This window comes from Geotrypetes seraphini, chromosome 5 (genome assembly GCF_902459505.1).
Source record: "Geotrypetes seraphini chromosome 5, aGeoSer1.1, whole genome shotgun sequence".
Lineage (NCBI taxonomy): Eukaryota > Metazoa > Chordata > Amphibia > Gymnophiona > Dermophiidae > Geotrypetes > Geotrypetes seraphini.
This window is the reverse complement of record NC_047088.1, coordinates 122,572,780-122,644,868: the sequence shown is the minus strand read 5'-3', so window position 1 is coordinate 122,644,868 and position 72,089 is coordinate 122,572,780.

The following is a 72,089-nucleotide window of genomic DNA, read 5'->3' as shown; positions in this document are numbered from 1 at the left end:
ATTGGGTTTCAATAGCATTTATCCAAGCAATAGCGTTTATCCAAGCAAACTAAATTAGAATCCACATTTTCTAGTTTAGACGAAACCAGACTGAGAAAAATCCCCCATTTGTTTCATTGTTACCCTGAGATACCCTTCAACTCTAGTTATTCCCTGCCATAAATCCTTTAAGGTAATATCCTGCGTTTCCTCTGTTTGTGGATTTTCTTCCACTCCTCCAGAAAAAATCAGTGGTTTAGGAATTTCAGCATAAACTAATTTACTTGTCTGAGTAGATGAAACCACTTGTACATTGGATATAGTAGGGTTAATATTCCTACTATTGCTGGATACTGGGTGAAGAGGAGGAGTCCGTTCGCGGGGACTTATTGATGCTCCTGACAAAGAAGATTCAACATTTAATGGAACCCACTGATGGATTATCAGACAATAATGTTAATGTCTGTCCATGGGGCCTGATACCACTGGTGTTGAGCTTTGTAGGTTTTATTTTCCTCTTCCCCATATTCAAGCAAAGCATATAAAGAGAAACAATAATAATAGGGAAAATAATTTATACTACCAGTAGACTCCAGCTCCTAGACTCCTCGTGGCTCCCAAGGAGCCTTGCGTTGCCCCTTAGGGCACGCCCCTTTCGGCCACGCCCTGCACGGCCGCAACCAGCGGCGGCGGCTTGCTCTATATAGTAAAGTAAAATTGTAGGAGACGGACCCGATGACATCAGGGGGTCACGTTCTCTGTCACTGCCTGTCGGCGTTGGTGGATATCCGAGCAGAAAACCGCTGCTGCTGGAGACTGGAAACCAAGACACAGCCCCTCCGCCAATATCCACCGGTAAGCGTTAGTGTCCCAGTACTTCTGCGGTGGCGGCTTGCTTCATATAGTAAAGTAAATTGTAGGAGACGGACCCGATGCCGTCAGGGGGTCCGTCTCTGTCACTGCCTGTCGGCGTTGGTGGTATCCGAGCAGAAACCGCTGCTGCTGGAGACTGGAAACCAAGGATACAGCCCCTCCGCCAAATATCCACCGGTAAGCGTTAGTGTCCCCGAAATGTATCTTGCTGAATGGCTTGAGGGTGAAACGCCAGATTACTCTATCTGGAGGTGCCGGATTGTTACCCTACTGATGTGGGAACGAAGAGATGTGACGGACTCTTCCTCTTTTCCAGAGCGCGTTTTCTTCAATGCACCCGGGAACCCCTTTTTGGACTACCCCTGACTCCCCTTGGCTCGCAGGCCGATTGCTTAACTGTTGATTTCATGTTTATCTGTATCACAATGTTCAGTTGGTATGCCTGTATCGTTTTGTATTTTATCATTGCCTATGTTGGTGTTGTACTTGGAAGGAGGACCTGTGGGGAGGTATGGGGGAACGGGGGGGGGGGGGATGTTGTGTGGGGGGGTTGTAAAACACAATTTGAGCTTGTTTGCGGTTCCTTTTGTGTATTTGCTTGCTTTCCTTGTTGAGCTCAATAAATATATTTTAATATAAGTGTGGCTAACAGCATGACATACCATAGTACAAGCAGTCCTGTTCAACCTTTTGGTGTCCCCATTGTGCCTCTCCCTCCCAAATCCCAAGGCGTACCTCTCTCTCTCCCTCCATTCTGTGCCTCAAGTACATGCCTCCCTTCGGCAGGTGTTTACCTTTTGGTCGGCTCCCTCCTCCTTCCTGCCACAGTTGTTACTCTGCACAAAGCCGTGAATTTATTTTAAAGGTTTGATGTCAGGAGTATCAACCATTAAGATCATTGCGGGGATCACGTGATGATGCAGAGCTAAGCATCGGCTCCCTTGCTCCTGCTCCGATCCTCTCACGCCTAATTTCCTGCTTTTTGCCTTCCATTTTTCCTGCTCCTTAATATAACCGGACCATACCTCTTACCTCCTAGTCGCAGCGGGCTGCTCCATGATTTGTTTCTACAGTGTTTTGACTGAGTTATGCCCATAAAGACTCTGCGACCAGCCAGGGCTCAGAAATCGCACAGGGCATCCAAGATGGCGTCTGCATCCTCTTCCCCACCAAAAGTGCTGCTGCAGGAGGACGCGGTACAAGAACTCACAAAGAACATCTCGGCAACGATTGATGACCAGCTCATTAAACTTCAGAGCACGGTCAATGACCTCCATGTCAGCCTGGAGCGCCATGGTCAGCGTCTTCAGACAGCGGAGACCTGAATCGCTGCACAGGAAGATTGGGCCTCCACCGTGGAGGTGCAGCTGCGGGCAATTGAAGCACGCTGCTCTACCCTGTATGAGTGCCTTGAGGACCAAGAAAATCGAGGTTGCTGCAACAATATCAGGTATGTGGGGCTGGCAGAAACCCTCAAGGAGGATGAGCTATGGGACCTTGTGGAGAAGTGGCTCCCCAGCAGGTCCTAAGAACATAAGAACATAAGCAATGCCTCCACTGGGTCAGACCTGAGGTCCATTGCGCCCCAGCAGTCCGCTCACGCGGCGGGCTACTCAACAGGTCCAGGAACTGTGCAGTTAGTCCTCTATCTATACCCCTCTATCCCTTTTCTCCAGCAGGAAATTGTCCAATCCTTTCTTGAACTCCCAGTACGTACTCTGTCCTAATTACGTCCTCTGGAAGCGCATTCCAGGTGTCCACCACACGCTGGGGTAAAGAAAAACTTCCTAGCATTCGTTTTTGAATCTGTCTCCTTCCAACTTTTTCGAATGCCCCTACTTGTTCTTTTATGTTTGAAAGTTTTGAAAAATCTGTCCCTCTCTACTCTCTCTATGCCCTTCATGATCTTGTAGGTCTCTATCATGTCTCCTCTGAGTCTCCGCTTTTCAGGGAGAAGAGCCCCAATCTCTCCAATCTTTCAGTGTATGAAAGGTTTTTCCATGCCTTAATCATTCGTGTCGCTCCTCTCCTCTGGACCCTCTCAAGTATTGCCATATCCTTCTTAAGGTACGGTGACCAATACTGAACACAGTACTCCAGGTGTGCGGGTGCACCATTGCCCGATACAACAACTGAATGACTTCTCTTTTCTGTTCGTAATACCCTTCTTAATTAATACCCAACATTCTGTTTGCCTTCTTCGCAGCTGCTGCACATTGTTGCTGTTGCTTCATTGTTGTGTCCACCAGTACACCCAAATCTCTTTTCAAGGTTACTTCCCTCTAATACTAATCCCCCCATTTGGTAACTGAACATCGGGTTCTTTCTCCCTATATGCATGTGACCTTGCATTTCCCTACATTGAAGTCCATCTGCCATTTTATTCGCCCACTCCTCCAGTTTGTTTAGGTCCCTTTGTAGGTCCTCACACTCTTCCGCATTTCTAACCCTTCTACAGAGTTCAGTGTCATCCGCAAATTTGATAACTTCACACTTTGTCCCCGTTTCCAGGTCATTTATAAATACATTGAACAGCAGCAGTCCGAGTACAGACTCCTGCGGAACCCCGGGTCGTGACTTTCCTCCAGCCTGAGTAGTGATCCTTCACTCCAACCCCCTGTCTTCTGCCTGACCAACCAGTGTTTGACCCATTCTTGTGCACGTCCCCTTCCACCCCGTGGTTCCACAGCTTTCCTAAGTAGCCGCTCATGGGGGTACCTTGTCAAAGGCCTTTTGAAGTCGAGGTAAATGATGTCTACGGGTTCCCCTTTGTCCAACTGACTGTTTACCCCCTCAAAGAAGTGCAGTAAGTTTGTTTGGCACGATCTTCCCTTGCAGAAGCCATGTTGGCTCGCTTTTCATCAGCCCATTTTTTTTCGATGTGCTCACAGATGCTGTCATTTATCAGTGCTTCTACCATCTTGCCCGGAAACCGATGTCAAACTTACCGGCCTATAGTTTCCCGGGTCTCCTCTTGATCCCTTTTTAAAGATAGGTGTAATATTTGCTATCTTCCAGTCCTCTGGGATCTCTCCAGATTTTCAAGGATAGGTTGCAAACTCGTTGGAGTATTTCCGCTATTCTCATTTCTTAGTTCTTTTAGTACCCTAGGGTGGATACCATCCGGGCCTGGCGATTTTTCGCCTTTTCAATCTATCTATCTGTTGGAGGACATCCTCATGGCTCACCTCTATTGTTGACAGTTTTTCTTCTTGGTCTCCATGGAAGATCACTTCGGGGTTCTGGCACACCAGATGTGTCCTCGCTTGTGAAGACTGACGAGAAAAATTTGTTAAACCTGTCGGCTACCTCTTTTTCCTCTTTTATCACTCCCATTTCTGTCTCCATCATCCAAAGGTCCTACTTCCTCCCTTGCCGGGTGCTTCCCTTTAACATAGACTGAAGAACGATTTGAAGGTTTTTGCCTCCCTGGCCAGCCCCTTTCGTATTCTCTTTTCGCTCTCCTACCACTTGATGACACTCTTTTTGGCTTTTCCTGTGTTCTTTCCAGTTTTCCTCAGTTTGGTCCTTTTTCCATTTCCGGAATGATTTTTTTCTGTCTCCTATCGCTTTCTTCACCTCATTGTTTATCCATGCAGGATCTTTTGCTCGGTTTTTTTTTGCACCCTTTTCTAAATCTGGGGATGTACATATGTTGTGCTTCTTGCACTGTGCACTTGAATAGAGACCAGGCTTGCTCTACGGTTTTCTGCTTTTCTTGAGCTTTTTCTGAGTTTTTTTCTTACCATTTCTCTCATAGCATCATAGTTCCCTTTTTTGAAGTTGAACGTTGTCGCTGTGGTTCTTTTCCCTTTTGCTGTACCTACTTCTAATTTGTACTGGATCATGTTGTGATCGCTGTTTCCTAGTGGTCCTACTATTTCCACTTCCTTTGCTGGTCTCCCTAGTCCGTTGAGGATTAGGTCAAGATTGGCATTCCCTCTTGTTGGTTCCTTGAGAAGCTGATTCATAAAGCAGTCCCTCACAGCCTCTAAGAATTCTGTTTCCCTTGTACAGTTGGAGTTTCCAATACTCCAGTTTATCCCGGGGTAGTTAAAATCCCCCATTACTGTCACGTTCCTGTTGTTGCCTTCCCGCCTCAATTCTGCTGCCAGATCTTTGTCGTTTGCTTCCGTTTGTCCAGGTGGACGATAGTATAGACCCAATCTTACGTCAAGGTCGTGGGTTTCTCGCCTGCAGGTGCCCAGATTCTGGTGGAGTGCGTACATTGCCTGGGTCCCCACAGAGAGGGTGATGGCCGGCCTAGGCCTGTTATAGCCTAGATCCTCAACTTTGCTGATAAGGCGCGACTGATGGCGTTATATCGGAAGAAGGGCCTGTTGGAATTTGCTGGCAAGAAGATCCTCCTGTTCAATGACTACTCTGTGGAGGTCGCTGCATGGCAACGTGCCTTGGCGCCTTACTGCTCCGAGCTCCGCAATTGGAGACGCCGGTTTGTGGTCCAGTTCCCTGCTTGGGTACGCATTATGGAGGCCGGAGGTCCGAAGATGTGTGACACCCTGGAAGATCTGCAGGCCTACATCCGGACTCTGGCTCTGCCAGCGCCAGCCCCTTAATTGCTGGACTATGTTCCAAGACTGTTGTACCTTTGGGTTTGCTATTTGGCCTGGCTGGTAACGCTTGCTGCGGCTCTGGGCCTGGGGCCACAGGCCTTCCCTGCTTGACTTCTTCGGACATGATCTCCTGTTGTTCTCCTCAGGCCTCATCCCCTGATGCCTCTTGACTGGCTGCCTGTTTTGCTCTTTACCTGGCAATGGGGTTTCTGTTGGCCAGGAGGTGCTTTGGGGTTTCTCTCTCCTGTTTGTTTGCCGTTGTTGTTCCTGCACCCTTGGGCCTTGAGAGAGGGTTTGTGGTTTAACTTTTCCTATGTTTTTGCTTTCTCCATATGGAGGGTCTTGGCCTACACATGTTTGGTGGCCTCAGGGCCCTTCTGAGATGGGGTGGGGGTCACTGTCTTTTTGGATTTCTGCTTGCTGTCCTATGCGTTGTCCTGTTAGTTTCTTGTATTCACAGTTTCACTTTTATTGGTTGTTTATGGGATGCCTTGCTGCAGGGTGGGTGGGAGTAGGTATTACTTACTTCTTGTGGGGCGGGAGGGAGATGGGTTGGGGCTTTTACTGTTTTTATGTGGTGGTGGGGTGGGTTAGGGCGTATAATTGGGGGCTCGGGGTGGGCAGGTGGGAGTTGTGTGGTGTTTGCTATGTGCATCTTTTGTGTACTTGAGGTTGTGTGTGGCTGCTGTGTGGTGAGAATGGGAGGATGGGGGATGTTTTGATGAGTGATTGGTTTTCCTGTGCAAGTCCTTGGGGGTCCGGCTGGGAGGCCCCTGGGGATAAACTTGTGGGCTGGTACTTCGGTGCTTTGGCTGTCTGCACTTCCCATGGCTATGGCTGATTCTGAAAGGTCACTTGGACACACAAAGTCAGAGGCGTGAAGAAAGTACAAGAGGTTTATTCATAGCATGCCGGACTCTAGTGCAGTTAATAGCCTGCCTACTAGAGTGTCAGAAACAGGAAATACACAGACTTTTATGCCCTTTTCGCAAACTAATATATGCAAAAACTACAATTTTCATTTGTTACTTCTATAACTTTCTACAATTATTATTGGTCCTAAGCCAGCACTTATGATAGGTTCAGGGATACAACTTATAGTCCTATAGGAAACTAGCTCATTTCTCTGCTTATCTAAATCTTACAGGTCTAAATGTTACATGTACAGAAGGGCAGGGCACATCATGGCTCAAACTCTTATCTATTCAGCTTACAATGTGGTAAGGCAGGGACATACATTTCAAGCAGATGAAGTCAATAGATTGTACACTGTTTTCAGCTATGTAGGCCAGAGCAATATTTTAAACAACAGTTAACTATTTCATGACTACATTCCCCCCTTTCAGGCTGGCGTACCTAAGGAGCCAAGCCTGACAAAATAAAGTTAGGGGTTCCCAGTGGGTAAGGGACGATACTGGGAGAGGGCAAGGGCCAATGCAGCAGTGGAACGGTTGACAGCAGAGTCCACAGTGCGGTGAAGAAATTCATAGCCAGTGGAACTAAACAAGGTAGACAACATAGTACCATGGAGGACAAAGCAGTTATCAGCAGAATTGTTTTCAGGGTTATACCAGACGGTAACCAAGAGCCCAGAGAACCAGAGAACCAGTCTGTATTGAGGCCATGCCAGGTTTGAACAGGAACATGAGCCAGTATGGTGATACGATCCACAACTTCCTCAATCACTTTATCATTATCATCAAGTTCAAGGCAACAGTTGGAAAGGTTGAATTTACCACAGACACCCCCTTCAGCAGCTAGTAAATAGTCCAAAGCTAGACGATTCTGATAAATAGCAGTGCGCATTTTAGCATTCGCTCTGCCAATGGAACTCAAAGCTCGGGAGATCTCATTAGTTATCAGTTCGAGTACAGCTTGTAGATGAATAATGCGGTTCAGCATGTAGATTGGGGTCCGATAGCCCCAGGTGCCATCTTCGGCCCATGTGGCAGGTCCGTAAATAGCAATGATCCGTTCTGCAGGCCAGTCATCACCCCATTCACCTATTTTAAGGGAACTGGTGGAAGTAGACCGCTTTTGGCGACCCCTGGTGTTGAATACAGGGGCTCCCAGGTGTTCACCATCGGCCAGCGGTAACAGGAAGAAGCTGGGGCGGATCATGCCGAGTACACAAGTTCCAGTCCAATTTGCTGGCAACCAGGAGTATGCAAATAAGCCGCAGAGCCAGTATCGACCATCAGGGGCTGGCCAGTGATCATAGGAGATATCCTTGAGCAGATTCTAGCAGAGTGGAGGTGAGATTAGCAGGCCAGGGAGTCCAGGTAGCTGTTGTGACATTGAAGGACCAGAGCGAGGTACATTTGAGGTGTCCGACTTGAACATTGAAGGGACCATCAATCCGCTGCAGGCAGTGAGAGGCAATAATGGAGGTCCGCAAAGTCCATCGAGGAGGCCGAGGAGTGGAAGCAAAAGTAAGGTTCTGTGTAGATAGGCTTAACATGTCCAACTGCTTTGCCTCCCATGGCCATTGCTCACCCATATTAGTGCCACCACAAACAAAACAATTGCTAATATTAAGGGTTTGTCCAATAGCCTCAGCAAACTGTATAAACAAGTTTCGAGTAACTGCTGGAATTTCAATGTCTACTTTCATGTTTTCATAAAACTGTGAAAATACAATGGAGTGATGTACTGGTGCTCGGGGTCGGGTCACTACGTGGATGTATAGGTCTGCACCTGGGTCAGACCCTTTGCCTGAAATTCTAAACCCAATATGCCATTTCACATACTCTAATTTCTGATTCCAATTTTGGGGTTTCATGATAGTGAAGGAAACTGGGTTGCAGGTCCCTACCGGGCAGGTCGGGCTAGGCATAGGGCCTAAAAGTAGAGTAGCAGAAGCTGGGGGCGGCTGGCCCTTTTCGTGGGTTAGGGGGTAAGTAGCCCACTTAATCTGGTGTTCATATTGACAGGCAAAGGCACCATACTTTCTCTGCCTGTACAGTGGAGGGATTATGAAAGGGCACATGTATTTATCACATGTGGAGTAGTATCTCTGCCAACTGAGGGACCCACATGTAACAGAATACTTAGAGTTCTCCAGACCTGCTGCCTTATCAGCAACCTCACATGCATCAAAATACACAGTTACTGGCTTCCTGGGATCCACTATGGGAGTTTGGTTAACAAGCGGACCATCAGCCCCATTAATGCGGACTTCTACCCATTTTTCATCTTTAATACTAGTGGATTGGTAACATATGACTCCATCAGTGGTCTGGCACTTGCGATAATTGACTCCCTCATAGGAACAGACATCAGGTAAGGGAGCAATATGACAACGGAATTGGGTTCTATATAGGAGGGCCATTTTACCTGATTTCCATTATGGACCTCAGAAAGACATGGTTTACAGGACTTAAGGGGTTGTGCCTGAGCTTCTGGCACAACAGGAAACAAATGCAAAAGGAAGAAGCATAAGACAGTAAGAAGAAAACAGCAGTCAGATATGACACATAGGAGCATTCGGCAATGTATACACAGAAAACCCATTTGTCACAGAGTGACTCTCAATGCACATAGAAGAAGGTTCAATTGGGGCAGTAGTTAACCACAAACAGTCAGTTAAACTCAAACACTTATGAAAAGGCTATATTCAGAACACCTACTAAATACAGTGGTAAATGTTCAAAGCAATTTTGAGGTTTTAGAGATCTTCAGTTGGAGGTCTGTCTTGCCTAGGGTGGCTTGCCAAACAGCAGCAGGCTTGACTCTGCTGTCAGGTTTCGTGTCCGGACATCTTGACAGCTGTAGGGGAAGAAATGAGGACAATGAAAGGGCCTACAGCTGTAGGGGAAGAAATGAGGACAATGAAAGGGCCTGTCCACCTAGGTTTCAGGGGGTCTGACTTCCAAGTTTTTAGCCATACCGTATCCCCAGGGATGTATCCATGGACTTGTGTAGCTATCGGTAGTGGGGCCCTTTCCAGGACCCATTTGTGGAGCTCTTGAAGGGCCTTAGCTAAAGATTGGACCTGACTCTGGAGGATATCTGATCCCAGAGTAGCAAATGAACCAGGATCTGGGTTCACAATGGGTGGTGGCCGGCCAAACATGAGCTCAAATGGGGACAATTTAGTGGGTTTAGATGGGGTGCATCTAATCTGAAATAGGACAGAGGGCAGCAGGACAGGCCAGGACAGATTGGTTTCTTCAATTCGTTTTGTGAGAAGGGTCTTAAGCGTTCTGTTCATTCTTTCAACCTGACCAGAGCTCTCAGGATGGTAAGCAGCATGTAATTTCCATTCAATTTGGAGAGCCTGAGCAGTTTGTTGGACAACATCGGCAATGAAAGCAGGGCCGCTGTCACTGCCTATAGAAACAGGGAGACCAAAGCGCGGAATTATGTCGTTTAGGAGGTGTTGGGTTACTTCCCTGGCACGTTCAGTTCGAGTAGGGAAGGCTTCAACCCATCTAGTCAGGGTGTCTGTGAAGACTAGGAGGGGACTGAAGGAACGGGAAATGGGCATGTGGGTGAAGTCTACAGACAGAACCTGCATTGGATATGGGGTTGGTGTCCAGGAGGTGGCAGTCGTCTGATTGGGGAATTTATTCTAGAACAGACAACACACTGTCGGACCATATTCCGGACTAGCTGATCAAGGTGATTGATAAAGAAATGTCTCTTGAGGGTCATTTTTATAGCGGGTTCTCCAGAGTGTGCCAAATCATGGCATCTTTTGACAATCGTGAGGGCCAGGTGTTGAGGAATGAATATGAGGGTACCCACTGTGCTCGTGTTTGAAGTATCAGTGTGGGTCTGGATTGGCACTTGAATTGGTGCATATTTGTATCCACCCCCTTTCAGGACAGACTGGCCCGAAAGAGTGCGGGCCCAAGTCTGTTCCTGAGAAGTGTATTGGGGTGTAAGGGAGTCCAGAAAAGGAATGATGGTGTACAGAGGAGCTGAAGGAGGGGGGCAGAGGCTGGCAGCTCGGGCTGTGCGGTCGGCAAGGGCATTGCCATGTGAGATGAGATCAGTGACACGACGGTGGGCTCGACAGTGCATATCCGCGACACGGGAGGGCAATGTAACGGCCTCGAGGAGGTCAAGAATGAGAGGAGCATGATGGATCAGGCGGCCGGAGGCTGTAATGAAACCTCGATGTTTCCAGATGGCCCCATGGGCATGCAAGGTAGGGAAAGCATATTTGGAGTCAGTATATATATTGCAAGACTGAGAGGCAGAGTGGTGCAGGGCAGAAGTGAGGGCATATACCTCAGCTTCTTGGGCGGAAGTGCCAGAGGGCAGAGAGCCCTTGAGTAAAGGGGAAGTGGCAGAGACTACTGCATAACCAGCAATACGAGTACCAGAAGGGGTGACAGACGAACTGCCATCTGTGAAAAGAGTGAGATTAGGATCCCGGAGGGGGATATCAGTGAGATCAGGACAGGAAGAATAAACTAAGTCAACGGTGTCAAGGCAGTTGTGCACGACCGGCTGGGAGGAGACAGGGAGGAGAGTGGAGGGGTCAAGGAGTGAAGAGACAACAAGAGAGACCTGAGGGTTTTCACAAAGAAGGGCTTGGTATTTAAGGGGGCGCTCATTCGTGAGCCACAGGGAGCCTTTATGTTCTAGAAGAGAGGTCACACAGTGTGGGACAAAGAGGTCAATATGTTGGCCAAAAGTGAGTTTATTAGCGTGCTGTAAGAGATCTGATACGGCGGCAATTGCCCAAAGGCAGGGAGGCCACCCGGCAGCAACAGGATCCAATTGTCGAGAGAGATAGGCAATGGGCCTACGCCAGGAACCAAGGAACTGAGTAAGGACTCTGGCTGCGATGCCAGATTTTTCATGAACATAGAGCTGGAAAGGTTTGGAGGGGTCAGGAAGGCCAAGGGCAGGAGCCTGAGTCAGAAGTTTTTGGAGGCAGCGAAAAGACCGCTCCTGAAGTTGGGTCCAGACAAAAGGGGCTGAGTCAGCGCCTTTGGCGGAATCATACAGAGGACGGGCAATAGTAGAGAAATCAGGGATCCAAATACGACAGTATCCGGCAATACCGAGGAAGGTGTGCAGGGCTTTGCGAGTAGCAGGAACAGGGAGACTACAGACAGCCTGGACACGGGTGTGGGGAAGGGACCTGGTACCCTGGGAAATATGAAACCCAAGGTAGGTGACACGAGGAAGGCACAACTGAGCCTTCCGGAGAGACACACAGTAACCGCAATGGAGGAGAAACTGAAGGAGAGAGCGAGTGTCCTCCTGACAGGCATAGATAGATAGAGAGCAGAGAAGAAGATCATCTACGTACTGCAGGATGAAGGGGAGAAATTGGCAAGGTCTGAAGCAAGGGCGGTGCTGAATAGAGTGGGGCTATTTTTAAAGCCCTGGGGTAGACGGGTCCAGGTTACTTGTGAGGTTTGTCCAGTAGAAGGGTTTTCCCATTGGAATGCAAAAATTGGCTGACTGGAAGGGGCTAACCGACAACAAAAGAATGCATCCTTGAGATCCAAAACAGTGAAGTAGGTAGCTCCAGGGGGAACCAATCCCAACAGGGTATAAGGATTAGGGACAGTAGGATGGATATCTTCTACAAGATGGTTGACAGCACGGAGGTCCTGGACAGGGCGGTAATCAGGGGGATCACCGGGTTTTAAAACTGGAAGGAGGGGGGTATTCCAAGGTGATTTGCAAGAAACCAAAAACCCACAATCTAGCAAACGAGACGTATATTCCCTGGAGAGCAGACTGGGATAAGCGGTACTGCTTGATAGAGACCGGACTGGCAGAATCCTTGAGGGTAACAACAAAGGGTGGGATGTTACGTGCTAGTCCGGGGGACCCAGACTCAGCCCAAACAGTCGAATCAAGGCCCTCAAGAAAATCAGGTACAGAGAGTAGGGGTTTGCTTGCCATGGGTTCCGACAATAGGGAACAGAGGAAGCTTGGTGAGGGGGCAGCGGAGCAGTCAGGAATGGGTGTGAGGTTTGCAGAAGGGAGGTTAGACCATGAGAGGACAGACGAATAGTGGCTCCCAAGTGCTGGAGAAGGTCCCGACCAAGCAAGGGGACAGGACAAGAGGGCATGTACACAAAAGAATGTGGTATGGAATGACCACCAATGCGAACCGAAACAGATTCAAGGATAGGGACAGAATCAGAAGAGCCAGTTGCACCCTAATGGAGATAGATTTGGAAGAACGATTACTGAGAGGGCGGGTCAGAACTGAGTGTTTGGCGCCGGTGTCGACCAGCATAGAGATAGAATGGTCCCCTATACGGACATTGACCAAGGGCTCATGGGAACCGAGTGAGTAAGTTGGGAACAATCCGGAAAGTCCCTGGTACTCACTGCGAGCCGGTCTGTCTCAGTATTCAGTTTCAGAGTCAGAATGAAAGGATGCCAAACCATTAGTAGGTTGGTCCGTAGTTTTAGCCTGACAGGTACGGGGCTTGCTTGGACACTCGTTCTTCCAGTGACCCCTCTCCTTGCAATAGGCACACTGATCCCGTTCCAAATTCCTACGTGGCACTGTCCTATCAGGCTGGGACCCCATAGGTTTTGAGGAGCCAGAATAGGGGGGCACTTGGAGGAGCGGGGCTCAGAGTTTCGGGCAGGGGGCTGGTTACTTGAGAAAGTATTTTGGAGGGCTACAGCAAGGAGGTCCGCTTTGCACTGGAGAAGCTTATCAGCTTCTTGCCAGTTAGCGCTGTCCCGGTTCATGAAAACGCGTTGGGCAATCTCAAGGAGCTGGACAGTGTTCATGCCTGCGAACCCATCCTGCTTCTGGAGTTTCCTACGGATATCAAGTTGTGTCTGGCTCACAAACAAGGTATTAACCATACGGAGATTTTCAGGTTTTTCTGGGTCAAAGGGAGTAAAGGTACGGTAAGCGTCACAGAGACGTTCATAGAATGCGGCTGGAGATTCACCAGACTTTTGGAGGACCTCAGATACTTTGGAAATGTTGGGGGGTTTCCAAGAAGCCAATCAGAGACCCTCAAGGATATACTGGCGGTACCGCATAAAGAAAGTATTATGAGTAGCATCATTGGGGTCCCAATTAGGGTCCTGAGAAGAGAAATGGTTATTGATCCAGTTGGGGTCGGCTGCATCCACATCCGCCTGGGCCTTTGTAAGGGATTTTTGCAGAACCCATTTACGTTCTTCGGTATTTAGGAGACAGAGAAGTAGTTCCTGGCAATCTGACCACGTGAGGCTGTGTGTGCGAATGATGGATGTAATTAGATCAATAGTTGCCTGTGGCTGCTCTGAGTAAGGGGGACAATGGGATTTCCAATTGTATAAATCAGTGATGGTGAAGGGCTGATATACAAGGCTAATAGTGGGTGGTCTAGGATGCCCGGCGGCATCTGGTGGATTGGCAACAGGAACCTGGCAAAGGGGCATGGCCAAATTTGTAGCCTCCAGAGTCCCCTGTTTCATTTGTCTTCTCATGGGAACTATTTGAGGAGGATCAGCTTGCGGCTCAGAGAAGAGGAGAGGGGCTTAACTGCGGCGAAGGAGGCAGGAGAAGAGAAACCAGCCGGCGAGGGAGCAGCGAATCAGGGGTCAGCGAGAGTTAGCTCCGCCCACCCCCAGCGCGTCGGCTCCAGCTCAGCCCGAACTTCCCCTTAAAAAGAAGAGAGCCGCGGCGCGTTGTCCCAGCTCGCGGCTCAGAGAAGAGGAGAAGGGGCTTAACAGCGGCGAAGGAGGCAGGAGAAGAGAAACCAGCCGGCGAGGGAGCAGCGAATCAGGGGTCAGCGAGAGTTAGCTCCGCCCACCCCCAGCGCGTTGGCTCCAGCTCAGCCCGAACTTCCCCTTAAAAAGAAGAGAGCCGCGGCGCGTTGTCCCAGCTCGCGGCTCAGAGAAGAGGAGAAGGGGCTTAACAGCGGCGAAGGAGGCAGGAGAAGAGAAACCAGCCGGCGAGGGAGCAGCGAATCAGGGGTCAGCGAGAGTTTAGCTCCGCCCACCCCCAGCACGTCGGCTCCAGCTCAGCCCGAACTTCCCCTTAAAAAGAAGAGAGCCGCGGCGCATTGTCCCAGCTCGCGGCTCAGAGAAGAGGAGAAGGGGCTTAACAGCGGCAAAGGAGGCAGGAGAAGAGAAACCAGCCGGCGAGGGAGCAGCGAATCAGGGGTCAGCGAGAGTTAGCTCCGCCCACCCCCAGCGCGTCGGCTCCAGCTCAGCCCGAACTTCCCCTTAAAAAGAAGAGAGCCGCGGCGCGTTGTCCCAGCTCGTGGCTCAGAGAAGAGGAGAAGGGGCTTAACAGCGGCGAAGGAGGCAGGAGAAGAGAAACCAGCCGGCGAGGGAGCAGCGAATCAGGGGTCAGCGAGAGTTAGCTCCGCCCACCCCCAGCACATCGGCTCCAGCTCAGCCCGAACTTCCCCTTAAAAAGAAGAGAGCCGCGGCGCGTTGTCCCAGCTTGCGGCTCAGAGAAGAGGAGAAGGGGCTTAACAGCGGCGAAGGAGGCAGGAGAAGAGAAACCAGCCAGCGAGGGAGCAGCGAATCAGGGGTCAGCGAGAGTTAGCTCCGCCCACCCCCAGCACGTCGGCTCCAGCTCAGCCCGAACTTCCCCTTAAAAAGAAGAGAGCCGCGGCGCGTTGTCCCAGCTCGCGGCTCAGAGAAGAGGAGAAGGGGCTTAACAGCGGCGAAGGAGGCAGGAGAAGAGAAACCAGCCGGCGAGGGAGCAGCGAATCAGGGGTCAGCGAGAGTTAGCTTCGCCCACCCCCAGCGCGTCGGCTCCAGCTCAGCCCGAACTTCCCCTTAAAAGAAGAGAGCCAACGGCGCGTGGCCGTTCGGCGCGCGGCGAAGGCAAGCGGCAAAGGCGCTCGCCTTAGCGAGAGCGCCTTTGCGAAGAGACTTTGAGAAGAGCCAATCCGATACCTCCAAGGACAACAGGGAAAGGCGGCAAGGTAGGAATTTAACGTGAACGGGGAGAGCACACACAAACCCAAGCTAGAGCAAGACAAAGCAACAGCAGGCCCAAGAAGGGTCACTAACACACACAAACGAAGAAGCGACAGGTCTAGCAGATACCAGCAAAAGACACCCAAAACAAGAAAACACAAACACACACTAGCAAGAAGCAACCAAACTAACACCTGACAAACATCGGACAGACTCACACAGTCAACTAACAGGCAGACAACTACACATATCAGCCAACCAGGAGTCCATAAACAAATCAACTAGCAGGCAGACCAAGACCAACACTCAGCAAGTGAGAAGCTGATAAATGGCAGGAAGAACAAGAAGCAACAAGATTGCATTGAAGACCAGCGTCCCAGTCACCGAAGAAAGCCAGAGGACAACCACAGCTTGCATGCAGACAGAAGTCTACCCACGACAGATGACAGAGGTCTCTGTGCAGACTGAAGCTATTCCACAGCAGATGACTTCAGTCTCAGTACAGACAGAGACAGTCGACCAGCAACAGACTGACGGAGACATCATGCAAGAATTGATGAGCCTAAGGGAGGAGGTGAAGCATCTCAGAAGCATCAGGGAAGATGAGGCATACATCGATGGCGTCATCCAGGAGATGTCCCAAGTCTCTGAGCATGCGCAAGAAAACATGACCACCTTTGAGACACCCAAACCGACCAGATTCGCAACGTTGGAAGTAACAGCTGGGGTACAAGAAGAGGTTGGAGACGTCAACTCCTGGCAACTGGTCACCTCTACAAGCAAATACAAAAGACCTACCCCTACTTCAAGCAATCAGAGAAGCCTCACATCAACCCCACAGATCACCCTAAAGAACAGGTTCCAGCTTCTACAGATAGAACCAGCCACTGACTTTCAGGACGATTTTCAAGAGGATTTCCAGAAGATGACTCAGGCTCCAGTGGCAACGGACCAGCTCCCTCAGAAGAAGCGCAGAGTGGTAGTCATTGGGGACTCCATGCTGCGGGGCACAGAGGGACCAATATGCAGACCGGATCTACTATCAAGAGAGGTTTGTTGTCTGCCAGGAGCCAGAATCAGGGATGTAACCACAAGTCTAGGGAGACTAATCAAGCCCCAAGACTACTATCCTATGCTTCTCATCCACGTCGGGACGAACGACACCGCCAGGAACACCCCGGAAAAGATACCCGAAGACTTTAGAGCCCTGGGTGAGAAGCTGAAGCAAATGGGAGCACAGGTGGTCTTCTCCTCCATACTTCCAGTGAGAGGTAAGGGGAGAACCAGGGAAGATCGCATCCAGAAGACCAACGAATGGCTACACGGATGGTGCAGGGAGATGAACTTCGGCTTCCTGGACCACGGAGAGGCACTACAGGGATCGGATGGGCTCCACCTAACCAGAAGAGGGAAGAATGTCTTCGGTAGACGATTGGCTCACCTACTCCAAAGGACTTTAAACTAGGTGAGTTGGGGGAGGGAACCCTTTCTCATCCTGGTAAGGTAAGTAACCATCCTGGTATGGTAAGTAAATACTCCATTACTGAGTCTGAGGTAAGTACTTACCCCGCAGTCACTACCGCAGGGGACACATCTACTCAGAAGGGACGAACTGACTCAAACAGGGAATTAAAGGGAATACTGAGTCAAGCGGGAAAGAGGGAAGCGGGAAAATCTTCGCACAGACCGGGCATACAGGAAGTATGGAAGGCTATGTACATCAATGCCCGCAGTTTAGGCAACAAAATATTGGAATTGGAGACGGAAATGAGGAGTGCTAACCTAGATGTGGTGGCAATATCTGAAACTTGGTTCACAGATTCCCATGGATGGGATATGGCTATACCAGGTTATAGCTTACTCCGCAGAGACAGAGAAGGTAAGAACGGAGGAGGAGTGGCACTATATATCAAGGAAGAAATCAAAGTTACCAGAATCACAGGTGTCAGGTATACAGGGGAGTCCCTCTGGGTGAACCTTGCCAGGGGAAGTGGCAAATGCCTATATCTGGGCATTGTATACAGGCCTCCTAGACAACAGGACGACATAGACAAAGAATTAATTGAAGACATTGAAACCTTCACTCTGCGAGGAGACACTGTACTGTTAGGAGATTTCAACATGCCAGATGTAAACTGGAACAAGGTTTCAGCCACAACCAGCAGCAGCAGAAAGCTGCTGACATCTATACGGGAGGCAAGACTCAAACAGATGGTTCTGGAGCCCACCAGGGATCAGGCGATTCTCGACCTGATACTCACCAATGGAGATAGCGTCACAGAGGTTTCGGTAGGTGAGGCGTTGGCCTCCAGCGACCACAAAATGGTGTGGTTTCATCTCAGGAAGGGATCCACGAGGTCGAACACGTCAACGAAGGTCCTTAACTTTAAGGGCACTTACTTCGAGAGCATGGGAAATTTTGTTTATGAGGCGCTGCAAACCCAAGACACAACAGATGATGTGGAGGTCATGTGGTCAGCTTTGAAATCTACCCTACAGGAAGCAACCAACCTTTTTATAAGGTCTGTGAGTAAACGGCGGAGAAATAACAAACCCCAATGGTTCTCTGCAGAGATCTCAGAACTCATAAAACAGAAGAAAAGAGCATTTGTATCCCACAAACTATCACATCGACCAGAAGATAAAGAAGCTTATCTAGAAAAATCTAGAACTGTCAAAACAGCGGTCAGATACGCCAAACTCAGGATGGAAGAAGATTTAGCTAGGAATATTAAAAAAGGGGATAAATCCTTCTTCAGGTATGTTAGTGATAGAAAGAGGAATACAGATGGGATAGTGTGCCTAAGGAAACCTGACGGCAACTTTGCAGAATCGGACCCCGATAAAGCCGACCTACTGAACAAATACTTCTGCTCAGTATTTACCTGTGAGGCACCAGGATCCGGCCCACAGCTGCAAACAAGAGAGAGCTCAGAAGACCCATTCAGGAATTTTGAATTTTCCACCAGCAGCATCTACCAAGAATTGTCAAGGCTCAAAGTGTATAAAGCCATGAGACCAGATAATTTGCACCCCAGAGTGCTTAGGGAATTGAGAGATGTCCTGGCAGAACCATTAGCCGCGCTCTTCAATCTTTCCCTGGGCACAGGAAAAGTTCCACTAGACTGGAAAACAGCTAACGTCATTCCGCTCCACAAAAAGGGATGCAGGTTAGACACTGCAAATTACAGACCGGTAAGTCTCACGTCAATAGTGTGCAAGCTTATGGAAACATTGATTAAACACAAATTAGACCCGGTTATGGATGACGAGAGACTGAGGGATCCACACCAGCATGGATTTACTAAGGGGAGATCTTGCAAATCCAACTTGATCAGCTTCTTCGACGGGGTAACAAAAGAACTGGATAAAGGAGAGTCCCTGGATGTGTTGTATCTGGACTTCAGCAAGGCTTTTGACAGCGTCCCACACCGTAGACTTCTGAACAAGATGAGTTCATTGGGGCTAGGAGGAATATTAACTGCATGGGTTAAAGACTGGCTCAGTGGTAGACATCAGAGGGTGGTGGTAAATGGTACCCCCTCTGAAAAGTCGGAAGTGCACGGTCCTGGGCCCAATCCTATTTAATATCTTCATACAAGATCTGCCTCAGGGACTTCGGGGAAAAATTGCATTATTTGCCGATGATGCTAAATTGTGCAACATAGTGAGTGGAGATACCATGCTTGACACTATGACACAGGACATACTTGTTTGAGGATTGGAGGAGAGCGGATGTGGTCCCTATTCATAAAAGTGGTCACAGGGATGAAGCAGGAAACTACAGGCCGGTGAGCCTCACTTCAGTTGTTGGAAAAATAATGGAAGTGTTGCTGAAAGAAAGGATAGTGTATTTCCTTGAATCTAATGGGTTACAGGATCCGAGGCAACATGGCTTTACAAAAGGTAAATCGTGCCAAACGAACCTGATTGAATTTTTTGATTGGGTGACCAGAGAGCTGGATCGAGGACATATGCTAGATGTAATTTACTTGGATTTCAGCAAAGCCTTTGATACAGTTCCTCATAGGAGGCTGTTGAACAAACTTGAAGGGCTGAAGTTAGGACCCAAAGTGGTGAACTGGGTCAGAAACTGGCTGTCGGACAGACGCCAGAGGGTGGTGGTTAATGGAAGTCGCTCGAAGGAAGGAAAGGTGACTAGTGGAGTCCCTCAGGGTTCGGTGCTGGGGCCAATCTTGTTCAATATGTATGTAAGTGACATTGCTGAAGGGTTAGAAGGAAAAGTGTGCCTTTTTGCAGATGATACCAAGATTTTAACAGAGTAGACACCGAAGAGGGAGTGGAAAATATGAAAAAGGATCTGCAAAAGTTAGAGGAATGGTCTAATGCCTGGCAACTAAAATTCAATGCAAAGAAATGCAGAGTAATGCATTTGGGGAACCGTATATGCTGGGAGGAGAGAAGCTGATATGCACGGACGGGGAGAGGGACCTTGGGGTGATAGTGTCCGAAGATCTAAAGGCGAAAAAACAGTGTGACAAGGCAGTGGCTGCTGCCAGAAGGATTCTGGGCTGTATAAAGAGAGGCGTAGTCAGTAGAAGGAAGAAGGTGTTGATGCCCCTGTACAGGTCATTGGTGAGGCCCCACTTGGAGTATTGTGTTCAGTTTTGGAGACCGTATCTGGCGAAAGACTTAAGAAGACTTGAGGTGGTCCAGAGGAGGGCGACGAAAATGATAGGAGGCTTGCGCCAGAAGACGTATGAGGAGAGACTGGAAGCCCTGAATATGTATACCCTAGAGGAAAGGAGAGACAGGGGAGATATGATTCAGACGTTCAAATACTTAAAGGGTATTAACGTAGAACAAAATCTTTTCCAGAGAAAGGAAAATGGTAAAACCAGAGGACATAATTTGAGGTTGAGGGGTGTTAGATTCAGGGGCAATGTTAGGAAATTCTACTTTACGGAGAGGGTGGTGGATGCCTGGAATGCACTCCCGAGAGAGGTGGTGGAGAGTAAAACTGTGACTGAGTTCAAAGAAGCGTGGGATGAACACAGAAGATTTAGAATCAGAAAATAATATTAAAGATTGAACTAGGCCAGTTACTGGGCAGACTTGTACGGTCTGTGTCTGTGCATGGCCGTTTGGAGGAGGATGGGCAGGGGAGGGCTTCAATGGCTGGGAGGGTGTAGATGGGCTGGAGTAAGTCTTAACAGAGATTTCGGCAGTTGGAACCCAAGCACAGTACCGGGTAAAGCTTTGGATTCTCGCCCAGAAATAGCTAAGAAGAAAAAAAAGAAAAAAAAAAAGAATAATTTAAATTGAATCAGATTGGGCAGACTGGATGGACCATTCGGGTCTTTATCTGCCGTCATCTACTATGTTACTATGTTACTATGTTACTATGTAACACTGGTCTACTCTTTGGCAGCTGAATTTCAATGCCAAAAAGTGTAAGATAATGCACCTTGGTGGCAGAAACCCATGCAGAACCTACACTCTGAATGGTGAGATCTTGACCAGAACTGTGGCAGAACGAGACCTGGGAGTAATCATTAGTGATGATATGAAGGCAGCCAATCAGGTGGAGAAAGCCTCATCTAAAGCTAGACAAATGCTAGGTTGCATCCGGAGAAGCTTTGTCAGCCGAAGGCCCGAGGTGGTGATGCCGCTATACAGGTCCATGGTGAGACCATATCTGGAGTACTGTGTACAGTTTTGGAGGCCACACTATCGGAAGGATGTGCTAAGAATGGAATCAGTTCAATGATTGGCCACCAAGATGGTCTCAGGGCTCAAGGATGTTCCTTATGAAGAACTACTAGGTAAGTTGCACCTTTACTCTCTCGAGGAACGCAGAGAGAGGGGTGACATGATAGAGACGTTCAAATACGTTACTGGCCGCATTGAGGTGGAAGAAGATATCTTCTTCCTTACAGGCCCTACGGCGACAAGGGGGCATCCGCTGAAAATCAGAGGCGGGAGATTCCATGGTGACACTAGGAAGTACTTCTTCACCGAAAGAGTGGTCGACCGTTGGAATAATCTTCCACTTCAGGTAGTTGAGGCCAGTAACGTGACTGATTTTAAGATCAAATGGGATCAACACGTGGGCTCACTTCAAAGAGGAACTTAGAGGGGAGGGTTATTTGAGTGGGCAGACTTGTTGGGCCGTAGGCCCTTTTCTGCCGTCATATTCTGTTTCTGTTTCTGATCAGGTCTCAAGCGATGGCTGATAGGAGAATCATCAGAAAGAGAAAGAGAGTCCAGAGGTGGATAAAGGACTGGGGAGGACAGAATGTCATGAGCTGGGCTATCAGCCAGGGCTCGGGAAGGGGAAGCTGGAAATTGGGCAGGGAGTTGTACAGGCTGGGAAACAGAAGGCTGAGCAAGAGAAACAGAACTGGGATTGGGTATGGGCTGTGGTGTTGCCGAGTAAGAAGGAGGAACGGTAGGTATTTCAAGTATGTCAGTTGAAGGGTCAGACTCAAAAACATGAGTAGGACGATAATGCTCATTGACAGTCTTCCTGAGGGTGAGAACTTGGGACTGGAGTTTCTTGGGTACAGAAGGGAAAAGCCAAGAAGGCTTGCTGCGGACTAAGTCTAACCAACTATCTATATAGGGGAATTGATCAGGATGGCCAGTCTTAGGGTGAGTTACTATAATAAAAACCTGACGGGTTATGTCCTCTTCCAGGGAGCCAGAGGGGGGCCAGCCCACACCAAACGTTGGCCATTCTAACTGGCACAGACGAATAAGGGTTGATTTTTTAAGTGTAGTCCCATAATCAGAGCCAAATCCCTTTTTAAAATTAACTAACATTGTATCAAGGGGGTCCCCATAGGTAGACTGACATCCCCCCATTGTGCAATGGAGGACAAAAACACTTCCCTGTATTCCTGGCCCTGCCCGTCTCCAGACTAGGGAAACGCAGTACTAACAGGTCCGCACTCACTTCGTCCTCAAGGACCTCTCTGACACTCTCAAACACACAAAACACAACAGACTTCAGTTTAGTTACCCAATCAGAAAATAACAGTTCCTAGAATCCTTCCCCACGACTTCAGCGACGGATCAAGTGGCTTACTAGGCAGGAGAATAGAGACAGGATAGGATAGATCAATTCCTACTTACCAGATAGTGGCCACTCCAGGACAGAATTAAACTGATACAGATTCTTGTACTTTAAACTGAGACTGGATAAGTCAGTTGAAGTAGTCAAACTTCCTGAGGTCTGCCAAACCCAAAAGAAGGGATGCCGGCTAAGCAGACTAGTCAGCTGTAGGACCAGAAACAAGTGACCAATCGAGTAACCAGTGGTCAAGAGACCTTCAAGTCCCTGTTCAGGCGCCAAATGAAAGGTCACTTGGACACACAAAGTCAGAGGCGTGAAGAAAGTACAAGAGGTTTATTCACAGCATGCCGGACTCTAGTGCAGTTAACAGCCTGCCTACTAGAGTGTCAAAAACAGGAAATACACAGACTTTTATGCCCTTTTCGCAAACTAATATATGCAAAAACTACAATTTTCATTTGTTACTTCTATAACTTTCTACAATTATTATTGGTCCTAAGCCAGCACTTATGATAGGTTCAGGGATACAACTTATAGTCCTATTGGAAACTAGCTCATTTCTCTGCTTATCTAAATCTTACAGGTCTAAATGTTACATGTACAGAAGGGCAGGGCACATCATGGCTCAAACTCTTATCTATTCAGCTTACAATGTGGTAAGGCAGGGACATACATTTCAGGCAGATGAAGTCAATAGATTGTACACTGTTTTCAGCTATGTAGGCCAGAGCAATATTTTAAACAACAGTTAACTATTTCATGACCCTACAATTCTACATGTATTATCTTAAATGTGACTGATATCAACTCCCCTGCAAAACGGAAAAAAGTCCTCTCTTTCTTGTGGAGGGAGCAGGCTTCTGTAGCTTTTCTGCAGTAGACCTATCTCATTGTAAGTGAACACTGAAAGTTAGCGAGGGACTGGGTGGGGAAGGTTGTATCTTCATCCTACAATTCCAAACAAAGGGGTGTTGCTATTCTCATCCATAAAGGGGTTACTGTGGTCATGCATAAAGTTCTCCAAGACCCACAGGGCCGATATGTGATCAGGGTGGTGACCCTGTCCAACAAACCTATAGTGTTATGCAATTCCCATTCCTTCTTTTCAAATATTTTGGCTCACCTGTTGGCCCTGCCCAATTATGAATTTATTGTTAGTGGTGACTTCAATGTCACTAGTGACCCTTCTCTTGACTGCAAACTTCCCAGGGTAGTGAAGAAAGACAATGAACAACTGGGGGTGAACTTCCTGATGGGGGAGCTGGACATCCAGGATGTGTGGCACGTATATCAACCTGGCGAGGTAGATTTCACTTTTTTCTCCGGGGTGCACCACTGTCACTCTCGCTTGGACTATATCTTGGTTCCATCTCGGTCCATTGGGCGGGTATTGCGCACGCACATTCTGGATGTCCCCTTTAGCGACCACGCCATGGTCTCTTTAATGCTGCAGTGGCGAGGGTCTTCCCCTGATCAACTTTGGAGATTTAATCCCACCCTATATTAAGATAAAGTTTTCCATACTTACATTATTGAGGAATGGACACACTACTTTCAGTCCAATGCGGGAGGTGAGGTTTCTGACACTGTGTTTTGGGAGGTTGCAAAAGCTTACCTTCGGGGTTGCATTATAGCATACACAGTTAGAAGGTGGAAACAACGGAATGCTGAATTGGTTTGGCTTGCTAAGCAACTGCAGGAGAGTAGATCCCATCACATACAACAGAACACCGCAGAGGCACGTCAATCGTATCTCATTTTGCGTAAACACATTGATACTATCCTGATGGATAAAGTTTAACTCACATTTATGTCTACAAGTTTAAACTCTATAAATGGGGCAACAAGGCGGGTAAGTTGCTGGCCAATCTTGTTCGGCCCTTCCGGAAAGCCACACGTATTTCTCGCATCCGGGAGAGTCCTACCCTCTTCCATATTGAGGATCCAGCTATCCAGGCCAAATTCATCCGTTTTTATAGTAACTTGTGATACCGATGCACAGGATTTGTTCTTTCAGGATTTGACTCTCCCCCAGATTTCTGAGGCCCACTGGAGTTTGCTAAATGCCCCTATCACTTACGGGGAGATCCATACGGCTATTGGCAAACTGAAACTAGCCAAGGCGATCCCAATTCAACAAGACATCCCTGAAAGCTTTTCTAATTATGAGAAATCTACGTAAAATCAGAAAATTCTTTGACCCAGCACAATTCAGACTAATTGTCCAATCCTTAGTCTTAGGTTTACTGAACTATTGCAACTCCCTCTATCTACCTTGTCCTGCCATTATGATAAAACAACTTCAGACTATACAAAACACTGCCTTCAGACTGATCTACTCCCTGAGAAAATATGATCATATTACAACCGCTTTCTTAGACTCTCACTGGCTACCCATGCAAGCACGAATTCAATTCAAATTCTACTGCCTATTATTCAAAGCATTAAATGGCTCTTCCCCCTCCTACCTAAATAACCGCTTAAACCAGATCCTCACCTCAAGACAACGAAGAACCCCAAACCCTTTTGCCTTCCCTTCACTCAAGGGCACTCAGCGCAAGAAGATGTTTGACAACCTTCTGGCAACGCAAGCAGCAAAACTCAATCATTCCATCTCCAACCTGCTGACGACAATGGGCGACCTCAAAACATTCCGAAAAGAAATCAAAACCCTGCTTTTCAAAAAATTCATCCAAATATCTTAACCCCCCATTCCCATACTCCCAGATAAATTCTCCCCTAAAACCCCCACATAGAAAACCTCTTCCTCACCAAAACACCTACCAAGTAAACAGAGCCCTGAAATGTAATGTAACCTATCTGTACTCTAACAGTAATCTATTTGTTATATCACACAGTAACGTACTGTCAATTTACTATCCAATTTATAAGTTCCTTCGGAATCTATCCAGCTATCTCTCCTCTGTTGTAAAAAACAAACAAACAAAAAAACGTATCTTCACTGGAAATGTCCATTCAACTCTTTTGTAATCCACCTTGAAGGTATAGGCGGAATAGAAATCCTTAATGTAATGTAATGATTTTATAAAATCTTAAAACCGCACGTTAGGCCGGCCCTGAGTGCCATGTATGAAGACATGCAGGCCACTGGATGTCATCTCCTTGAACAGAACCACGCTCATGTGATGGTACTCCCCAAGCCGGGGAAGGACCCCCGAACTGGTGGGCTCTTACAGGCCCATATCTCTGCTTAACCAGGATATGAAGCTTCTTACAGCCATCTTGGCGGGGCAGTTGGCTCAGGTGATCCCTCATCTCGTCCATCCCAACCAAGTGTGATTCGTCCCTGGGCGATTCTCCTCTTCTAATATTCTGAAGGCCCTGGTGGCGCTTCGAGAGGGCAGGAGTCATGAAGGTGACGACTTACTGGTCAGTTTAGATGCGGAGAAGGCCTTCAATAAGTTACCTGGCCTTACCTCTTACCGTTCCATGATTGGATTGTTAGTCTTTATACTGCCCTGACCGCTCAGTTGCTCATTAATAAACAGCATACGGCCTCCTTTCCATTCTTACAGGGGGACCTTATTGCCCTTTATGGGACCTTTTCCGGCCTGTGTATAAATTTTAGCAAGTCTGAGGTTCTGCCCATGACATCTCCCTATGCTTCGCGCCTTCTGCCTGCTTTCCCCTTTTGTTGAGTGTGGGAAAACTCAAATATCTTGGGATTTTTCTCAGTGCGGATTGGGCTCGTGTGTATCATTGCAATATTTCAGATAAGCTCAAACAGCTTCGTGATTATTGTCTCTGTTGGAGGGAGCTCCCTCTGTCTCTATTGGGCAGGGTTGCCTTGGTTAAAATGGTCCCACTCAAAAACAATGACTCCCTAATTGGACACATAACTATTGACTCTGCTCCCCTTCAAATTGAATCCAAACTCAAACTTTTAGGAATCATTTTTGATAAACATCTCACCTACTATCACCAAATTAGCTCACTGACCAAAACCTGTTTCTACAAACTCCGTCTAATTCATAACCTCAGTCCTAGAACCTACTTCTATTCTAACTTTAATTCATTCATTGATCATCTCACACATAGACTATTGTAACTCACTCTATCATGGAATAACTCAAAAGGAAATCCATCGACTGCAATTAATTCAAAAACCGCAATCAAACTCATCTATAAAGCCAAAAAATATGATCAGGTTACCCCGCTACCAGCCTCTCACAGAACAATTTATAAGATTCTCCTAGTTTTCAAAATTAGGACCTCCCACCTGCCTGCCTTTCTAGACAAATATCTAACCCCTCATACCCCTGCTAGGGCCCTTTGATCTACTAATCAGTCCCCTCAATCAAGGACTTATGCTATAATAGAAACACTATATTTTCTACTCTCGTACCCTTGCTCTTGAATACAAAGCCACCTTACCTCCATTCTGAAAATTCTCTAAACAAGTTTACAACACACCTTAAAACATTTCTATTCAAAGACGCCTATATAAACTCCAATTGAGAACCCGAAAAAAAAGGGAAAACAAAAACTAATAAACAGAGAAACACTTTTAAGAAGCGACATTCCCCTTTCCCTTCTGTTTTATCCTTCCTTTTTTTTCCTTCCTTTATATTTATTTACAGAATGTAATTAAAAACCTCCCTTTCCCCCTCCCTCCTCTCGTCACCCACCCGTCTCAATTATGTCCTTGTCTTGTCATTAACTTTCCCCATTTTTTTTTTTTTCTTATCTTTTTATGCAATTTTAAATATCTTAAATATTTTTTTAAATTTTTATTATTGTAAACTGACCAGATACTTTTGATGGTTGGCATATCAAATTACAAATAAACTTGAAACTGCTACCTAAGTTTCTATACCCTCTGCAGATGATCCCTCTCTGGCTCAAGGGGGTGGATGAGCGGGTCTATAAATCTGTTATTGGATCTTTTATTTGGCATAATCGCAGGGCCCGCATAAGGTTTTGGCAGCTTACCCAGACTCGGGCCAGTAGGAGTTGGCCTTGCCGGACCTCCGGCTGTACAATGTGGCTGCCCTGGTGCAATGGGTACATGAGCTTTACATGGCCAGCTTCCGCTTCGCCCCTACAGGCCTCTTGGATTCGTGGGTAGCTCCCTACTGGGCCTTGGCATGTCTGGAGCTTCCTCAGGTTGGCTCTGCCTCGGTGTGGTTGGATCCTTTGCAGCGGGCTCTGCTCTGATGGAGACAGAGGATTGGTCGGGGGCAAGGAAATTGGGCTTTTCAGTTCCTTTGTAGTAATCCTGAGTTTCCTCCAGGGGTGGGTGGCTGAGCACTTTGGTACTGGCCTATGCCTGGGGCACATCAGCCCGGATGATTTGAGTGACCCTATGTTCCTCTCCTATGCCGATTTCCACTGCCGCTGGTCCCTCCCTTGCATGCCATTTTTTGCCTTATCTCCAATTGCACCATTACTTTGAGGATCACTGCAGGAGGAATTCGCTGGGATCCTGTTTTTTAAAGGTGGATCAGCTCTTTTTTTCCCTTCCCTCCCTCCTTAAATTCCCTTTCCATCTGGTATGGGTTGGCCTGTAATGTGAGAGCAGATTTTAGATTACATATCATGGCATCTCAGTGGTCTATAGAGCTGATGGAACCTATTAGTGTTGAAGTCTTGTCTGCCTGCTTTTCCAATTCTGCCATGGAGGGCTAGGAACGCTCAACTTCAGGAACTGCAGTTTAAGCCGGGGAGCAAGGGTGGGCCTCTGGGACTCTGCCAACTGTGTCAAGTGTAAATATATGACGGGGACCTTGTTGCATATGCTCATTGAATGCCCGGAGTTGGATGCATATTGGAATGGGGTCTGGATTTCCTGGTTAAGATCATGGGGGGTCCCTCTTAAGTGGTCTTACATGATTCTCATCTTAGGACACGAGGGGAAGGTGCTAAACTAGGGCCTGAGAGATGCACATTGGCGTTTTATTTATGTAGCCCTCCTAGTAGCTAAACGAGGAGTGCTTCGGCTATGGATGGACGAGTCCGCCCCGATGGTGGTGGGGTGGAAGTGTTCCCTTGCAGAAGTGGTTTATTGGGAACTGTGCTGTGTGGGGGAGGGGGTATCACCTTCTCACAGGCTTTACCGGTTGCTCTGTGAGGCAGCCTTGGCAGAGGTGCACGCCTTGTAACGATTTCACAACTTTTCTTTCAATCACTCAGATGGATAGGGGTTTGGGCGAGTGTGAGTGCGTGTGCTTGTACACATCTCCCTCGAGACTATGATGGGAGGTCACGGTAGCCATTCCCTATTGGCGATCTACACGGGGCAGGAGCGTAGGAAGATTGCTCCTGCCCCGAAAGCCTGCTAGACCACCAGGTAAAGCCGGGATGCCGGGGGGAAGGCAGGAGAGAGGCAGGAACATGATAAAATATGGGTTTCCCCCCCCCCAAAAAAAAAAAAATATATATATATATATCGAATTTGTGAAACTGCGAGTGTGGAAACCATAAATAGGGAGGGGGAAGTGTACTATTTGGGGGATTCTTCCTCTTCATAAATGGAAAATTTGAACAGTTGTTTTATATTGTATTCTGTTTGCTGTTTTGTGTCTTCCTATTATCTGGGTTCTGTCTTGGCAGGGGTAGTGTTTGGAAGTGGCCTATGTATTACTCAATGGTCAGTTTAGTATTTTGTATTTTTCCTTACCCCCAGCTGCTTGTACTGGTTTCTTGATCTGTCTGTTCTTATTTTCTGACTAATAAAAATTTTTTAAAACAAAAAAAAAAAATCATTGCGCTCTGAAAGTTCAGCATTGCTGAAAACGAAGGCTAACCCTAAATATGTTGAAACGGATACCATGACTTTTACATGTGCAGGGGTTAAGTTGTGGAATAGCCTGTTTGGTCACATCTGAAAATGTAGAGATAAGAGCTCATTTAGGAAAATTCTGAAAACACAATTATATATAGATGCATTTCTTTGAGAAATTGATTTTATGTAAGGATTGAATCTGTTTGTTTTGTTTTAACCTTGTTCTGAATTTTATAATATTTTATGTATGTATAACTATTTGTAAACTGTTTTGGGAAAAAAATGGTATTTAAATTTTAAAAATAAATAAATAAAATAAATATAAAGTCTTGTAATGAAGGCTAATGAAGTTGCAATAACTGTTTTTTTTTCTTCAGTTGTATGATCTTAAAGGTCTTCTAAAGGATATTGCCAGAAAAATCAAGTAAAATGGTTACTCTGTGAGGAGACAAAGATGTCAGATAAGTCCTGTAAGTACACTTTAGTATTTATAATGGACTGTATTTATTTTAGAGTTGTATTCTATACTACTATTATTTATTTCATAAGCTTTTAGCCAAATTCTCAAATTGCACAATTTAACCCATTTTTAAGGCTTCTCTATTATAGGGCAACCTTTTATTTTTATATTGTTACTTCTATATTGCTATTAACAGACACTTAACTACATGCCCACTACATTACATGCATTGGTAGATATGTAGTGCAAGAACCAACATTACAAAAACAAGAACCAGCATGATAGCACATCTCCCCCCCCCCTCCACAACCTTTTCCCCAATCCTCCCATAGTTGCCCTCTAAAGACTTTATCTGTGATCCAGTTCCCTCTTCAAAAGGTCTTCCAAAGCATCCCCCCAAATTAAACTTCTCCCCATCCCCAGATCCCCCTTCTTATATAATAAGATGACTCCTAATGGTAATATTGTCAGACTACTGCTAGGAGTCATCAGTGCCTTTTTGTATTCAGGGCAGCACTGGGATGAGAGCAGAGGTGAATTGCTCCCATCTCAGATCCCTAGGGGGTATGGGGTGTGAGGATGAAAGGGGTAAGGAATTACTTGAGAGGCTGCTTTGAGAGGGATCTTTGGAGGGATTGGATTTAATGTCAGTTCTTTTGAGGGTATAAGATCAGGGGAAAGTCAGGAAGATGCACCCAAGTGGGTTGTTTTTTTGTTTTTTTTATAACTCAGGCTGCTTTTAACAAATGCAAGGGACCTGGGGAGAGGAAGAAGCGATATGGATTGCTCTGAAAAGAGAAGATAGAACTTCTATCTACGTGGGTGTAGTCTACAGACCTCCGACTCAATCGCAGCAAATTGATAAGGATCTGATTGTGGATATCCAAAAGTTTGGAAGGAAAGAGGAAGTTCTGCTGTTGGGAGATTTCAACCTGCCGGATGCGGACTGGAATGTTCCGTCTGCGGAATCGGAAAGAAGTAGGGAGATTGTGGATGCCTTTCAAGAGGCTCTGCTCAGACAAATGGTGACGGAACCCACAAGGGAAAAAGCGATATTGGATCTGGTCCTCACAAATGGAGAGAGTATCTCTAATGTTCGAGTGGGTGCTCACTTGGGTAGTAGCGATCATCAAACGGTTTGGTTTGATATAACGGCTAAAGTGGAGAGCGGCCGCACGATACTTAAAGTCCTAGATTTCAAACGTACGGACTTTAATGCAATGGGAAAGTACCTGAAGAAAGAGCTGTTAGGATGGGAGGACATAAGAGAAGTGGAAAGACAGTGGTCTAAGCTGAAAGGAGCGATAAAAATGGCTACGGACCTTTATGTGAAGAAAATCAATAAAAACAAGAGAAAAAGGAAGCCGATATGGTTCTCCAACCTAGTGGCTGAGAAAATAAAGGCGAAAGAGTTGGCGTTCATGAAATATAAAAAACCCAAGAAGAGGAGAGCAGAAAGGACTACAGGGTGAAACTGAAAGAAGCCAAGAGAGAGATACGTTTGGCGAAGGCACAGGCGGAAGAACAAATGGCTAAAAATGTAAAAAAGGGAGATTAAAATATTAGTGAAAGGAGGAAGATAAAAAAAATGGAATTGCTAGGCTGAAAGATGCTGGGAACAAATATGTGGAGAGTGATGAGGAGAAAGCAAATGTGCTAAACAAATACTTCTGTTCTGTGTTCACAGAAGAAAATCCTGGAGAAGGACCGAGATTGTCTGGCAAAGTTACACGAGAAAATGGAGTAGATTCTGCGCCGTTCACGGAGGAGGGTGTTTATGAGCAACTTGAAAAACTGAAGGTGGACAAAGCAATGGGACCAGATGGGATACTAAGGGAGCTCAGAGAGGTTCTGGCGAGTCCTATTAAAGACTTGTTCAACAAATCTCTGGAGACGGGAGTGATTCCTGGGGATTGGAGGAGAGCGGATGTGGTCCCTATTCATAAAAGTGGTCACAGGGATGAAGCAGGAAACTACAGGCCGGTGAGCCTCACTTCAGTTGTTGGAAAAATAATGGAAGTGTTGCTGAAAGAAAGGATAGTGTATTTCCTTGAATCTAATGGGTTACAGGATCCGAGGCAACATGGCTTTACAAAAGGTAAATCGTGCCAAACGAACCTGATTGAATTTTTTGATTGGGTGACCAGAGAGCTGGATCGAGGACATATGTAATTTACTTGGATTTCAGCAAAGCCTTTGATACAGTTCCTCATAAGAGGCTGTTGAACAAACTTGAAGGGCTGAAGTTAGGACCCAAAGTGGTGAACTGGGTCAGAAACTGGCTGTCGGACAGACGCCAGAGGGTGGTGGTTAATGGAAGTCGCTCGAAGGAAGGAAAGGTGACTAGTGGAGTCCCTCAGGGTTCGGTGCTGGGGCCAATCCTGTTCAATATGTATGTAAGTGACATTGCTGAAGGGTTAGAAGGAAAAGTGTGCCTTTTTGCAGATGATACCAAGATTTGTAACAGAGTAGACACCGAAGAGGGAGTAGAAAATATGAAAAAGGATCTGCAAAAGTTAGAGGAATGGTCTAATGCCTGGCAACTAAAATTCAATGCAAAGAAATACAGAGTAATGCATTTGGGGATTAATAATAGGAAGGAACCGTATATGCTGGGAGGAGAGAAGCTGATATGCACGGACGGGGAGAGGGACCTTGGGGTTATAGTGTCCGAAGATCTAAAGGCGAAAAAACAGTGTGACAAGGCAGTGGCTGCTGCCAGAAGGATTCTGGGCTGTATAAAGAGAGGCGTAGTCAGTAGAAGGAAGGTGTTGATGCCCCTGTACAGGTCATTGGTGAGGCCCCACTTGGAGTATTGTGTTCAGTTTTGGAGACCGTATCTGGCGAAAGACGTAAGAAGACTTGAGGCGGTCCAGAGGAGGGCGACGAAAATGATAGGAGGCTTGCGCCAGAAGACGTATGAGGAGAGACTGGAAGCCCTGAATATGTATACCCTAGAGGAAAGGAGAGACAGGGGAGATATGATTCAGACGTTCAAATACTTAAAGGGTATTAACGTAGAACAAAATCTTTTCCAGAGAAAGGAAAATGGTAAAACCAGAGGACATAATTTGAGGTTGAGGGGTGTTAGATTCAGGGGCAATGTTAGGAAATTCTACTTTACGGAGATGGTGGTGGATGCCTGGAATGCGCTCCCGAGAGAGGTGGTGGAGAGTAAAACTGTAACTGAGTTCAAAGAAGCGTGGGATGAACACAGAAGATTTAGAATCAGAAAATAATATTAAAGATTGAACTAGGCCAGTTACTGGGCAGACTTGTACGGTCTGTGTCCGTGCATGGCCGTTTGGAGGAGGATGGGCAGGGGAGGGCTTCAATGGCTGGGAGGGTGTAGATGGGCTGGAGTAAGTCTTAACAGAGATTTCGGCAGTTGGAACCCAAGCACAATACCGGGTAAAGCTTTGGATTCTCGCCCAGAAATAGCTAAGAAGAAAAAAAAATAATAATAATTTAAATTGAATCAGGTTGGGCAGACTGGATGGACCATTCGGGTCTTTATCTGCCGTCATCTACTATGTATTTCACATGGTAGCATTAGCACTGGTCCATGTCAATGGCTAACAAATTTCTTACTTAACTCATCTTAGTTCAAAGGCCCTAAGTTAGGGTTACCAAATGTACGGATTTACCCGGACATGTCCTCTTTTTACATGAGCAGGCTGAGGGAGGCAGGGCTAGTGATGAGGCTGGGGTGGAAATAGGCTGGCCTGGGGATGAGTCTAGGGGTCTGGATTTTACATATGTAAAATCTGGTAACCCTACCCTAAGTGCTGTATAATGATACACTCTAAAAGAATCATACATAAATATAATAGTGCTTACTTATCCAATAAAAAGATATCATTTCATTTTTATTTGTTTGTTTTATTTCTATTTATTGCAAGCTAATACTGCAACCACACTACTGTATCTATACTGCTTACTCATAATTTTCTAAGTTACAGAAGTAGTGTTTCTTGGGATCTTCAGAAAAGTGTAGAGGGGCATTTTCAAAAAGGATTCTAAGTCCGCAAGACATCCAAATTTGGAGATATAAAAAAACATTCATTTTCAAAATGCAAACTGCTAGATGTCCAAAAATTTATATTTTTTTGAAAATCACCTACTTGGACATCTTGTGCCAACAGAACATCCAAAGGATATCCAACATTAGGATGCCTAACTTTATACCTCATTTTTGACCACAGAAACATCCAAGTCCAAAACATCCATGCCCATACCATGTGAACATGGGAGGGACCAGCATTATAATGGGCTGACCACATAGACATGAGTCAAGATAAGACAACTGTCAAGATAAGAATTGACCAATCAGCGATCACTTCTGGGTTAAACCACACCTATTCTCTACCCACAACATGTCCACTCTGCACAAACCCCATCACACTCCGTCCACTCTCTGCCCACACCCCACCCATACCACATTCACTTTTGCCTAAGCCCTGCCCAGTCCCTGCCCACACCACGCCCACTCCCACCCATGACTTGCCCACTCCCCACACCTTCCCATAGGAATGAATGATAGTAGCACCGCCCATACCCACATCACCGGAAATGCACTTTCTGATGATGTCACCGGAAATGGGTGTATCTGACCCTATAAATGCGCTTTCTGATGATGTCGGCAGAAATAGGGTGAATGAAGCCCTGGAAATGCGCTTTTCAGACATTAGCGGGAACAGGGTAAATGAAGCGCTGGAAATGTGCTTTTCTGACATTAGCGGAAACAGGGCAAATGAAGCGCTGGAAATGCGCTTTTCTGATGAGACGGAAATGCATTTTCTGATGATGTTAGCAGAAACAGATTTAGTCAAATCCCCGGAAATGAAGTGGTCAGAAAAAAAAAAGTGTCTTTATTTTAACAGCCTTTTAGTTAAAGACAGGTTTTAAAATCTAATTGTTAGAGCAGTGCACCCACAGCTCACAAAAGAAAAAAAAGCATCTAAAGATGCCTTTTTTTTTTTTCTTTTCTGGTTAACATAGAAACATAGAAATAGACGGCAGATAAGGGCCACGGCCCATCTAGTCTGCCCACCCTAATGACCCTCCCCTACCTTTGCCTTGTGAATAGATCCCATGTGTTGATCCCATTTGGCCTTAAAGTCAGGCACGCTGCTGGCCTCAATCACCTGCAGTGGAAGACCATTCCAGCGATCAACCACCCTTTCAGTGAAAAAGAATTTCCTGGTGTCACCTCGTAGTTTCCCGCCCCAGATTTTCCACGGATGCCCTCTTGTTGCCGCAGGTCCCTTGAAAAAGAAGATGTCTTCCTCTGCCTCGATGCGGCCCGTGAGATACTTGAATGTCTCGATCATGTCTCCCCTCTCTCTGCGCTCCTCGAGCGAGTATAGCTGTAATTTGTCTAACCGTTCTTCGTACGGGAGATCCTTGAGTCCCGAGACCATTCTCTGCACCGACTCCAGTCTCAGCACATCCTTGCGATAATGCGGCCTCCAGAATTGCACACAGTATTCCAGGTGGGGCCTCACCATGGATCTATACAATGGCATAATGACTTCCGGCTTACGGCTGACGAAACCCCTGCGTATGCAACCTATGATCTGTCTTGCCTTGGATGAAGCCTGCTCCACTTGACTGGCAACCTTCATGTCCTCACTGATGATCACCCCCAAGTCTCGTTCTGTTACTGTTCTTGTTAGGATCTCACCATTAAGGGTATAAGTCTTGCATGGATTTTGGCTGCCTAGGTGCATAACTTTGCATTTTTTGGCATTGAAGCTGAGTTGCCAGGTCCTATACCAGCGCTCTAGTAGGAGTAGGTCGTGCATCATGTTGTCTGACATTGAATCTTCGTCCGTTTTGCATTTGCCCACTACATTACTTAGTTTGGCGTCATCGGCGAATAATGTTATTTTACCGCGAAGCCCTTCTGCCAAATCTCTTATAAAGATGTTGAATAGGATCGGGCCTAAGACCGAGCCCTGTGGCACTCCACTGATCACTTCCGTCATTTCGGAGGGGGTGCCGTTCACCATTACCCTTTGAAGCCTACCTCCAAGCCAGTTCCCAACCCATTTCGTCAATGTGTCACCTAATCCTATAGAACTCATCTTGCTCAGCAACCTGCGGTGTGGTACGCTATCGAATGCTTTTGCTAAAGTCCAGGTACACGATGTCCAGGGACTCCCCAACATCCAGCTTCCCCGTTACCCAGTCAAAGAAGCTGATCAGGTTGGATTGACATGATCTCCCTTTAGTAAATCCATGTTGACGGGGATCCCGAAGATTCTCTTCATCCAGGATCTTATCCAATTGGTGTTTGATTAGAGTTTCCATTAATTTTCTCACTATCGATGTTAGACTCACTGGTCTGTAGTTTGCTGTCTCCATCTTTGAGCCTTGTGAAGTGGAATGACGTTAGCCGTCCTCCAGTCCAACGGGACGCTGCCTATACTAAGGGAGAGGTTGAAGAGCGCTGACAGTGGCTCTGCCAAGACATCACTCAACTCTCTAAGCACCCTGAGGTGTAGGTTGTCAGGCCCCATTGCCTTGTTAACCTTGAGCTTTGACAGCTCACCGTAGACACTGCTGGGCGTAAACTCGAAGTTACTAAATGGGTCAACTGAGTCAGCCCTTGTCTGTAGCTGAGGGCCAAGCCCCGGTGCTTCTCGGGTGAAGACTGAAGCAGAAGTATTCATTTAATAGTTGGGCTTTTTCGGAATCCTTTTCCACATAGTCTCCATCTGGTTTCCTAAGACGTACAATCCCGCCTGAGTTTTTACTTCTGTCACTGATATATCTGAAGAAGGATTTATCTCCCTTCTGGATGTTCTTTGCCAGAGATTCCTCCATGTGGAATTTAGCCTCCCTGACTGCTGTTTTGACGGCTTTTGACTTGGTCAGGTAGTCTGCTCTAGAGTCCTGTTTCCCCGATTGTTTGTAAGAGATGAATGCTTTTTTCTTCTCCTTGATGAGGTCTGAGATCTCCACAGTGAACCACTGCGGCTTATTGTTCCTTTGCCGTTTACTTACTAATTTAACATAGCGGTTTGTCGCTTCCTGTATGGTGGCTTTCAAAGTCGACCACATTTCTTCCACACTATCGGTTTCTGTTTGGCTTTGTAGCGCATGGTGAACAAAGGAACCCATGTCTTGAAAGTTTGTGTCCCTGAATTTGAGGACCTTGGTCAGCGTGGTAGATTTAGTGAAACCTTTCCTAAGATTAAACCATACCATGTTGTGGTCACTGGAGGCCAATGTGTCGCCCACCGAGACCTCTGTGACACTTTCTCCATTGGTAAGTAATAGGTCAGGTATTGCCTGATCCCTTGTTGGGTCCAATACCAGTTGCCTGAGACCAACTTCCTTCATAGAGTTTAATAGCCTCCTGCTGCTGCCGGAAGTAGAGGTAAGTGTATCCTAATTCACATCAGGCATGTTGAAGTCACCTAACATTACTGTGTCCCCACGCAAGGTGATATTTTCTATATCTCCGATTATTTCCATATCCAGGTCATCATGTTGTCTTGGGGGTCTGTAAATTACGCCAAGATACAAGCATTTGTCCTTTCCTCTGGCCAAATTAACCCAAAGGGATTCCCCAGTGTACTGGACATCTGAGATTCTTGTGACCTTAATGTCATTTTTAGTATATAATGCTACACCTCCTCCCATTCTGCCCTCCCTGTCCCGGCGAAGCAAGTTGTAACCCGGTATGACCATGTCCCACCCGTAGGAATCTGTGAGCCAGGTCTCAGATATCGCCACCACATTCAGGTCGGCATTCCTTATTTCTGTTTCCAATTCCAGGATCTTGTTTCCCAAACTGTGTGCATTGACGTACATAGCCCTCCATGTTGTATTTTTGTTACATCTCAGTGGGGCTATTTCTGCTTGAACGCCTTTAGCATTATTTGCGTTATTTGTGCTCCCCCTAGACTCAGAACTACAATGTGTATTCCCCATAGACCCAGAATTACAATGTGTACTCCCCTTAAACCCAGAATTACAATGTGGCCCATACTTATGATGTTAACCTACCCCCGACTCGAAAGTGTGTGTACTTGCTCCTGACCCAGAATTTCGGTGACTACTTACCTCATCCTCAAAAAAGTATTGGCAGTTTAGTTCGCCAGGTATGTTGTTTGTGCCTGTACCCTCCCCCGACTTACCTAGTTTAAAGCCCTGTGAAGTAGGCGGGCTAGACGGTGTCCAAGGACATTCTTCCCTCTTCTGGTCAGGTGTAGCCCGTCGTGTCCCTGTAGCCCTTGCAAAGCTTCTCCATGGTGCAGGAACCCGAAGTTCATCTCCTTGCACCATCCTCGCAGCCAGTCGTTCGCCCTCTGTATTCGATCCTCTCTGTCTCTGCCCTTGCCCCTCACTGGAAGAATCGAGGAGAAGACCACCTGCGCATCCATCCTCCTCAGCTTCTCCCCCAGGGCACTGAAGTCTTCAGGTATGCTGTCCGGGGTGCTCCTTGCGGTGTCGTTGGTTCCGACATGGATTAGAATCATGGGGAAGTGGTCTCGGGGCTTGATGAGTCTGTCAAGGCAAGCAGTTACATCCCGGATCCTGGCCCCTGGCAAACAGCAGACCTCTCTTGATTGTAGGTCTGATCTGCAAATTGGTCCCTCGGTGCCCCTCAGCAGCGAATCCCCGATGACCACCACTCTGCGCTTCTTAGGGGTGGGCCATACTGTTGATTCCGGAGCTGGAACCGTCTGCTGGACAACCTCTTGTACCTCGTTCTCAGGACCTTCCTGTAGCAGCTGATATCTGTTCCTCAGGGCGATTTGTGGTGTTGATGTAGAGCTGCCCTGTATGTGAGAAAAAGAGACAGAGTTAGGTCCTCTGCGTTTTCCTGTGGAGGAAGTCACCAGCTGCCAGGAGTCAGCGTCTCCAGCCACTTCCTGCATCCCGGCGGTTTGTCTCAAGTTAGCAGGTTTGGATGCTTTGGGTGTTCCCAGGGTGGTCTTGTCAGGTTCCTGTTCAGCGATCTGAGACAGCTCTTGGATGACTCCATCGATGAAGGTCTCGTCGTCTCGGATGCTCCTTAAGCGCTGAACCTCCTCTCTCAGGCTCCTTAGCTCCAGCAAAAGGCTTTCGTCCGGCTGGTCCATTGCTTCTGTCTGCGTTGAGACTGTAGACATCTTTGAGGGGATGGCCTCGGTCTGTACAGAGACCTCTGTCCTCCGTCCTGGTTCTCTTTCCATCTGTACTCGGACCATAGCCATCCCCTGGGTACTCTCAGTGACTGAACTGCCCGTTTTGATTGAAGTCTTGCTGCTTCTAGTCCTACCTGCCATTTACAAAGGTTTAATATTTATTATTATTTTTTTTTTATAAGATATTGGGGGCTGTTAGGTGTTGGTCAGTAAGTGTTGAGGGAGGGATAGAGATAGTTAGTTATTTCTTGGTCTGAGGGATAGAGTAGTTAGTTAACAGTTAGTTGATTGTCAGTTAAGGTTGCCTGCTTGTTAGTGTGCTAGAGAGTCTGATCTGTGTGGTCTGCCTATTAAGTGTGAAAGATTTGGTTGCTTGTTTGTTAGGTAGAAGTAGAGAGTTGGAAGACTTGGAAGAAAGAAAGAATGAAGAAGGAAGGAAGGAATGAAGAAGACTCCTCCCTGCACTGTCCGCTCCTAGCTCCTACTGGATTCCCCTCAGCTTCCTCTGTTCCCTGCCAGGTGCTCAGGATTCAGTTAGGCACAGCACCTCCTATCTTCCTGCTGCTGAATGTGCTTTTATTGACTTTTATGTTATATAGTTGTGTCTTGCACTTGCTGTCCTGCTTAGGGTTTCTGGACTAGCGACCCGGTCCTTCTCAAGGCCCTTCGCAAAGGCGTTCTCGCTAAGGCGAGCGCCTTTGCCGCTCACCTTCGCTGCGCACCAAATGGCTGCGTGCCGTTGGCACGCCCCCTGTTAAGGGGGAGCCCGGCCGATGTCGCTGGTGCTGATGCGATGGGCGGAGCTAACTCTTGCTGCCGCGATCTCCCTCTGTTCTCCCTCTGCCTTCTCCTGGCCGCTGCTGCCTCCTCTCCTCTCGGCCCTCGAGTGTGTGTGTGCCGCGGCTCCTTCCTGTTAAGGGGGAGCCTGGCTGATGTCGCTGGTGCTGATGCGGTGGGCGGAGCTAACTCTCGCCGCAGCGATCTCCCTCTGTTCTCCATCTGCCTTCTCCTGGCTGGTTGGTTTTTTGTTTTATTTTATAGAGACACTTCAGAAGGAAACCTTAGTTAATATTTGTGGGTAGGGTAACATCCCAATTGTCATGGTGACAACTGATATTCTGGTTAATAATAAAGGTTCTTGCAGCTCCTGATAAAGCCAAGGGGGGAGGGGGAGTTATGTTTAAACCTGTCTGAGCATATTCCTGCCTACTGGTGTTGTCATAGTGGCGTAAGCCTTAGCTCTTTAACAAACAGAAATAAAACTTCTCACACTGAACCCCCCCCATCCCTTACTATCCATGTTAAAAGACAAAGTTTTAAGACATATTTTTTTATTTAGAGCGAGGTTAACAGAGAATGGAAGGGTACAGATGAAGGAATCTTTATTGAAGCATATTTGTTATGATCCAAAAGCAGCAGGCAGCTATGGAGGCATTAACCCTCTACTTCAAGCTGCTAAAAAGAACGATATAACCTGCTAGAATCCATTTCAAAATAAATAAAACAATTGTGGCAGAAGTTGACAGCCAGTGGCAAAGCGACTTAGTGGACATGTTTGCCTTGGCCTGATATCTATTACCATTATTTGTAACCGTTGTTATATCTTGTCAAATATGCATGGGCCAGCTCTAGGGTCAACGGGTAAGTTTATCACCCTCACGTATGATAAATTGCACTATGTCCCTGTGAACAAGCAGCACATCGACACCATCACTTTTGAAATAAAGACGGGTCAGAACAGGAACATCTTATTTTGTTATGGGAAAGTGATCCTTAAGCTTCATCTGCGACCCAGAAAGACTGTTTTTTTAAATGTTGGTGACTAAAGATTACGGAGACCCAATAGCATACAAAAATTATTTTACAGCACAAACCAGTTATGGACTTTCAGGATATCACGGGGCCCCGGTCATGTATGGCACTGGTGTGGGTGGTGTATTTCACAGTCTCTTCAGAAAAGGAATTCCGCTTTTGAGAAAGGGTTTTGAAAATATTAAACCACATGTGTGAAAGGAACCGCAAAAAACATAGCCAAAGATGTCATGGGTCATGTTGCAACAACTGTTCTAAATAAATTAAACCATTCTGCAGAGCATGCGGGATCAGGACAGGCTGTGGTTAGATGAGCTATTAAAAGAAAGAGGACCCAGCCTCAAGAGATTCTGCAAGGACCTCCAAAGCCTTTTAAAAGAAAGAAATCCCAAGGTGACAAATCACAGAAGCTATTCGGCGGATCCAATAAGGGCCCGTTCTAGGAAATGTGATATATTCTAAAAAAATAGAATCACCATGTTGTACACCATGGTTCTGAAGAATGCGTTAAATCAGAATTAGATCTGTTTGAGTAAGTCCCAACCCAAACCAGTATAGAAAAAAGCATTTATGTGGAAATACCACTGAAACGAATAGGTCCCAAATTGTATTAGCCTCGTTCTGCTGTCCTAACTACAAATGCATCCGGGGACAGAAAACACACACACACATAGATAGCCAAAGAAATATGATGTGTTTATTCAGACCAATATCACATATTTATAGCCCCCCCCCTTTATATATGCCCAGTCACAAGCTAATGATGGGTGTAGCTTATGAGGAAAGATAAGTTTCATTTCTCATGGAAACAGGGAGGGGGGTGGAAAATTCCACAGCCAGTAGTCATAGTTACAGATAACAAAAAGAGACAATGTTTTTATGATTTCTGCATAGCAAAATAAGCTTATAAAGAATATACCCTTACAATCCCCCCTTACGTCATGAAGATGACGTCATAAGCGTACGCCAGCAGTGTGGAGAGAAAGGTACTCCGCTAAGGTGTCTGAGATCACATATATATAGAGAAAACCTTGGAAAAGAAGTATAAATAATAAATAATTCCTTCATATGTGCAAATCACCAAGAAAAGCAAATATAGACATGGGGTCAAAGCTGCCGGGAAGGTCGGGGGTCTGTGGTAGGGACAGATAGGTACTAGCCAGGGCTACAGTAGAGCGATGAACAACAGAGTTGACAATATCATGGAATCACTGGAGCCAGGCAAGGCAGGCAGCCAAGAGCAAAAGAGCTAGTCAACAGGGAGGTCACGCCAGGTTCGGAGAGGAACATGAGCCAGTGTGGTGATGCGGTCCACATCTTCCTCGAACACGGTACCATCATCATCAAGGTAGATTGGGGTCCGACAACCCCTGGAGCCATCTTTTGGCCCATGTAGCAGATCCATAAGCAGCAATGATCCATTCAGCAGGCCAGCTGTCACCCCATTTTCCAATCTGCATGGGGTGGAGAGTGCTAACTGCTTTTTGCGACCCCTGGTGTCAAATACAGGGGCTCCCAGGCATTCGCTTTCGGCCACCAGTAGCAGAAAGTAGCTGGGAGGGATCCAATCTGGTAACAATCTGGTGAGCAGGTAGGCAAAGGTAAGCAAACAGGCCACAGAGTCAATATCAACCATCAGGAGCTGGCCATCAAGTTTAGGAAGTTCCATGGAGCAGGTGTTGAAGAGGAGGTCCTGGTAACTTGAAGAGGCAAGAATGGAAGTCCGCAAGGCCCACAGTGGAAGTCGTGGGGCTGACGTGAAACAGAGGTTCTGTGAAGGCAGGTCTAGCATATCCAACCGTGTTCATAGCCACTATTCTCCCATACCAGTCCCACCACAGACAAAACAATTGCTGACGTTAAGAGTCTGGTCTATAGATTCAGCAAACTGTCCTTTTGCCTAAGGTTTGAGCAAATGTTTCATTCTTAGCAAAATGTGTTTTTTCTTATCTACAGGAGAAGCAGGATCGCTCAGCTGTGGGGGGTTCAGAACATGAGGAGGAATGATCTTGGCCAAGTAGCTAGCTTCAGAACAGGATGTAAAACACAGAGTTCAGAACACAAAGAGAAAAAATGACCTTGTAGCTGTTCAGCAGAATGAAAACTATTTTTTAGCAGTTTTTTTCTTTTATATGTTACACAAACAGGAATAGAAAACTTACAAGGAATATATGTGCCCCTTCAATTCCCCTCTGATGTCATGAAAATGACATCATAAGTGCACAGCATTAGGTTGGAGGGAGAGATAGTCCAGATATGTCTCTCGAGGAGGGCTTAGGAGCAGTAATACGAGCACTATAACATATAAGCAGTCTAAAAATGACATAAGCAACATGGGTACAAATAATAATAAAGATTATAACACGAACCGTTTAACCCATCCTTGCATCCAGCTAAAGTACTGGTCCCAAGGATTAGATAAACCAGAGTTACGTGTGAGCTCAGCAGAGAGGTCCTCTAATTTCTGAATGGCCATAGTAACCTTACTCGTAGGAATTGAATTGTCAGGAATAAAGGTACAACAGGAGAAAGTACTGGGGAGAATTTTACAGACACCCCCCTTCTTAGCAAGGATCATATCCAGGGCCATGCGGTTTTGGAAAGTCATCTGAGAAGTGGGGCTTAACTGATCAGCAATCTCTTGCAAGGCGGCCCTAGTGTAGTTCACAAAGCGTTGCTGATTATAATAAATGTAATTAATCCAATCAACATTCTTATTGATAGTAATAAGGGGAATAAGAGATTCGAACTCAGCCTAGGTGTGACAGGAAAAACAAAATTTACTTTCATATGTGCAGAAAAACAGGGGAACATAACAGAAAATAGCACATGAGACACATTCCCATAAAGGACAGGCTCCTCCAGGAGTGAAGGTATACTCATAGGGACATTACTGGAAAGACATTAAGCTAGAGAACACATTGGAGATAATAATGCTGCTAATTGAGGAACAGTAGGAGGGGCAGTACCATGACCATAAGCAACATCAAATAACATGCATGCATCAAAATACAAAGGCACTGGGCGAGGAGGGTAATGAGGGGCCCTCAGCACCTGCTAAAGGCACCAGGTGGGGGTGCAATAAACCACAAGCTGCTAGTTACAGTCAAACACTTATAAACAGTTCCAGTCCAAGAAATGAAAAGGTTAGGATGTGGTGTAGCAGGGGTATCAGTCTCTTTAAACTGGTAACATGCACTCAGAGAGAAAGATGTCTACACAGACAGGGAGAGACACACACCAGCTGGAAAGGAGTTCAGGTATCATCCAAGGAGGTGAGTCAAAGGAGGACAATGACTTGGTATAAGTACGGAAATAAGAGACAATAGGCAGATACACAATGTTCATAAGACGACAGGGTGAGAAGTTGGTGTGGGTTGCACATAACTAGTAAGGCATTCAAGAGAGACCATAAGGATATACTCAGTGTAGGGCACAAAAACCCCCCATTATGTCAGAAATGTGTGAATTGAGCAGATCCAGTGGGCCCCATGGAATAAACACTGTATAGAACCTTTGTCTTAATCATATAACCCCTAACTAAGTAGCGCTGGGGCCATGAAAACAAGAACCAAAAAAGATATTGTGCAATTTAGATAGGAAACAACAAAAATGCAAACAATGGGGATAAAAAACTCCAAAAATGGCCAATGGTATATTTTTTCCAGGGTACCCCACAAACCAAACAGACAGACAACACAGAGATTACATGGCACAAACAAACATAGAGCTCCAGTAGGCCTTAAACTTGCTCCCATCCGTCATGGAGTCAGGGCTGAAAACAACATCATAGAATATAGCACTAGCAAAGAAAATTTTCATGTAACACATGGCACAATAATCAATTATCAGAAAAGGGTCTGGAGTCTAAGCATATGCTTGAGCTTCTGAAAGAGAAAACAAACAATTTAGTCAATGGGCTCCATTGCTCTGCCTATTTTATTCATAGGGCATGTCTTCAGTCAAGTCACACAGTCATAAGAGATAATGCAATCAGAAACACAACTGGCTTCAATCTACAGAAATAGGCAGATCTTACTAGGTAAAGCACAATACAGTGTCCAGGGGTAAATACAGAGGTAGTATGAAGTATTGCAGTATCAATTCAAGGTTACTTGAAGCACAACTTGTTCTTCCTGTTTATTTCGTTTCAGTTCAGCAAAAGATGCTTTGTGCCAAAACTGATCCAAGATAGCTATGTATGTATTCCAACTGCCTGATAAGAGAAAAGAGAAGAAACACATCACATTATCATCATAAGGAAACACATACCCATTGTTAAGAAAAAAGAAAAGTGATAGGGGAAATGCCCCTTGCCAGATACCGGTGGTAAAGAAGTTGCCAACAAGCTGCATCTTCCAGACCTGTAAAAAAGACTTGTACCGTATACTGTAAAACAAAAGTAAATTGCACTTTCCACTAGAACATATGAGTTAGTGTCAATTCATAGTTGCTGTATACAGTTCCTACCCCAAAGAGCTTACCCAAACAAAAATAACTTGGAACTTTACTCACACCTGCCTATTCCAACTAGAATATCCCTTATAATAAGGACATAATACATGCACATACTTTCAAAACACATAACACATCCCTTTTTAGCAACGTACACTATCCTGTCACTAAATCCACATTAGCCATAGAGCAAACCTGAGTTTACAACCTTTTCCATATTTCTAACCCCAAATTGTTTCTTCCATCTCCCAAGTGCTTTCTTTGACCAAGTTTCCAAGTTAAAAATTTGATTAAATTCCAAATACTAAGCCTTTGACTTTTTTTTTTTTCAAAACTTTAAAATGTGCACAGTGCTGTAACTTTTGGAAATAATCCTATGCTTAGATTTTTGTGTTTTTATATGCAGGCGATAGTGTTCTTCTGCCACCGTAAATTGGTGCCAGCAAAAGTCATACACCCACAGCTTTATAAAAGAATTCTAATGTCTCCTAAAGCCAAAAGATATCCTAAAACTATTAATTCATAAATTGTTCATGTAGATCAGAAAACTAGTTCTTATTGTCTTCTCCCTTCCTATTCTGAATGTGAGAAAGTTTAATATGTTTCAACTCTAGTCATGAGGAAATGTTTTCTCTCCCCCTTCTATTGTAAAAAAAACAAGGAGGGACAGACAAAAAATGCTGGCCATAGGGGTGAAGGGAAAACAGCAAATCCCCTACAAATACGGTATGCATACCACAGTTAGAATAAAGTTCCTTTTTACTAGGCACAACACAAACAAACAAACAAACCCCTTGCAAAGATGCAAAATGGTTCCTAAACCCTGGTAAAAATTATTGAATTCCAAAGCATCGCTTGCTTTAAGAAAGTCTGTTCATATGAGCTCAACTACTAAAGCTGTATTTCTTCCTGAGTCTTATCCATTTGAGCTTACTGCGCCCTCCCGTTAAGCTCCTCCCATCTCTGTTTAAGGCACCGTCTCAAATTATTTTCTCCGAACATCTCCTCTCCCCCGAGGGTTTTACAAGGAGGAGATAAATAGTTTAAGGGGTCTCATGGGCAGATTGCTTACCTCTGTGCAATCCCCTTTGTTTTGAACATAGCCAATTTTTTTCTCCGCACTAAAGAAACTTGCTCCATTCCCCCCTTCCTCCTAGAGAAAAAAACTCTGTAAAGAAAAAAAGGGAGGCGGCCAAAAGGCCGCCTTCTATCTCGCTGGAAGGCATGGCGTGGAGGGGTGAAAACTCTCACTACTGCCCAGAGGCACACCGTGGGGAACTGTTGTTTGTTTGTTTTTTCAAGTGAACAAAAGAAAAGCCAGATTGCATTTTGTTTGTTTTTTTGTTCACAGACAGAAATTAGTAACGTAATTCAGACACGCTTCTCTGTTCAACAAAGAGCAAATACCAAAGCTGCAATTCTTGTTGGTGGGTTGTTTTTTTTTTTGTTTTTTTTCAAGACTCGTCTCTTAGGAAGGGGAGGATCTTTAGTGCCCATCGGACCCAGAACAAAGCACAAATCCCATGTACCAGACCCAGAACAATGCATAAATCTCACGTACCGTACCTTATACACAAGACACCGTAATATACAATGCAATAGAAAGAAAAAAACATGCAAGAACAGCAGAACAGGCAATGCTATACAGATTTGAATTAGTTAGAGCAGTCCTTCCCAAAAGGACAGGTAATTAGTTAGAGCAGTCCTTCCCAAAAGGACAGGTAATTAGTTAAAGCAGTCCTTCCCAAAAGAACAGGTAATTAGGTAAATCAGTCCTTCCCAAAAGGATAGGTAATCTGTGGGGTTGCCAAAACCACAACTATGGACTTGCCATAAGCCCAATATAAACTCACAAAGGGTCAAAAACCTCAAGAGACTTGCCAAAAGCCTCAATAATCAAATAAGGGTGTAGAAGAGAGCAGAGACCAGGGAGCATTAGAAAACAGATACTCACTAGACCGGCACAAATCTCCATTCACGGGCGAGCCCCCAGCTGAAACGAATAGGTCCCAAATTGTATTAGCCTCGTTCTGCTGTCCTGACTACAGATGCATCCGGGGACAGAAAACACACACACACACACACAGATAGCCAAAGAAAGATGATGTGTTTATTCAGACCAACATCACATATTTATAGTCCCTCCCCCCTTTGTACATGCCCATTCACAAGCTAATAATGGGTGTAGCTTATGAGGAAAGATGTTTCATTTCTCATGGAAACAGGGAGGGGGTGGGAAATTCCATAGCCAGTAGTCATAATTACAGATAACAAAAAGAGGCAATGTTTTTGTGATTTCTGCATAGCAAAATAAGCTTATAAAGAATATACCCTTGCAATCACCATTATCAGCTTTATCGGAAACAGCACCTTTGGACTTCTACATAGCTGGTCGCGGTGAAGACTATATTGATTTAAACAACATTCTCCTGCATCTGCCTCAAAAAGAGATTTTCATGGTTAGTCACACATGCTCATGCTGGTGTGCTAAACAACTTCAACCCTACACGGTCTATCACATACTTGGCATTAGCTTTCAGTAGAGCTTCAGCATGTCCCAAGTGCACTCCTGGGGCCACTTTAACTCTCTTTACAAAGAGGGCTGCATTTAGGATAAGGAGTTTATAATTTTGGTCAGCATCGCCACTCATTAAACAGAAAGAGTTTTTGTTATGAGACAGTTTTATTTTAAGATCTATGCCATTGGCGAGTAGCTTTTCTTGAAAAAATAGATCGCTGTGTAAATGTCCCAACAGCTCCACCTTGTGGTTAGATGCTGTAAAGTGAGCCCTTTTGGTAAAACCTACATTGCATGCTTCTATATCTCTCACGTTGTGATGTTCGGCTGTATCCTTTTAAAACAGGCCACTTGTAAACTGTGATTTGAGGGCTCCTTCACCATAATTGAGGAGCAGCTCTATGAGGGCTCTGTAGGGGTAGCAGTTATTACTCTCCCAGGGTAACATCCAATTGGTTAAAAATGGATGGAATCAGATAGTTTACCAGGGCTAATTTGGCGGCCGCATCAATGTCTGAACTATCTTCTTTCACAATTTTACAGGTCAATTCAGGAGAGTGTTGTTTAAATCAATGTAGTCTTCACCGTGACCAGCTATGTAGAAGTCCAAAGGTGCTGTTTCCGATAAAGCTGATAATGGTGGTATTTCCACATAAATGCTTTTTTCAATACTGGTTTGGGTCGGAGCTAACTTAAACAGATCTAATTCTGATTTAACGCATTCTTCAGAACCGTGGTGTACAAAAGCTATGTATTTTTGGGTTTTTTAAGAATATATCACGTTTCCTAGAACGGGCCCTTCTCTTCTTGGATCCGCCGAATAGCTTCTGTGATTTGTCACCTTGGGGTTTCTTTCTTTTAAAAGGCTTTGGAGGTCCTTGCAGAATCTCTTGAGGCTGGGTCCTCTTTCTTTTAATAGCTCATCTAACCACAGCCAGTCCTGATCCCGTCTGCTCTGCAGAATGGTTTAATTTATTTAGAACGGTTGTTGCAACGTGACCCATGACATCTTTGGCTATGTTTTTTGTGGTTCCTTTCACATGTAGTTTAATAGTTTCAAAACACCTTCTCAAAAGTGGTATTGCTTTTCCGAAGAGACAACTAAATACGCCACCCATACCAGCGTCGTACATGACCGGGGCCCTGTGATATCCTGAAAGTCCATAACCGGCTTGTGCTGTGTATATTTTTGTATACTTTTGGGTCTCCATAATCTTTAGTCACCAACATTTTTAAAAATGACAGTCTTCCTGGGTTGCAGGTGAAGCTTAAGGATCACCTTCCCGTAACGAAATGAGATGTTCCTGTTTTGATCCATCTTTATTTCAAGGAACAGAAGGAAAGACAGCAAGGTAAGGAAGTAGCAAGTGCAAAGGGGGGCATACACATACATATACAAGCGAAGTATACACTCACAGGCAAGTAAGGCAAAGGAGCAGCAGGCACAGAAGACAAGGAACAGGTAGGCTCAGGAGGGACCACACACACGAGCAAAGAGAAGCGACAGAGGGCGCAGAAGAGCAGAAGGACCAAGAGATAAGAAAGGCGTAGGCCCAAGAGGTAGCATACATGCACATCAGCAAAGGGCAGCAGCGGAAGGACAGGAAAAGGGAGACTCAAGAGAAAACACACACACACATACAAGCAAAAAGGCAGCAGAAGAGGGACAGGAAAAGGCAGACTCAAGAGGGAATACACACACATATGCACACACAAACAGCAAAAAAAGACAGCAGAAGAGGAACAGGAAAAAACAGACTCAAGAAAGAACACACACACATACGCAAACAAAAGGAACTAGCAGGCACAGAGGGCTAGGAAGAGGCAGACAGCATGCGCACACAAGTGGAGGGAAGCAGGAGACGAAGAAGGTAAGGAAGAACCAGGAACAGGAGTGAGCACAAAAGCAAAGAGTTAAGGCACTTCAAGAGGTGAACAAGAATGGAAGCTGAAGGAACCCTGAGGATGAGCTTCCCAGTATACTGCACAGACTGCCACATGTATGACTACCTCCCCTCGGGGAGGCAGTCGTATGTGTGCAGACGATGTCAGGAACTGAAAAGCTTGAAGAGCGAGGTCAGTAGTCTGAAGCACAGGATCCGGGAACTGGAGGGACTCTACATCTCAGAAGACCCACTCCAGACAGCTGAAGACCTTATGAGAGAGAGGCACATCGAGGAACAAGTCAGGGAGCTCAAGAAGTTCATCGAGGATGCCTACAGGAGAGTGGAAGAACAAGAGCATGAGCAGAGCAGGAACAAGGAAGATGCACTAAACGGAGGACCAGAACCACCTGACACCAAGGCAGAAGGAACCCATGGATGAATCTTCCAGGAAGAAGAGGCAAGGTCCTACCAGTGCCTAGAGGGAGAAGAAATGAAGCGCACCAAGGACACAGACCTGCGACCGCAGCGGAAACTGAAAAAAGGGAAGTCTGCAATCCTGGTAGGAGACTCAATCCTAAGGCAGGTGGACAGTCATATAGAAGGAGGGAGAGAGGATCGGCTGCAGCCAGCAGCGTGCCAGACTTTAAGAAAAGATGGGATTGGCATGTGGATCACTTCATGGGCGTAGTTAGAGGGTGGGTCATTGGTGTGGGCGTAGTTAGAGGGTGGGTAGTTAGAGGGTGGGTCATTGGTATGGGCAGACTAGATGGGCCGTGGCCCTTTTCTGCTGTCATTTTCTATGTTTCTATGTCTACCAGGAGCAAGAACTAAGGACATCATCGACAGAATTGAAAGGATTCTGGAAGGAGCAGAGACGTAAGAGATGGCAGTGATAGTCCACGTCGGGACAAATTATGTCACCAGGAGAGACTACAGCAGGAATGCACTTACAGAACAGTTCAAGATCTTAGAAAGGAAGCTGAAGATGAGGACTCAGAGGATAGCATTCTCAGAGATCCTACCAGTACCGAGGGCTGATGTGAAGAGACAGACGGAGCTACAATTAATAAATGCTTGGATGAGGAAATGGTGTGAGAAAGAGGAATTTCACTTCGTGAGGAACTGGACAACGTTCTGGGGTAAGAACAAGCTCTACAGGAGAGATGGACTACACCTGAGCACAGCGGGAACTAGACTACTAGCAAACAACATCAGGAGAGGAATGGAGCAAGCTTTAAACTAAGAAGAAGGGGAAAGCTGACAGTCGACCAGGTGTCGATGATTCGGAAGACAGTATCCCGAGAAGATACTGAGTGGGGAAATTGTTGGCAAGACGATAAGGGCATAAAACAGGAGCTGAAAAACCAAGGGAGTCAGACGAAACAAGAGGAGGTTAAGAGGAGTGTACTACAAGCAGAAGACATAATGGAGCAAGATGAAGGGGAGGATCCAAAGGAGGATAATAAGAACAAATTACAAAGGGATGACAAGGGAGACAATAACCAGGAATCTGCAGAACAGGTAGGGGACAGAAAGAAAAATGAAACACAAGGGAAAATAACAAGGAGGAAAAAATACCATGACCTGAACTGCATGTACACTATTGCCTAAAGAACAAAATGGGGGAACTAGAAGTCATGGCCAAAGATGGGAACCTAGACATTATAGCGATCACGGAAACATGGTGGAACGAGGAAAACAAATGGGACATAGTACTGCCAGGGTACAAGCTCTACCGAAGAGATAGGACACATCAGATTGGAGGAGGAGTAGCACTTTACATAAAGGACACCATTCAACCGGAGTGGACGCAGCAATGACAAATGGCCATCTGGAATCACTATGGGTCAAAATACCAGGAAGAAAGGGAGCCGAGATAAAGATGGGGCTGTACTACCGCCCACCAGGGCAAACTGAAGCAAGGGAAACTGAACTGGGAGCCGTGTTGAGGCGGGAATGCAAAAGCGCAAACACCGTAGTTATGGGAGACTTCAACTATCCCGGATAAAATGGAGTCTTTGAGTTTCCAAATGTACAAAGGAAATGGAGTTCCTAGAGGCAGTACGGGATTGCTTCTTGGAACAGCTTGTCAGGGAACCAATGAGAGGGACGGCCATTCTGGACCTAATCCTCAACAGGCTGAATGGACCTGCCAAGGAAGTAAAAGTAGTGGGACCATTAGGAAACACTGATCACAACATGATCCAGTTCAAAGTGGAAATAGGAGTGCCCAAGGGGAAAAGAACCATTGCAACAACATTTAACTTCAAGAAATGGAACTATGATGCCATGAGACAAATGGTGAAAAAGAAACTCAGGAACAGCTTCAGGAAAGCACAGACGGTGGAGCAAGCCTGGTCCTTATTCAAAGACACAGTAAACGAAGCGTAAAACCTATATACAGTGGTGCCTCACACAACGAACTTAATTGGTTCCAGGAGCAAGTTTGTTATGCGAAAAGTTCGTTATGTGAAACGCGTTTTCCCATAACAATACATGTTAAAAAAATAATTCGTTCTGTAGCATAAAATATGCTAAGATGACATAAAAAAAGATAAATTTTTTGTTATTTTTATTTAGATACATCTAAAAACATAATTGTTTTTTAAAACAACACACATTTTTTAAATTTAAAGACAGACTAAGTAGAGTCTAATTTTACAGTGAGAGAGGGCAGTTAAGCGCAGTGCCATCAGTTATCCTGCCCCTCTCAGTGAATTGCCTGGGATGGAGGGAGGGAGAGAAGAAGGCAGATGATGGAAGTGGGAAGAACTTGTGCCGTCAGCATCAGGCACAAGCGGAAAGCAGCAGCGGTGAGGGGCTAGAAGTTATCTTCCTTTCATTCATGTCCTTGCCACCCCCGTCCCTTGGTCGGTCCCACAATTTCACAATTTCCTGCATATCTCCTCCCTCCATTCTTGTAGCCCATAATCTCCTCTCCTGACATCTCCCTGTCCTTTTACTTCCACTATCTTCCTATCCCATCTCTATTCCCTTTTGTCCCTCTCCCCATGATCAATCATCTCACCACCTCTCTCTTCCCTCACCCTCAGGGTTCAAGATTGCTTCCACTCTTTTTCCTGTTGTTCTCTCTGCCTGTCACCCTATGATTTAGCATCCCTTCTGCCCTTGTCCAATATTTCCCCTTCTCTCCCTCCCTCTCATCCCCTGCTCCAACATACCGTATTTCGACTGCCCTTCCATCCCCAGGCCTGCCAACTTCCACTCATTTACTACTTTCTCCCACCTCTGCCAAAGCCCGCCCCCCCCCCCCCCCACAGTGATCGGCAACACCAGGCACCCCCCCTCAATCGGTGAAACAGGGCCCCCCCTCGATCGGCGAAACAGGGCCGGCGACTGCTTTCTCCCGCTGCTGTTGAAGTCTGTAAACAACTTTAACACAAGCCACGGGGCTCTAACAGTGCGTATGCTGCCAACGGCTTCCTTCCTCCTTCCTCTCCCCTCATGATGTAACTTCCCATTTGGTTGATGGAGGAGGAGGAGGGTAGCCGGTAGTGTCACGCACACTGCGCAGAAGGATGCAGCTCGGGCGACTTCGTTGTGTGAAATGAAGTTCGTTGTGGGAAGCAAGACCTGAAGTTCGTTGTGCGCAGCGTTCGCTGTGTGAGGCGTCCGTTATGCGAGGCACCACTGTATACCCAGATTCAGAAAAGGATGCAAAAAGAATCAAGTAAAAGATCCGGTATGGATAACCAATGAAGTCAAGAAGATGATAGGGGACAAGTAAACATCATTCCGGAAGTGGAAAAAGGATAAAACCGAGGAAAATTGGAAAGAGCACAGGAAGCATCAAAAAGAATGTCATTGCGTGGTCAGAAAAGCAAAAAAAGAGTATATGAAGAGAGACTTGCCAGGGAAGCATGGAATTTTAAACCATTCTTCCAATATGTGAAAGGAAAACAGCCAGTGAGGGTGGAGGTGGGACCCCTGGATGAGGGAGACAGGAAGGGAGTGGTGAAGGAGAATGAAGAGGTGGCAGACAGACTAAACATGTTCTTTTTGCGGTCTTCACAAAGGAGGACACATCCAACGTGCCAGAACCGGAAAAATTCTTCAAGGGGGATCAGGAGGGAAAATTATCATGCATGGAGATAAGCCTTGATGATGTACTCAAACAGATAGATTAAAAACTGACAAATCTCAGGGCCCAGACGGAATCCACCCGAGAATATTGAAAGAGCTCAGAGACGAAACGGTGGAGTTGCTGCAGCAGATTTGCAACCTATCCTTGAAAACAGGGGTAATCCCGGAAGACTGGAGGATAGAGAATGTTACACCTATCTTCAAAAAAGGATCAAGAGGCGACCCGGGGTACTACAGACTGGTCAGCTTAACCTCAGTTCTGGGGAAGATGGCCGAATCATTGATCAAAGACAGTATCACTTAGCACATAGAAAAGTATGATCTGATGAGAACAAGCCAGCATGGTTTCTGTAAAGGAAGATCATGCCAAACAAACCTACTGCACTTCTTTGAGGGAGTAAGCAAACAATTGGACAAAGGTGACCCCATAGACATCATATATCTGGATTTCCAGAAAGCCTTCAACAAGGTATCCCATGAGCGCCTACTAAGGAAACTGTGGAACCATGGGGTGGAAGGGGAAGTACACAGATGGATCAAAAAATGGCTGGCAGAGAGGAAGCAGAGGGTAGGAGTAAAGGGACACTACTCCGGCTGGAAAGGGGTCACAAGTGGTGTCCCGCAGGGGTCAGTACTGGGACCACTGCTGTTCAATATATTCGTAAATGACCTGGAGTCAGGGATGAAGTGTGAAGTTATAAAATTCACGGACGACACAAAACTCTCCAGTAGGGTTAAAACTGTGGAGGAATGCAAAGAACTACAAAGGGACCTGAACAAACTGAGTGAGTGGGCAAACAAATGGCAAATGAGCTTCAATGTAGAGAAATGTAAAGTCTTGCACATAGGGAAAGGAAACCCGATGTATAACTACACTATGGGGGGGATGGTGCTGGGAGAAGGCAAATTGGAAAAGGACTTGGGGGTTTTAGTGGATAACACAATGAAGGCGGCGGCACAATGCACAGCGGCCTCAAAGAAGGTGAATAGAATGCTGGGCATTATCAAAAAAGGTATCACTACCAGAACGAAGGAAGTTATCCTGCCACTGTATCGGGTGATGGTGCTACCGCATCTGGAGTATTGCGTTCAATACTGGTCACCATACCTTGAGAGGGTCCTGAGAAGATACTTGAGAGGGTCCAGAGAAGAGCAACAAGGATGATAAAAGGCATGGAAAACCTTTCATATGCTGAAAGGCTAGAGAAGCTGGTGCTGTTTTCCCTGGAAAAGCGGAGACTTAGAGGGGACATGATAGAAACTTATAAGATCATGAAGGGTATGGAGAAAGTAGAGAGGGACAGATTCTTCAGACTAGCGGGGGAAACAAAAACAAGAGGGTATTCACAAAAATTGAAAGGAGACAGATTCAAAACAAATGCTAGGAAGTTTTTCTTCACTCAGAGGGTGGTGGACACCTGGAATGCGCTTACAGAGGAGGTGGTAGGGCAGAGTACGATTTTGGGTTTCAAAATGGGATTAGATGATTTCCTGAAGGAAAAGGGGATTGAAGGGTATAGTTAGAGGATTACCTACAAGATATTAAATGATTAGAGAACAGAATGTTTTAGGTATAAGATCACTTACAGGTCATGAACCTGGGGGGGCCACCACAGGAGTGGACTGCCCAGCAGTCCACTAACAAGCAATACATGTGGACTGCCCAGCAGTCCACTCCTGTGGTGGCCCCCCCAGGTTCATGACCTGTAAGTGATCTTATACCTAAAACATTCTGTTCTCTAATCATTTAATATCTTGTAGGTAATCCTCTAACTATACCCTTCAATCTCCTTTTCCTTCAGGAAATCATCTAATCCCATTTTGAAACCCAAAATCGTACTCTGCCCTACCACCTCCTCTGTAAGCGCATTCCAGGTGTCCACCACCCTCTGAGTGAAGAAAAACTTCCTAGCATTTGTTTTGAATCTGTCTCCTTTCAATTTTTGTGAATACCCTCTTGTTTTTGTTTCCCCCGCTAGTCTGAAGAATCTGTCCCTCTCTACCTTCTCCATACCCTTCATGATATCATCTTCTTGACTTCATGGCAGAGGCCATGCTTATGCTACTTGTTCACAGGGACATAGTGCGATTTATCGTACGTGAGGGTGATAAACTTACCCGTTGATCCTACAGCTGGAACACAGCGCAACAGTTGTACAAAATGGTCACCTACTAACTGGTGCTCTACTAACTTGTGCTCTACAATATCTGTGTACAAGTAGAGCCGGCCTCGATAGTCATAGGGAAATGAGAATGCTGTGTATTAATGTTAGCTTTTACCCCCAAAATGGTTGCCAAATCACCCTCTGTAGAAATAACAGACTTATCCTCTGATTTTACACGAATTCTTCACATGTTGGGGTCAAATATGATTCTTGTTAGTATTGCAGGCTCATAGATGCTTCTAATGTCTTGATTCATGCTTTTGAATAACCTCCCCAGGGTTGCATATCTTCTCTGGATTATAAGTTGGTGTTGCACATTTCCTTCTCCAGAGGTGACAACATACTTTAGGTCATCCTTAATATTCTCCCAAGTATGGGGTATTGTATTTCCACCAGCCCAACTTCCCACAGCCCCTGTAAGTCCAAAGGCCTAGCTATTTGTATGGTAAAATTAGAACTGGTATTATGGGGAAACACAGCCGCCAAAGCATTGCTAGGCAGTGTGATATAAAAGCCACCATCATTCATTTTTTTCTTTGTGTTGCTTCAAAAGTCAAAATCAGATGTCTTGAATCTCCGATGCCTTCACCCAACTGTTTAATTTATCAGGCCACCCCTTCCATTTCACAAAACAAATTTTTTTCTTACCCCTTCCTTTTACCTTTAGAACCTTTTCGATAAGGTCCTATAGCAGTGTGACTTATAGTAATTCTTCAGGATAAAAAGAACCTTGTATAGCTTCGTTATCATAATCTTGTATCTTGTATGTTGTTCTCTGACCCATTTAAAACCTCTTTTATTATAAATATCTCATCTGTCCACCTTTGCTCATAACCTTTCTCAAATTTTCCTTTAGCTTTTGACAGCCTTGACGGGGTCACGTTTGATGTTATTGCCATAGACTGTTTTCCAAATCTGCAAAGAGTTTGAGGGTGTCACATCTACAGGCCTTGCCTGTATCATTCTGTGAAAACTATAATTATAACTGTGCATGATAGCCTGCAGCATGCCTTGATAAGCAAAGGTGTTGTGGAGTCACAGTGTTCCCTCTAAGCGGGCGGGTGTTGTGAGCAAACTTTTTTCACTGTGAGCTAAAAATATCGGGCGCCAGCAAGTTATGAGCCAAATAAATATGTTGCTTTCTACCACAGAACTTCCTTACGTTTGTATGGAATCTATCCCCTTTCAACTTTAGAGAGTGCCCTCTCGTTCTCCCTGCCTTAGCTACTAAGTCTATTCCCTTCAGTACCTTGAATGTTTCTATCATGTCCCCTCTCAATCTCCTCTGCTCAAGGGAGAAGAGGCCCAGTTTCTCTAATCTTTCGCTGTACGGCAACTCCTCCAGCCCCTTAACCATACGTGACAAAAAATCAATTCATGTAGCAAATGCTACATTTATCTTTTGGCATGGCCCATCATGTAGCAAATGCTATAACTGATGGGCCATGCCAAAAGATAAATATATATATACTAAAAAATAAAAAATAAAAATAAATATATACTAGGAGTAAAGGGGCATGCAATAAAGCTTTTAAGTAGTAGATTTAAAACAAACCTGGGAAAATATTTTTCATTCAACATGTAATTAAAAAAAGATTTGGATAATTTCCTTAAGAAATCTGCATGACATTATTAAGATGGACTTAGGAAAGCCCACTGCTTATTCCTAGAATAAACAGCATAAAATCTGTTTTACTCTTTTGCACTGTTGTGCTTTCAGCAAAATGTTTTAAACACAAAAACAGAAAATCACATGCACAGGCATTAGGTCACCCAGGCATCTAGAATTAGCAATCTTGCACAGCCAGCCTATGATTGACAGGAGCTGCCAAATCACATTGAAAAGGATGATAAGGAAGGCAGATAAGAGATGGTGGAAGGAAGACAAAACGAAAAGGCAAGAACAAAACTGAAGTAGAAACGAGCCAAACATACAGTATAGCATACAAAAAATGTATGTTTTCCTTTGGCTTCCAAAAACTGATTGGCATCCAAGTTCCCTAAAGTTTCACACAGTCATCTTCTAATAATGTCACCATATACAGTTGGCTTGCCAGAAATATGTTTAGGATGCCACTGCAACTCTACCAACAGCATATTAACTTAACAGTGTAGCTTCAAAATAACTGCATCTCTATCCTTCCCTCCCCCCTGTGGTTTTTAGCATATCTCTCTTCTCATTTCCTCCACTCAGATCTGATCATTCTCTGCTCTCTCTTCCCTTTTCTTCTCTGGTCTTCCTTCTCTATTTCCTGCCTCCATCTAAATTAAATTCTTTCTTACTATTTAGTCCCGTTTCCCTCTTTTCACTGTGTCTACACACAGCTTGTCACCCCTTTCCCTCACCCCTCCATTATCTTACTATTTTCTTCCCCCTTTATTTATCTCCTCCTTCCATCCAGTATGTGTTCTTTCCCCACTTCCATTCAGCATCTGCTCTCCCTTCTCAACTGACATCCATCTGCCTTCTGCTCTCTCTCCCTTCTTCTCACTTCCATCATCTGTCCCCTTCTCTCTCTCTCTCATCTCCTCCATTCCATCATCTGCCCCTTCTCTCTCTCTCTCTCTCTCCCCCCCCCCCAACTTCCATCATCTGCCCCCCTTCCCCTCACCTTTGTGGGTCACTTTCTTTCCCCTGAGGGTGGCTCATGTCACAGGGGAAGCTTTGGCCGAGCAGAACCGCTTGATTGACAGTGGAACTTACTTGATTGATGTCGATGCTGGGGCCCGTTGCCGTTTGAAGGAAAAAAAAAAAGGTGGAAAAAAGGAACCTGTAAAGGCGAGAGGAAGGGAAACCTCCAGGACAGCTGCTTTTTGCCCTCCTTCAGCGGCCCAAGAGTTCAGACCAGCAGCGGCAGCTCTGTATGCTTTTAACTTCGGCACAGAGCTGCCCCTAATCAATAGTTTAGCGCGGTTTCATGAGGCAGCCTCGGGGCCTTTGATAGCCGGCCCGCTTCGATGATGCGATGTGGGCCGGCCTAGCAAAGGCCCCGAGGCTGCCTTATGAAACCGCGCTAAACTATTGATTAGGGGCAGCTCTGTGCCGAAGTTAAAAGCATACACAGCTGCCGCTGCTGGTCTGGAGGTGCGGAGACAAGGCAGGAGGCAAACGCGGTGGAAGGCAGGAGTCCCGGCGAAGGCAGGAGTCCCGGCACAGCGACTACAACAGGAAGTTGCAAGTCAGCTGACGCCGGCCTTTCGTTGCGGCGGGGACCGAATCCTTCGCGGACCGGCAAGATTTTGTTTGCGGACCGGCGGTTGAAGAACTGTGCTCTACACTGTGTGCGCTGTGACGAGAAACTTGTGCGCTGCGAGCTAATATTTTGTGCGCCAGCGTACCCCAGCGCAGCTTAGCGGGAACACTGGTTGTGGACCGTAAAATAGCGCCACATTTTGGATTTAAAAATCCTATTAAACCTTTTCACAGCTGCTTTAACAGAAGTATGGGTCATAAAATGGCTAACACCTTTTTGTTTTAATAAATTTGTCAAAGACTTATTTAAAAATTCTTTACCTTTGTAGTTTTTCAGGTGTACACCCTAAATTAAATATTGTTTCAAAAGCTTTGGTAACTTCGTGACCGGTTTTTGGTTTTAAACTCACGGCCCATGCATATTTTCATAGGATATCTATTACCGTTAAGATGTATTTGTAACCATTGTTATAATGGGCCAAGGTCAACATGTCCACTAAGTCGCTTTGCCACTGGCTGTCAACTTCTGCCATAATTGTTTTATTTCTTTTGAAATGGATTCCAGCAGGTCTGTGAAAATTGTATATGTTTTGACTGGCAACCCAGTCGACCACTTCTTTTCTACGGATTGTTATATCATTCTTTTTAGCAGCTTGAAGTAGAGGGTTAATGCCTCCATAGTTGCCTGCTGCTTTTGGATCATAATAAATATGCTTCAATAAAGATTCCTTCATTTGTACCCCATTCCAGTCAGCTCTGTTAACTTCATTATAAATCAGGGGTATCCAACCTATTTGCTTTCCTGGGCCAATTGGCTGAAAAAAATGTTTCTGGGGCTGCACAAATGCGCAAATGCTGCAGCAAGGCAGAGGAAGGAGTCGGCAAGACGGTAAACACCCAGGGGCAGCAGAGGAAAACACTGCATCGCCCTCGACTGGGGCCGCACATAATACTTCACGGGGCCGCATGTGCCCTTTGGGCCGCAGGTTGGACACCCTTGCTCTAAATAAAATAATATGTCTTAAAACTCTGTCTTTTTAACATGTATAGTAAGGGATAGTGAGGAGGGGGTCAGCGTGAGAACTTTTATTTCTGTTTGTTAAAGAGCTAAGGCATATGCCACTATGACAACACCAATAGGCAGGGTCTGAAGTGCCTCTTTAAAAAAAAAAAAAAAACACAACCAGAAAAGAAAAGAAAAAAATGGCATCTGTATATGCTTGATTTTTCTTTTCTGAGCTATGGGTGCATTGCTCTAACAATTAGATCTTAAAACCTGTCTTTTAACTAAAAGGTTGTTAAAATAAAGACACTTTTTTTTCTGGCCACATCATTTCCGGGTTTTGACTAAATCTGTTTCTGCTAACATCATCAGAAAATGCATTTCTGTCTCATCAGAAAAGCGCATTTCCGGCGCTTCATTTACCCTGTTTCCATCGACATCATCAGAATGTGCTCTTCTGGTATGTCAGTCACATCCATTTCTGCTGATGTTATCAGAAAGCGCATTTCCAGTGATATGGGCAAGGGCGGTGCTACTACCATTCATTCCTATGGGAGGGGGTGAGATATGGTTGGGGCATGAGTGGGAGTGGGTGGGGCATGGGCAGGCTTAGGTGAAAGTGGATTGTGGTGTGGGTGGGGTTTGATGGGGAGTGGGTGGGGCTTAACCCAGAAGTGAATGCTGATTGGTCAATCCTTATTTTGAAAAGCTGTCAATCATTTTGACATGAGGTGTACCCATTATATTACTAGCATGCCAACAGAGAAGTGGGACATCTTAGAGGGCACTACTGTGAACTTAACAAAAAGGGTACCTGATGTATATCTCATCATAACCCTCTTACAATTTATGCTGAGTCCCCCAAAACCTACTATATACTCCTGTCTACCATCCCAATAGCCCTTATGGCTACAGGGAGCATCTATATGGTAAGGTTTTGGTGTGTTGTGGTGGCCTAAGATTTTCCAGCATAAATGTAGTGGTTAGAGTATGTTATGAGCCTGGTTCCTCTATGGTTCATAGCCAACCCACCAGGTGGTGCTCTACTAGGCTTTCCCTTACCAAGCGCTGCTGTTCTAGAGACAGATATGTTGTGACAGGGACCCTGCAACCTCTGAACCTGAGCCCCAGAAATATGAGCCTAGTCCTACCAGTAGCTCAGGGAAGAAGGGTTTGGAACCCCTAAGAGAAGTGAAAAGCCAATTTAAAAGTCCCGGTGACAAAGCTGTCACTTCAAAGCCTGCAAAAGCTAAGAACCAGCTTCGGAGTACAGGTCCTTTTAAATCTCAACATGTCCTTACTAGAGAGATGGGGGTGGAGCCCTGAAGCCTGGGACTTTAGAGAGAAGCTTTTCTCATCATGGAGAGACATAGCACCTGGGCCAGAAGGAAGAAGGCAGTCTAGGAAGTTAACTGCTGAGCTGTGGAGAGACTGCTTGACAGAAAAAATGAGCAGCCAGAACCTCCTGATATTGAAATGCAGGAAATAGAAGGTCCAGAGGATACTGGTGATAGAGGAGAAGAGGATACAGCAAGGCAGATGATCAATGTGAGTAGAGCCTAACAGCAACTGGAAGCTGTACTTATTCATTCAAGTATTTGTGGAGGCTAGATAAAAGCTGTGTCACAGTACACAAATGTGAAAGACTGAAGTCAGCTTGTTCTTTTTACTTTTCCTGGGTGTGGGCTAAAAGACAGCCATATGTTGGTAGCACAGAACAAGGGGCTGAATCTTAAAGCTCCTTATTTCCTCAAAGTTTTGAGTTTTCTTTTTGAAAATATTTTGTTCTGTGGTGAAGTCTTGTGCAGAGACTGTGGAGCTCTAGAATCCTCATATTTTTGGGTGGGTGGAAAGACCCGTGGGTTGGCTCTATCTCCCAAGGGGAGCTCCCATGGGGGCTCTATCTCACAAGGGGGCTTCTGACCTGGTACAAAGCCCTGCCCTGTTAAGATCAGTGCAAACAGAGAAGAGAAAGTACTTTGTTAAATTTATTTTTTGTGGGGGAAGCTGTGCTCCACAGGAGGGGAGGGGCGGTATATACTGTGCTCTTACCAGAATTAGAAGAAGGAGCTGAATTGACTCAGATATTTCTCCTTGCTTTCTAATTAAACTTTAAAGAGAATGAACTTGTTGCCCTGAGCAGGACATACAGACTCTGGTAGAGAGAAAGGACGACTCCTAGTTTTCTTTAAAAGCAAACTGGACTGTATTATTGTCTGCTGCAAGACCACTCATGCCTGTTTTTGTTTTCTTTATATGTTTTGAAGATCCTGACAATTGCTGTCCTGGGGAAAGCTTGGAGAAAGAGATTGTTTTGAATTCTCAAATAAAACCAGCCTTTTTAACTTTTCAAAGGACTCGGTGCCAGATTCTCAAAACTTTAATGTCGTCACTAAACTGTTTACCGACTGTTTAGCCTGTACACATTTTAGCGGCGGATTATCAAAACAGATTATCTCTGTCAATAGCGAGCTTTCTAGCAGTCTCCAACAATGACATGCAAATGGGCTTCAACATTGAAATGAGCTCTCCAGTGGATTCTTTAAAAATGCTGAGTCATTATTTAAAAGTGGCATCAGCTTTTGGTGACAAAAATAAGCGACTGGTCCAGGGGTGCTGGTCAGTGTCAGAGACTGCTAGAAAGCCTGTGTTGTGATGCAGCGGGAGAGATGCCCATTTTCTCCTGCTGCATCACAACACCCCTCTCCTGCAGTGGCGGTGAACACCCCCCCCCCCCAGAATTGCGGTGACACACACACCTGACAATTCTCTCCCATTGCCAATAAATCTTGGCTACGCACCCCCACACTCTCCCACTGCCAAGAAATCCCTGCTGCGCATCCACCCTGCAGCGGGAGAGATGCCCACACTCTCACACTGACAAGAAATCCTGGCCACGTACCCCACCCTGTCATAGAACACCTCCCCCCACCTTTGATGCCCCCTCCCCATTACCTTCAAATAGATGCATGGAGGGATGCAGACTCCTTCCTCCCAGCTGGCCTGTGTCGTTGAAAATGGGCCTTCCCCTCCTTGGAATGCACCAGAGAAAGGCTTGAGACTCTAATTGACCCAAGTTGTTTAAGGCCTCTCCCATGGGAGGGGACTTATACAACTTGGGCCAATCGGAGCCTCAGGCCCCTCCCCAGATGTACCGGGAAGGCTCTGATTGCCCCGGACGCCTAAGGCCCCTCCAATGGTCATCATTTAGATGCTTCTAAAACAGGTCTAGCCCAGAATGTCTAAGTTCCGTCTAGGTTGTCCTGTGAAAATTTTGATTATCACAAGATATCCAAGTCTAACTGGTCCAAATTCCACCCAGAACACGCCTCTGGAACTCTGAATGCAAAGCGGGCAAAATGCTTTGCTAGATGTTCATAAAGTCAGCTGCAGTTAGCACACCGAAGTGCCAACTTATGACTGTTTATAGACATCTTTATTTTTTATTATGAGCCCCATATGTATCAAAAACTAACAAATTACGCTATTATTTATCACTTCTTATCACCTGCATTTGAAACCTTAACATTACTTATATGAGGATAATGGCTGCCAGACTGTGAACGATATCACAGTTGTTCTCCCCGTCACATCCTTGACACCCACAGAAACTCACGGAATAGACACCATCCTGTCCACCATAGAAAATTGGATGGCCCATTCCAAATTAAAATCGAACATTAAGAAAACCAAATTCTTCTTATTCACAGCCACCAATTTCTGAAACTCTCTAGCCCTAAGGGGAACCAACTTCCCCATCTCACCACAATCAGAATCTTGGGAATACATCTTGACAGACAACTGTCCATGTCTGCCCAAGTCAACCATGGAAATTGCCTGCTGCTCGAGTGGTCTCAACCCTGCTCCTGCTACCACCGCAGGGCAGGCAGCTGATATAGTGCCTGGAAAAGGTCCTTCCACATCAGGCAGGGACGCCTAGGAAATTGCCTGCTGCTCGAGTGGTCTCAAACCTGCTCCCCCGACATCACACTTTTCTATCAAAAACTGAACTGGCTGAAAATTGAGAGCCGAGTATTTTTCAAATTTGGGTGTCGCTATAAAGCTCTGCATGGTCTACTGCCTAATTACCTCACCAATCAGTTCATATTCACCAGACCTTGATGATCTACTTGACCTCAGTCATTCTTCATCTTCTGCTCAATCAAAGGATACACCCACAAGAGATTCATTAATAGACTCCTACCCTACCAAGCCTCCAAGGATCCTGAATGGAGCCAAATTGTCAGAACATCCACATCCTACATGCACTTCAAAACGCTCCTCAAAATGCACCTCTTCTCCAAAACCAATGACCCAGAAAAACTCTGCTGACTCCATTGATCTGACTTCATGTTGCTACTCTCAGACTATGAACTCCCTTACTTATTTATTAACCTCCCTTCTTGGTTAGGTCCTCTAGTCTCTCAGTTCTCTTCCCCTTTAAAGTAGCTCACTGACTCTCTCAGTCATTTTTATGTAAATCACCTTGAACCCAAAGGCACTTGCGGTATATAAAGATTTATGTTATGACATTTCAGTTTCTACCACCCCTTCTTCCTTCACCCAAACAACTCAGGAGGAATCCACACATCCTCCCTCTCTCTTTCCTTTCAGTAACTAGTAACTTTAATATATTATATTTACAAAGTAATTTGCCCAACATTGAGGATAATACAGCGTATTACATTGGCCCCCCAAAAACAGTTCCTGCTGCATCCACAAACCACAGTCTGGTAGTGGGAGCTGAGTAGTTCCCCCATCTTTAAAGGTTATTGGAACCAGAAGACCAGACATTTTTACAGTTATGGGCCCTCAATGGTGGAATATGTTACCACAGTATATTAGATCTGAAACTGATTCTGTTAAATTCAAATCACTTTTAAAAACTTATTTATTTAAAGATGCCTATGATTTTTAACACAGCTTTCTTAATTTTTTTTTTTACATTGTGCTCTGGTTTTATAAATTCCCTCCCTATTGTTCTTTCCTATTTTTTAACAATACCTTATTATTGTAACTTTTTCCCCTCTCTCCCTAAACTCATGTATGTATCATTTGTATCTTGTATTTTTGTATTATCTTGTAAGTTTCTTATATTAAAATTGTAACATGTACATCGCCTAGAATTTATAATAGGCGATTCATCAAAAACTGAATAAACTTGAAACTTGAAGGTAGACGTTGAATGGAGAATGTATGGTGGAAATGGAAGAAGGATGCGACTTAGCAGTGCATTCAAATATTGTGAACCTTGTTAGGGAAGTTTCCATATACAGGGCTAGATTAAAGGGTAGGCCCAGTCTGCCTAGGGTCTGAAAATGTCGGGCCTGCTGGAGCTGTAGGGCCTTTTGGGTCCTTATGGTCCGGGAATTTCTCCCCATAACTGGCCCATCTCCCTCACCTTCGTATTTACCATTGCTGGATTAACCGGCAGCAGCAGCAGTGTCCCCATCCACCCGCTGCGCAACCGAACCCCCACTGACCTTCCCATCCGAGCCCCGCTGGACCTCCCACCGCGAGATGACTGACAAACCTCCCTCCAGCAATGTCGGCAGGGAGCACTCTAAACAAGCTGCTCCGTGGCCTTCTTCCGCCAGTGATTCCCTCTGCCGCATCACTGATAATGTCATCAGCAACCACAGCACATGGAAGGCCCCAGCGGGAGAAGGCTGCAAAGCAGCCTGTTTAGAGTACTGCCTGCCGACACTGCTGGAGGGAGGTTTGTCGGTTGTCTCACTGTGGGAGGGTCGGCAGGGTTTGGATAGAAGGATCAGTGGGGGTTAAGCTGCACAGCGTGGGAGGGAATAGAAAGATGCTGCTCCAGGTTTCTACTGCACGGGGAATGGGAGGGAGGGATAGAAAAGTGCTGCATAGGGCACGATACTACTCAAAAGGGTCTAGAGAAGAGCGACTAAAATGATTAAGGGGCTGGAAGAGTTGCCGTACAGTGAGAGATTGGAGAAACTGAGCCTCTTTTCCCTTGAAAAGAGACTGAGAGGGGACATGATCAAAACATTCAAGATAATGAAGGGAATAGACTTAGTAGATAAAGACAGGTTGTTCACCATCTCCAAGGTAGAGAGAACGAGAGAGCACTCTCTAAAGTTAAAAGGGGATAGATTCCATATAAACGTAAGGAAGTTCTTCTTCACCCAGAGAGTGGTAGAAAACTGGAACGCTCTACCGGAGGCTGTTATAGGGGAAAACACCCTTCAGGGATTCAAGACAATGTTGGACAAGTTCCTGCTAGACTGGAACATACGCAGGTGAGGCTGGACTCATTTAGAGTACTGGTCTTTGACCATGAGCGGACTGCTGGGTACAAAGGACCACTGGTCTGGCCCAGCAGTGGCAATTCTTATGTTCTTATGAAGGTACAAGGGGATGAGTGAGGGGAGGAAAGATGCTGCACATGTGAGGGAGAGAAAGGAAAAAGGAAGAATTGGGGTAGAGGAGAGGAAGGGAGAGATAATCATTGTACATGGAAAAAATAAGACATCCCCCAAAATAAGTACTAGTATGTTTATAGGACCCAAAATTAATATGACAATGTCTTATTTTCGGGGAAACACAATATTATCTTGCAAGCGGTGCTCGGCCCAAAGCTTCCACTCTGATGCAGCTTCCTGTTTTTGCCTTGGCAGCTCGCATCAGAGGGGAAGCTTTGGGTTGAGCACTGCTTGCAAGATAATATTTGCCGTCGATGCTGGGGCCCGATTGACAAAGAAAACATCAGAAAGGTGGCCCGCAAAGGTGAGGGGGAGAGATATGGGCCAACTAGGTGGAGAGGTTAAGTGGGCAGAAGATAGAAGTGGGGAGAACTTGTGCCATCAGCATCAGGAGCATGTGGGAAAGCAGGAGCAGCAGCAGTGAGGAGGTGAGGGGGCAGGATAGCGCAATGGAATTGGGGTGGAGGAAGAGAAGGAGAGAAGGGGCAGATGATGGAAGTGGGGAGAAGGGAGAGAAAGAAGAGGTTAGACGGATGTCATTTGAGAGGGGAGAGCAGATGCTGAATGGAAGTGGAGAAAGAGAGCACATACTGGATGGAAGGAGGGGATAAAGAAAATGCACATGATGGATAAAGGAAGAAGAGAGTTAGTGAGATAATAGAGGGGTGAAGGAAAGTAGTGGCAATCTGTGGGTAGACAATGAAAAGAGGGAAACTGAGGACTGAATAGCAAGAGAGAATTTAATTTAGACAGAAGCAGAAAATAGAGAAGAGAACATAGGAGGAAGGAAGAAAAAAGAAACCGCAGGAATGGTGTACAAAATGCAAAACTTTAATCAATAAACATAAAAATAAACAAAAAAACAGTTTCTATCCAACATATAGTCCAAGTGATGGATGAACCGAGATCCAACACGGTCCGTGTTTCAAAGAAACATTCCTTCCTCAGGGGTCCTAGAAAGTGTCACATACTAAGGTACCATATGGATAACAACTGGAAATAGCAATTTATAGAGCAACAGAATGAGCAGAGTGTATTCCTCCGTGGTGAAAATTCACCCCTTGGTGGATTTTTTTGCTTGTGCTTGCCTTTGGGAAGGGGGAAGGAGACAGAAATATTAGAGCTGAGTGGAGGAAATGAGAAGAGAGAGAGGGGGAGGGAAGGAGAGAGATGCCAGACCATGGGGGTAGGGAAGGGCAGTAGGAGAAATGGAAAGATGAAAGGGGGTTGGCAGACAGTTTCTGGAAGGAGCAGATAGTAAATGGAAAGAAGAAAATGACAAGATGTGGAAAGCAGAAACCAGGCGACAAAGGTTGTTAGGTGCCATCAACTCGTGCTCAAGTCCTAGTCCAATGTTAGATGAATATTGGAGAAGAGCAAAGAATACCAAAAACCCCTACACCTTTGCTTCATTGACTACAGCAAAGCTTTTGACTTTGTGGATTACAATAAACTATGGAGAACTCTAGTGCAAATGGGAATACCCGAACATATAATTCAGAGGGCAAAGGTAGAAAAAAATTCAGTTTTTTGCTTTAGGATAAAGTAGTATTGTAGCTGAAGTAAGTAATTGCGTCAAATACAAACACTTACTGAGGTAAGTAATTGCGTTAAATACAATACTGAAGTAAGTATTTGCGTCAAAAACAATACTAAGGGGGACAAACTAACTCGAATGGGAAAATCTCCGGACAAGCATAAAGATTGGATGGCCATGTATTGTCATCAGCACTCACTGGGCAAAGGGTCCAGGACTACTGAGACAGGATTTGTAAACTTGCGAGCCGCGGGAGGCTGCACAAGCAAAAGAAGCACTGGCTTAGAATGAGGATTTTGCCACAAGTTAGGTAAGTTTTATAGAAAATCCGGACTGGATTTTATTAGTTGCATGGTATTAAACACAAAACAAAATAACCTTCTTGTCAGGATACCAATTTCAAATGCAATCTTCAAATCAAACTTAGGTTTCAGTAATATATACTTTAAAGTCCAAAAAAAGTCTCTCGGAAAAATAAAGTAGGGCTCTGTAATGCTGAGCCACAGTATTAAGTTCCTTTCAGGAGAAATGCAAACTAGCAGACAAACAGTGTCTTTTCCTCCTTATAGGAGCCTGTCCCAAGAGTCAATAGCACTACACTGTTCTTCTTCAGCAGGATGAAAAAACTGCTGACCAGGTGGTGTGCTCCACGTGCTGTAATTTGCTACACAATGAGCCCACAATCCCACCTCAAAAACGTGGGGCTAAATCCCCCCACCACTCTGGCAAAAGACAAAAACAAAACAAAACAGTTCAGTGTTCCCAAAGACAAAACAAATTGAAGTACCTTTTCCTTAGGCAGTCTTGGTATTTGCCTGGGAGACACATACCTCCATCGGTTGAACTTCAGAGCCAGGTTCACTTTCACATTCCATGGCTTGTGGAATTTCAATCAGTGCAGGAGATAAACCTGAATCAGCTTCCTCAATTTCCATTCCTTCAGGGCTTGGAAGTTCCTGCAGAGCTCCTAGTCCTGAGCTAGACTGCAAGAGCTGTTCTGATGACCGGTCTCCTGCTCTCCAGTTTTCCCTCTGACTTCCCAACTGTTCAGTCTTACAGTTTAAGAGCTTCCAGCCCCGCCCAACCTTCCCAGGTGTAAAACATTTCAGAAGACTAGCCTTGGGAAGGTGTGGGTGAGGGGAACCCTGTAACTCTGCTCCTAAGCTCCCTCTGCTGGATTTAGAAGGAAAGTTGGGTAAGCAGGGAAAATGTTCTTTACTTTGAACAGAATGAGAGTTACTTGCTCTAGGCATGGGCATTGTAGTAGGGCCAAACCTAGCAGGCTTCTCTCGCATACCACAGTATGTTAATGCACGTAGTTTGGGCAATAAAATTCTAGAGCTGGAAACAGAAATGAGAAATGCCGACCTAGATGTGGTGGTGATAACAAAAATCTGGTTCTCAGAGTCCCATGGATGGGATATGGCTATACCAGGATATAACTTGCTCCGTTGGGATAGAGTAGGCAAAACAGGAGAGAGGATATCAAAGTTACTAGGATCACGGATGTCAAGTATATGGGAGAATCTCTCTGGGTGAATCTTGCCAGGAGCAATGACAAATGCCTATGTCTTGGTGTTGTTTACAGACTCCCAAAGCAACCGGACAACATAAAGAACATAAGAAATTAAGCAATGCCTCTCCTGGGTCAGACCTGAGGTCCATCATGCCCAGAAGTCCGCTCACGCGGCGGCCCAACAGGTCCAGGACCTGTGCAGTAATCCTCTATTTATACCCTTCTATCCCCTTTTCCAGCAGGAAATTGTCCAATCCTTTCTTAAACCCCAGTACTGTACTCTGCCCTATTACGCCCTCTGGAAGCGCATTCCAGTTGTCCACCACTCGTTGGGTAAAGAAGAACTTCCTAGCATTCGTTTTGAATCTGTCCCCTTTCAACTTTTCCGAGTGCCCTCTTGTTCTTTTATTTTTAGAAAGTTTGAAGAATCTGTCCCTCTCTACTCTCTCTATGCCCTTCATGATCTTATAAGTCTCTATCATATCCCCTCTAAGTCTCATCTTCTCCAGGGAAAAGAGACCCAGTTTCTCCAATCTCTCAGCGTATGAAAGGTTTTCCATCCCTTTTATCAGTCGTGTCGCTCTCCTCTGAACCCTCTCGAGTAACGCCATATCCTTCTTAAGGTACGGCGACCAATATTGGACGCAGTATTCCAGATGTGGGCGCACCATCGCCCGATACAACGGCAGGATAACTTATTTTGTCCTGGTTGTAATACCTTTCTTGATTATACCTAGCATTCTATTTGCTTTCTTAGCGGCTGCTGCGCACTGTGCCGTCGGCTTCATTGTCATGTCCACCATTACCCCCAAGTCCCTTTCTTGGGTACTCTCATTCAATAACATCCCTCCCATCGTATAGTTGTACCTTGGGTTTCTGCTTCCCACATGCAATACTTTACATTTCTCAACGTTGAACTTCATCTGCCATCTCGCCGCTCATTCCCCCAGTTTGTTCAAGTCCCTTTGCAATTCTTCGCATTCCTCTTTAGTTCCAGCTCCACTAAATATTTTTGTATCGTCCGCAAATTTTATTATCTCACACTTCGTCCCTGTTTCTAGATAATTTATGAATATATTAAATAGCAGCGGCCCGAGCACCGAGCCCTGCGGAACACCACTCATGACCCTCATCCAGTCCGAGTAGTGGCCCTTCACTCCTACCCTCTGTTTCCTACCTGCCAACCAGTTTCTGATCCATCTATGTACGTCTCCATCCACCCCATGATTCTTCAGTTTCCGGAGTAGACGTTCGTGAGGCACCTTGTCAAAGGCTTTTTGGAAATCAAGGTATATGATGTCTATGGGGTCTCCCCTGTCCATCCTTTTGTTAATTCCTTCGAAGAAGTGCAATAAGTTAGTTAGGCACGATCTCCCCCTGCAGAAACCATGTTGGCTTGTTTTCAGAAGTTCGTTTCTATCCAAATGTTCATCGATGTTTTCTTTTATCAGTGCTTCCGCCATTTTCCCCGGAACCGAGGTCAGACTCACCGGTCTGTAGTTTCCCGGGTCACCTCTTGATCCCTTTTTAAAGATGGGCGTGACGTTGGCTATCTTCCAATCCTCCGGGATCATGCCTGTTTTCAAGGATAGGTTGCAAATTTGCTGCAGTAGTTCAGCTATCTCCTCCTTTAATTCTTTCAAAACCCTTGGATGGATTCCATCCGGACCAGGGGATTTGTCAGTTTTAAGTTTTTCTATCTGCCTGTGTACATCATCAAGGCTCACTTCCATGGATGTTAATTTTTCTGCTTGACATAGACAAAGAATTAATTGCAGACATCGAAACCATCACTCTGCATGGAGACACAGTGCTGTTGGGGGTCTTCAATATGCCTGATGTAGACTGGAACAAACTTTCCGCTACAATCAGCGGCAGTAAGAGGCTACTGGCCTCCATGCAGGGAGCAAGCTTCAAACAGATGGTATTGGAACCCAGGGATCAGGCGATTCTGGACCTAATACTCACTAATGGAGACAGTTTCACAGAAGTTTCAGTAGGAGATGCTTTGGCCTCCAGTGACCACAACATGGTGTGGTTTCACCTCAGGAAGGGAGTTACTAGGTCAAATACATCGACAAAGGTTCTAAACCAGCGGTCTCAAACACGCGGCCCGCGGGCCACATGTGGCTCTCCAGGTTTTATTTGCGGCCCGCGGTCTGGAGGCCATCATTCTCTTCCTTTTGGAGCAGCAGCCAGCTCATTCGCTCAAAGCCGCGGGTTAGCGGCTCCTTGCGCTATCCACTCCTGCATCGGAAGCCTCTCTGATGTCACAAAATCAGAGAGGCTTCAGACGCAGGCACGGATCTCGCAAGGAGCCGCCACCCGCGGCTTTGAACAAACGAGCCGGCCAGACACGCTGCTGCTCCAGTGGCGTACCAAGGGGGGGAGGCGGTCCACTGTTCTCTTCCCTGCAGGGCCGACCAACTCTGGCGGCCCGACGTCAATTCTGACGTCGAGAGGACGTTCTGGCTAGCCAATCGCTGCCTGGCTGCCCGGAACTTCCTTTCCAACGTTAGAATTGACATCGGGCAGTGAGAGTTGGTCGGCTCCATGCAGAAGAGAAGCAGGGAGATGGCCTGTTCCCGACAGCGGCAGCAGCAGCAGCCTATTCCGTGGCGGCGGTGGCATGGGGGAAGGCAGGAAGGAAGGAAGAAAGAAAGAAAGAAGGTGGGGTGGGGACAGGGAGCCAGAAAAAAAAGCAAAAAATGGGGCACGGAGGAAGGAAGAAAGAAGGAGGGGGGACAGGGAACCAGAAACAAAGCAAAAAA